The sequence below is a fragment of the Peromyscus eremicus genome, chromosome 7, assembly GCF_949786415.1.
Source record: "Peromyscus eremicus chromosome 7, PerEre_H2_v1, whole genome shotgun sequence".
Classification (NCBI taxonomy): Eukaryota; Metazoa; Chordata; class Mammalia; order Rodentia; family Cricetidae; genus Peromyscus; species Peromyscus eremicus.
In genome coordinates this window covers 56,739,089-56,810,871 of record NC_081422.1, presented here as the reverse complement: position 1 = coordinate 56,810,871, position 71,783 = coordinate 56,739,089, and the positions used below count along the sequence as shown (strand labels likewise).

The 71,783-nt window shown below is 46.4% G+C and overlaps 1 protein-coding gene across 1 annotated transcript; it reads left to right on the top strand.

Annotated features, from left to right (window-relative positions):
• The first annotated feature begins 35,079 nt into the window (after nt 1-35,079).
• Spesp1 (sperm equatorial segment protein 1) lies at nt 35,080-49,280 on the top strand. The gene is made up of 2 exons (XM_059268052.1): nt 35,080-35,302; nt 47,905-49,280. The coding sequence occupies exons 1-2, from the start codon at nt 35,242-35,244 to the stop codon at nt 49,098-49,100; spliced, it is 1,257 nt and encodes a 418-aa protein (XP_059124035.1). The 5' UTR covers nt 35,080-35,241; the 3' UTR covers nt 49,101-49,280.
• The last annotated feature ends 22,503 nt before the right edge of the window (nt 49,281-71,783 follow it).

Genomic DNA, 71,783 nt, shown 5'->3' with positions numbered 1-71,783 from the left:
AGTCATGCACCACCACTGCTCGGCGTGGCTTTAATCTCACAATCTTCCTGCTTCACCGTCTCAAGAGCTATGGTTACAGGTGTGTGACGCCTTGGGGTGAGTAACCACAGTTACTACAGTAACTACAGTTGTGCTCACATTAGACAGTGATGACTGCCACATAACTCTGGACACACTATAAACCACTGAAATCTTTAATACTTGTAAAATCTACACTACAAAACATGTCAATTTAACTTTAAGAAATTATTTATTTATTTTTAATTAATTAATTATTTTTTTGAGACAGGGTTTCTCTGTGTAGTTTTTGGTGCCTGTCCTGGATCTATAGACCAGGCTGGCCTCGAACTCACAGAGATCCACTCTGCTTCCCGAGTGCTGGGATTAAAGGCGTGCACCACCACTGCTCAGCTATTTTTGTTATTTTATTTTGTGTGGGGGGAGTGGTTTGAGTGCAGTGTATGTATAGAGGTCAGAGGACATCTTGTGACGAGAGAATTCTTTCCTCCTACCGTGTGGCTCCCAGGGACCATCAGGCTTGCTGGCATCCTTATCCACTGCTCTGTCTCACTGGCCCACTTGAGCCTTTGAAAGGAAAACCTTTTGATGCTCTCCTAGGAACGTGGGTGCTCATGTGCTACAGAGTGCATGTCTGAGGACAGCCTCCAGTACATTATGTGAGGCAGGTCCTTGATATCCTGGGAATTCTCCTGTCTCTGCCTCCCACAGCCACTGTCGGAACCCTGGGGGTGTAGGCCACACTGGAAGACTCCGGTAGGAGATTTAAGTAATTCTCGTGGAGTCTTGGAAAAGCCAATGTCACCACCAAGAGGACGAGGGCCTAGTAACAAAGGTTCTGAAGGACGCAAGGGCTGGCATGCAGCTCAGTTGGTAGAGTGCTCCCCGAGCATGCATGACACCCTGGGTTCAATCCCCAGTACCACACAAACTGGGTTTAGTGGTGTGTTCCTGTTATCCCAGCATTCAGAAGGTAGATACAGGTCAACTTCCGGTATATACTGGGTTTGAGGTCAGCCTAGGGGGGCTGGAGAAGTGGTTCCATGGGTAAAAGCATTTCCAGGAAAGTCTGATGATCTGATATTTTAGTTTGGTGGAGGTTTTTTGTTTTGTTTTTTCGAGACACAGTTTCTCTTCATAACAGTCCTGGCTGTCCTGGAACTCATTTTGTAGACAAGGTAGGCCGATCTGATACTGTAAAAGATCCCACCCACCCACCCACCCTCAGCTGGGTGGCAGTGGCATACAGCTTTAATCCCAGCACTCTGGAGGCAGAGGCAGGTGGATCTCTGTGAATTTGAGGCCAACCTGGTCTTCAGAGTGAGTTCCAGGACAGTTGGGGCTACGCAGAGAAACACTGTCTAGAAAACTGAAAGTGGAGGGGGGGGAGGAGTCTTCCTTTATTTTTTATTTCATGGGTAGGGGAGACAATTGACGTCTGAGAATTGTCCTCTGACCTCACGCAGGTGTGGTGCTCACGTGCTCCCACACTGACACAATCATACAGATACAATGTAATAACAGACGGGACCCAATTAACCACGACGACAGCGGAAACTGTGGAGTAAGGTTTTCCTCCGAGCTGTCTGGGGTTGTGTAAATTAACGCTAAATGCAAACCTATTAGTCAGGCTCTAGTGGCCACATAAAATATTTATCATGAGACCGTTTTAATGAATGAAGCTTTGTGTGTGTATGTGTGTGTGTGTGTGTGTGTGTGTGTGTGTGTTCTTACCCCGCCCCCGCTGGAAAAGACAAGACAATCACATCACTGACTGTCCTTGAAAGCCAGAAACACAGCATAGTTCGCGTCCCTAAAGCATAGCTTCTGCCCAGGGAGGAAATGGAAATGTATTGAACAACTTTTCCTTTCATCGAGTTTTCGGAACCTTTCTACACCACTGATGTCATTAGCTTCAGTACAGGAAGATTGCTAATATATTTCTAGAGGAAATAGCACTTTTACAATAACCCTGTTCAACAGAAATATGTAAGAGACAAGTGTGAGCCTTTATACATCAGCTTGGAGAAGTGAAAAAATGTAAAAAAAAAAAAATGAGGTAGGCAGACTACACCAACAATTCCATTATTCAGCAGGCTGAGACAGGAGCATGCCAAGCCTGAGCTGCCTTCCCAGCGTCTAAAGCTGGAAGTTCTTTAAACATTTGTTTTTATTTGTTTTGCCTGCATGTCTCTGTGCACTGTGTGTGTGCCTGATTCCTGTGGAGGCCCGAAGAGGGTGTTGGATGCCTTGGAAATGGAGTTACAAGTGGTTGTGAGCCACAGCGTAGGTGCTGGGAACTGAACCTACGTCCTCTGCTAGAACTGCAACTGCCCTCAACAGTTCAGCCTTCCCCCCCACTCTCTGAAGCTCGTAAGTTTTTGTGCTTTAATTCTCTCCCTTCTGAGTTCATGCCCTGGGCCAAGTCCATAATCGGGGCTTTTTGCACCTGATTCTATGGGACAGCTCTCCCACTTGGAGCTTGTCATGGTCAGGGACTCAGAGTTCAGCGTGGCATGTGTGCTTAGCTTGCCAGTGTTGTATGCAAATGAGGTACTAGCCCTTGTTGGTAAGGGGGAGGGGAAAGGTGCTCTTTACCCAGCGGCCCCTCCCTGGATGCCGGTGCTGATAGTGTTGTGAAGTTGGTTCTTCTCATTCTTCTCTGCCAGGGAGGAGACGGAAAGGCTGCCTCTGCTTTGTGCTTTTCTAAAGGCTACATTCCTTGAATGCAAACATTTAAATGTTTCCAATTTTCGTAACTCACACTAGCCACTGCTAAGAGAGATTTTTTTTTTTTTTTTAACTCACATCTGGGTCATCAAGGTACAGCTAGGACCCTATGGGAGAGACCACTGCTTCGTGATGACTCCCTCTGGGAAGGAGCAGAAGATGTCTCATTTCTTATCGCAGCAGAGCAGATAGTTCTAGAACAACGGCTACTTACTCAACTCTTCTTCAACTCTGACGGTAATTCTGTTGACTTATCAACTCAAAGAAACCTTCCAGACAGGATGCCGGTAGGTGGTTTCAGTCCAAACGCTTTCTGAGCGTTGGGGATGCAGCTGAGTTGGTGGAGGGCCCCCCATCACATACAGGAAGCTCTGGCTTCCATCCCCAGCACTGCATGCTCCAGGTGTGGTGGTGAACCAGAAGTTTGAGGTCTTTCTCTGCTGCATATTGAGTTGCAGGCTAGATCAAACTCTGAGTCTCAAAACAAAAAAGCTAAGAGCTGGGAGGTGTGATGCACACATTTAATCCCAGCACCGGGATCTCTGAGTTCAAGGCCAGCCTGGTCTACAAAGTGAGTTAGTTCCAGGACAGCCAAGACTGTTTCACAGAGAAACCCTGTCTCAGGGGGGAAAAAAGAAATTAAAAAAAGAAAGAAAGAAACACTCACTGTCCTTTGCTGGGCGGTGGTGGCATACACCTTTAATCCCAGCACTAGGGAGGCAGAGGTAGGTGGATCTCTGTGAGTTTGAGGTCAGGTTGGTCTACAGAGTGAGTTCCAGGCTAGCTAGGGCTGTTACACAGAGAAACTCTATCTCAAAAAACCAAAAACCAAAAAACAAACAAGCAAAAAAAAAAAAAAAAACTCTTCGGACATTTGCTGCCACCTGAGTTGGGAGAGACCTCGAAAGTGAACAGCTTGCTGAGACCAGAAAGCCAGACAGAGGCGTTGGTAGTTTCCTATTCATGAACAGACAGACATTGGCGTTCAAAATTCCATGTAGATACAGGACTCAGCTAAGACTTGGCCTTCCTCAGAGATCCCAGACAGCTGCTCTGGGCAAACAGGACAGAGAGAGCATGGGACAACTGAGCAAGACCATCTGCCTGGCCTGCCTGACTGGGCCATCTGACCTGGGGCCCAAGATCCTGCCTGGGCCATGCAGAGAGAGGACAGTAGGAGGAAGGCACTAAGGGGACAGTTGCCTGGTCAGGGCAGGTAACCACTTGGAAGGAAGCAGGAGAGTTCGGTACAGGGAGGGAGAGCCAGAGCAGGTAAGGAGGGGATTCTCAGCTGGTGCTTAGGCCAGGCAAGGGGCATCCCTGCGGGAGGGAAAAGGCTTAGCTGGGCTTTTGGAGCCAAACATGGAAGAGAGTGAAGAAAGCCAGCCTGTATGCTGGATTGGAGCCTTAGCCGGGAGAGTGTTGGTCTGGGAGGCTCGTCAGACAGAAGAACCTAAATTTGATGTGCGTTTTGTAGGGAAGGGGCAGAATGCAAAACATTACAGGGCAAGTAACTAAACCCGGGACGGGTGATGGCAACCAGTTCCTCAGTCAGAGGAGGGGAGTCACGTGTGGGGAGGGGTGATGGTAGGCTGAACGCTGAGTGTTGGAATGGAATTGGTGGTGTTGGTATGATCTCATAGCTTCCTGCTTATATCAATAGACACAGAGATATGGGTAAAAATACATGGGTGTGCATGTCTGTGTAATTACATGTGTACACCGTATGCATGTTTGCATACTTAAGATGTATCGTATATGCAGGCATGTGTCTGCATTGTCTACGTACACAGGTATGCATACATTTCCTTGCTCTGACAACTGAAAGGCCCTCTGTGACAATGACATCCCTCTAGGTGTGAGTCCAAGCAAAGCCTGAGGTGTCATGATCTAGAACACAGGAAATGCCTCCACAATGATAACACCTCAAAAATAGGAGAGGCAGCATGAAGGGTTCCCAGGAGCCCAGTCATGGGGAAGCTGAGCATCAACATGTGTGATGACACTCCCAGCACTCTGGAGGCAGAGGCAGGTGGATGTCTGTGAGTTGGAGGCCAGCCTGACCTACGGAACAAGTTCCAGGACAGCCAGGGCTACACAGAGAAACCCTCTCTAAGACAAACAAACAAACAGAAACAAAAAAGCATGATGGATGACAATAAAGGAATGTGACTGCTGAATTAAATAGGAAACCACAAGTCCATGCCGATACAAAGGGCCGGTGCCTTGAAAGTTTTACACGGGAACAGAACGTCCATACAGTTTACAATTGCTTTCCTGGGTCAGCAGGATGGCTCCGTGAGGAAAGGGGCTTGCTGCCAAACTTGACGATGGCTCAGTTCTGGATATCCACATGGTAGAAGGTGAACCAATTACCCAAAGTTGTCCTCTGACCTTCCCAGTTATACCATGACGTGTGTGTGTGTGTGTGTGTGTGTGTGTGTGTGTGTGTGTGTGTGTGAAATTTAAATTACTCTCCTGCAGTTTGCCTGTTTGTTTGTTGAAAGGAGGTCTGGTTGTGTTCCCGAAGCAGGCTTGGAATTCAGTATGTAGTTCCAGCTGACTGGCCAAAAACCTTCCTGCCTCAGCTTTCCTGGTGCTGGTATTTCAGGCACGACCATCACATCTGGCTTCCCGTAGATGTTTATTAGTTGCAAAAGATATGGAAGTCCACTATGCCCAATGCCATCTCTTGTAGCCCAGGCTCACTTTGAATTCACTTACGTAGGCCAGGCTGGACTTGAATTCCTGATCGCCCCGCTTCAGCCTCCCAAGTGCTGGGATTAAGGCTCACACACTGTGTGCCTCTGCATACATGCTTTAGCTACATACTGTGTGATTCTGTTTATGCTTCAAAACAAAGACACTATGAGAAGACCAAACCACAGGGATGGAGAATGGGTCGGTAGTCTTCGGCATTAGAGATGGGGGAGGGTTGGCTGCAGAGAAGAGGCATGAAGGAATATTTTCCTGTGAGATAGACCTGTCCTCCAAGGCTGGAGAGGTGTCTCAGTGGTTGTGAGTGCTTGTTGTCCTTGCAGAGGACCTGGGTTCAAATCCCAGCACCCACACGGCAGCTCACAACCATCTACCGTAACTCCAGCTTCTCAGTGGGCACCAGGCATGCACATGGTACGTAGAAACACACGCAGGCAAAACCTCAGACGCATAAAAATGAAATAAATAAGTCTAAAAAAGTTAAGGTGGGTTGTGGTGGCACACACTTTTAGTACTACCCAGAACTTAGAAGGCAGAAGCAGGCAGATCTCTGAGTTCGAGCCCAGCCTGTTCTATGAAGAGAGTTCCAGACAGCCAGGGCTACACAGAGAAAACTTATCTCAAACAAACAAACAAACAAAACCTGTCCTCTATCTTGATGTTAGTCGTGGTGACATTGTTCTGTATATTTGTCAAAACTTACAGAATTGTGTCCTCAAAAAGAATGAATTTTACTATGTGTAATTACAATCTAAAAACTTTTAAAGACTTCATTTATTTATGTTGTGTTGAGGGAAGAGATGGTGTGCACACATGCCACATGGAGCACGTGGAGGTCAGAGGACAACTTGTGGGAACTGGTTCTCTCCTCTCACACGGGTCCTGGGGATCGAACTCGGGTGGTCAGGCTCGGTATAAACACCTCTATCTGCCGAACCATCCTGCCAGCCCCTAGGTGTAACCAATCTTTCCTTTCTTCCTTCCTTTTCTTCTTTTTTTTTCTTGCTTTTTCGAGACAGGGTTTCTCTGTGTAGCTTTGGAGCCTGTCCTGGATCTTGTTCTGTAGCCCAGGCTGGCCTCGAACTCTCAGAGATCCACCTGGCATGTGCCGCCGCCACCCCGCCCGGCTCTTTCTTTCTTTCTTTCTTTCTTTCTTTCTTTCTTTCTTTCTTTCTTTCTTTCTTTCTTTCTTCCTTCCTTCCTTCCTTCCTTCCTTCCTTCCTTCCTTTCTTTCTTTCTTTCTTTCTTTCTTTCTTTCTTCCTCCCTTCCTTCCTTCTCCTTTCCTTCCTCCCCTCCTCCCTTCCTCTCCTCTTCCTCATCCTTCCTCCCCCTTCCTTCCTTTCTTTTGTATGTGTGTGTATATATTCTTGTGTATGTGTATATATAATGTATGTATGTGTGTGTGTGTGTGTGTGTAAATCTCAGATACTGTTTGGCTATCCTCACACTCACACAGCAAGCACACCCACCCACTGAGCCATCCCTCCAGCCCCCACCCGTGATGTGCTTGAATCCCTCTTACACGTGCTTTTCCGTGGCGGCTCTAGCTTTTCTATACACATTATTTAATCCTACTTACTGACAGCAATACTTCCCTACTGGACTCAGAAGCAGGAACCTACAGACTCTTTTGCCCTCCTTATAAAGCAGTTATCTTAAATACTCAGCTACATGGAGAGCTGTGTCATACATTGTTACAATTTTAGTTCCAGCTATCAGAGGCAATTTAAAAACAACGCAAGAGGAAGACAGCCTATCACATCCACTTACTCATTTTACTCTATTATCTTAAACTTTTTCCAGGTTTCTAGTTTCTTTTTAGCCTTTCTTGACCGTGAAGAGGCTTCTGGCATCTGTTGGTGTGGGTCTGCTGGCATCACATTCTCTTAGTTTTCATCATCTGAAAATAGTGTGATTTATTTTTCCTTACTAAAGGCTGCCACTGATGACTGTAAGATTCTGTTGTCAAGTCTTACCTTTCAGCACTCGAAAGCTGGTGTATGACTTTCTCCTGGCTTCTAGCTTCCGGCAAAAATCCTCTATCATTCAAATTCTTACTTCTTTATCACTCATGTGGCATTTTTCTCTTGCGACCGTACCAGGCTTTTCTTTCTTGGGGGTTTTGTTTGTATGGTTTTTTAATGTGGGTGCCCAGTATTCACAGGGCCTCCTCTTGCCTTCTAAGCCATCTTCTTTAGCTTCTAGGAATTTTCTTTCTTTCTTTCTTTCTTTCTTTCTTTCTTTCTTTCTTTTTTTTTTTTTTTTTTTTTTCAAGATAGGGAGGGTTTCTCTGTAGTTTTTTGGCTGTTTTGGAACTCACTTTGTAGACTAGGCTTGTCTGGAACTCAGAGATCCACCTGCCTCTGCCTCCCCGAGTACTGGGATTAAAGGCGTGTGCCACCACCACCTGGCAGCCTCTTGGAATTTTAAGAAACGTTTTGAATCTCTTTCCTCTGTTTCTTTCTCCTTTCTGTACCCCCCCCCCCCCCCGCTCCAGTTTCTACTGGGTCAGGATAATTTCAAAGCTCTGTCTTAGAGCTTATCCGCCTAGGAAGATGCCAGCCAGCCTCTGCTTCAGCTGGATTGCCCCAGCTTCTGCAGTGAGCACAGAAGTATGCCTCGGAAAGAGGATCCAAATGGACCTCACTCAGGGGTTTCTCTTTGTAGATGATACCATTTCTATCCCATCTTACTTCCGGTTGCCCTCCAATGCCTTCCCACAGTTGTTTTCCCACACATGGTCCAGAATCATTGCTATTAATGAGATAATTGGCATAATGCAGGATTCTCCTCCTCTTCATGAACTATCTATGTAAATGCTTTGATTAAAGATACTTAGAATTAAATATCAAGTAAATCCAACAAATAGCATTAATATTTATGTGTTAATGAGTTTGTTTCTGTTTAACACTTCAGCATTTGTAATGTCTATTAGAATTGATGACTTGATTTGCAATTCTACCCGTTAATGTGTCAGCGAGTAACTGGCTTAAGCCTGTTATTGAATGTAAATCTTATTTATTTTATAAACAGTACAGGAATAATTAAAGGTATTTAAGACATATTTATATTGAACATATTAAATTTACAAGTATTACTTAACTGGAAGGGTCTCTGTTAATGAGATCATTTAGATACTGACGAAGATATTGGTTGTGTTAAATTTCAAAATTCAATTTGAAATAATTAAGGCATTTAATTAAAATTGTAAATGGGACCAAAAGCAATTCAAGCTCTTTATAAACGATCATTAAAATCTTTATTTATAGGAAGAATATGAAAATGATTTATAATTTAAACTGAAACAAAGTTTTGCACTTGTGACTTTACTCAATCGAACAATTAATTTTAAGCTAATATTCTGACAAGTATTTATCAACATAGATTAAATACCCAGGTTTGGAGTCTAAGACTGGGTTGAACCAGGCATGGAGGCACACACCCTCATCCCAGCAGTCAGGAGGCAAAGGAGGAGGAATCTCTGAATTTGAGATCAGATTGGTCCACACAGGCCAACTGGAGCTATACAGACACTGTCTTAAAAAATAAAAAAAGGTTAAAGTGATCCAGATTACAGTTTATATACAGTTTGTCATCTTCGGCTTCCTCATCTGAAAAATGGAATTGATGGTGCCTCTAAAAACATGTTTCAGTACTAATAACCTAAATGATGGTGATAACAATATACTTACTTTATAAGATTAAAAGTATTATCTTCACTGTCTGTGTGTGTAGTCTGTGTGTGCACATGCATGCACACACATGCTGCTCGTGAGTGGAGGTCCGAGGACAACTTTTGGAAGTCAGCTTTCTCCTTCTCCCGTGTGTGTTCCAGGGATTGAGCTGAAGTCATCAGGTTTGGCGGCAAACGTCATTTACCCACTGAGGCAGCTCACCCGCTCGCAATAGCTAGCTTACTTTAATATGTTTTATTTCATTCTATTGGTTTATTTATTTATTTTTGTGTGAGTATATTTTCACATGTGTGTGGGAGGGGGTGGGGTGCACATACCTGTGCCAACACAGAGGTAAGAAGAGGGTGTCAGATTCCTTGGAGCTGGAGTTACAAAGTAGGGTCATCATGATGGTGTGATAAATGCCCTTAGCCATTGCACTACCTCTCCAGCCCCTAATAGCTTACCTTAAAAGAAAGCTACAGGGGTTGGGGATTTAGCTCAGTGGTAGAGCGCTTGCCTAGCAAGCACAAGGCCCTGGGTTCGGTCCTCAGCTTGTGGGGATAGGGGGGACAACATGCAGGGAATTTTATATTTTGGTGAAAGAGAGAAAGTAAAAGAAAAAAAATGCAGCCATAGATATAAAAAAACAAACCAGAACTCCAGGAGGCTGTGTGACTCCAGTTTACTTATCTTGGTATATTTATCTTCACATAGCTAGCTACATATAGTTATCTATCATTTCTAGTTTTCCCCTGATGTATACCTATTGTGATAATTATGTGTTTCTGTGTGTTCATTCAGATAAATTTGAATTGTAGTAGTAGGAGGTGAGATTATGAATTTATGAATGATTTTTTTTTTTTTTTTTTTTTTTTGGTTTTTCGAGACAGGGTTTCTCTGTGTAGTTTTGGTGCCTGTCCTGGATTTCGCTCTGTAGACCAGGCTGGCCTCAAACTCACAGAGATCCACCTAGGTCTGCCTCCCGAATGCTGGGATTAAAGGCATGCACTACCACCGCTCGGTGGATTATGAATGATTTTTACTAATGAATTGGATAAACAGACATACTGAAGGTTAAGAGAAGAAGTTTCGGGGCTGGAGAGATGGCTCAGAGGTTAAGAGCACTGACTGCTCTTCCAGAGGTCCTGAGTTCAATTCCCAGCAACCACATGGTGGCTCACAGCCATCTGTAATGAGATCTGGTGCCCTCTTCTGGCCTGCAGTCATACATGCTGTATACATAATAAATAAATAAATCTTAAAAAAAAAAAAAAGAGAAGAAGTTTCTTCTGTTACTTTAAGAACTCGGCTGGAGCAGCAGCTCGGTGGTTAAGAGCCAAGGACCTGGATTCAGTTCCCAGCACCCACATGGTGATTCCAACTTTCTGTAACTCCAGTTCCATGGCTTCTTCTGACTTCCACAGGTCCCTGCAAGCATGAAGTGTATTTACACACTCAGTCACATTCACACAGAATAAAATAAATGAATATGTATTTAAAAACAAAACAAATAACCTCGAGGGACTGGAGAGATGGCTCAGCATTTAAGAGCTCTGGATGCTCTTCCAGAGGACCCAGGTTCAGTTCCCAGCACCCACATGGCCGCTAACAACCACCTGTAACTCTAGTTCCAGGAGCTCCCATGCCTTCTTCTGGCCTCCTTGAGCATTCAGGGAAATCATGGACACTTTCCTCTATGTTTTTTGAAATTTTCGTCTTGATGATAGACCAAGTTTAGTGTTCCACATGTCACTCAGGCCACTGCCTTGATGTATGACATCAGGCATTTTGTGCCACCTTCCTACTGAATGGAGATAAGTGGACAACAGTGTTGGTGGTAGTGTGTGTGTGTGTGTGTGTGTGTGTGTGTGTGTGTGTGTGTGTTCCTGTGTGTGCAGATGCATGTGACTGTGTTCATGTGTGAGTGCCGGGGGATATCTTCCAGTATTATTCCTCAGCCACCTTGCTTATTCAGACAAGATCTCTCAGCCTGGAACTCACCAAGTAGACCAGGCTGGTTGATCATTGGACCCCAGAATCTGTTTGTCTCTACCCCCCCCCCCTTCCAGCTTTGGAATAAGATTACAGACACATGTCATCACGCCTGGCTTTTTTAAAACGTTTGGGTTCTGGGGAACCCGACTCAGGTCCTCACGTTTGTGAGCAGCCACTGTGGTTCACAAATGCCCTTTAACTGCAAGAGGCTTTCCAGGATCCTCTGTAGGTAAGGTGGAGTGTCATGCCCAATATCACCTACGCAGGGCAAAGCTCAGCAGTGGTACTGACGCTTTAGTAAAACTCAGTACATCTGCAGACACCTGATGCCTACGGTATGTCAGTCACTCCGGGAGAGGCCAGGAACCAGTAAGACGTGGGCTTTTGTTTTGAAACTTTAAAAATTTTTAATCAATTATTTATTTCTTATTAAGTATTTATTTACGTCCATGTGTGATTACAGGTGCCTATGGAGTTGTTGTGTGACAGACTTTCTAGGGAAGACACAACATCACATCTCTTCACTCCAGAAAGGGGACCCACGACAGACCAAAGCAACATCTGCATTGAAGTCCAACTTGGGGAACCAATGAGTGTCTACTGCGGTCACAAACAGGAGGATGGGTGAGCAATTTCTTACAAGGAGCAGAGAAGCTCAGCTCTGCACAGATAACAGGTCACAAACCACCCTGAGCTCTGCACAGCTGGCTGCAGCTGGAGGCTACAACCCTGGAGCTCTCTTCAGGGGACTCGGGGGCTCACAGTCCAGGAATCGCCTTCCTCTGCAGTTGGGTTGGTCAGAGTCATTGTTCCCTACCCCCACCTACTGCCCCCAACAATTTACTGCTTTTTATACTGCTGGGGAGAGGTGGCTGAGGATCTTCCAAGGTTCTGTTTTCCCAGTCATGTGACTACGAGCCTTCCTCTCCCTCCTGTTTCAGCTGGAGAAGCTGCCCTATCGTAGGAGTATAGAAGAGGAGCCGCCCAATGTGAGTGCTGGGAACTGAACCCTGGTCCTCTGCAACAGCAGTTGGTGCTTTAAACAGCTGAGCCACTGCGCTAGTCAGTTACACAGCAACAGGACCCACAGCCCCAGCAGCCTGTTGGTATCATCATATTCATGAGCACGGGGCTGTGAATGAGTGGCGGGAGCGATTCTGCCCACCAGTCTCAAGTGGGAGGAGCCTGCAATACCTGATCAAATGCAACTAATTGCTGGTGGCTCAGTTCAGAACTTGATATTTTATTCAGGCCCAATATGAAAGGTGTTAAAATATTTCTTGAAACTAAAAAAAAAAAAAATTAATAAAAATTAAAATATATTCCTTGGTTCCAGGATTTCATGACTCTTACAAACACTTATAAATGCTAGTACAAACACAGTTTTCCCTAGAGTTGGATCCTAATCAGTGCAACAGAATGGGTCATTCCTCGTTTGTAAAAGGGGAGTTAACAAAGTAATCCGAATGTTACTGATTTCTGTCCAGGTCAGTGACACCAGGTTCACGTTGCTGCTGTCTTCCGCTGGCCTGTCTTTTCCTTCTTTACGGTCTTGTTCTGTACCCACTCCCACTGATCCCAGTTAGTGCCTCTTCCCGGTGTGTGTGCGTGCGTGCGTGCGTGTGTGTGTGTGTGTGACTGTGAGCTGAATTAGGGTCACCCACAATAGCCTGGGCACCTTCTCAGTGCCTACACCACTGAGCCGCAGCCTGTCCTTGCACAGTGATGAGCTGTTAACCATAAACGAGGGCTCAGTTTGGCACACTAGGCTTATTACTGGCTACATGATGTCTGCACCAAACTCTGAGAGCTCAGTGTGGCCTCTCTTCATTCTTGCTAATTAGATGAGAGGCACTCAGAACACCTGCGTGTCCATCCCTATATACTATTTCTAGTGTTTTTTTAAGTCTTTGTTTTTGTTTTATCTTATCTTAGAAACAGTTAAGGAAATGTTCAGCTACTTGGGAGAATAATTTATGTATGTCTTGTATAGACTTGAGCTATATGGACATGGCTGAGTAATTCACTGTCCTCCTGACAGCACAGACTTGTTGACTTGTGAGAAGAGCTCTGAGGCTGGGGAGATAATCACTAACATGATTGTCACACAGGCATGAGGGCCTGAATTTGGATCCTCAGCGTCCACATAAAAAGCCGGGTATGGCGGAACCTGGTGTAATCCCAGCACAGGAGTCTGAGACAGGAGGCTCCCTGGTGACTCAGTGGCCAGTCAGTCTAGCCAAATTTCTGAGTTCCCGATTCCAGGAGAGATCCTGTCTCAATACCAAGACAGTTGCTGGGCATTGGGGTGCACACCTTTAATCCCAACACTTGGAATACAGAGGCAGGTGGATCTCTCTGAGTTAGAGGCTAGCCTGGTCTACATAGTGAATGTCAGGCCAGCAAGGACTACATAGTGAGACCCTGAATCAAAAACAACAACAACAAAAACAAAAAACAAAAAAAAACATAAAAATGATGGAGCACTGCTGAGGAAGAAACCTCCAGCCCCCACATGCACTTTCCAACACATACACAAACACATGAACACACACACACACACACACACACACACACACACACACACGTACTTTCTTTCTCAAGCCTGTGGGCACAGGCACCACACAGAGAGCTCCTGAGACTGTTCTCTTCCCTCATGGCTACTATCAGTGTAGACCTGGGCTGATGCTGAAGGTGGGAGGTTGAGAGTAAGCACTTACGTAAGTAGCCCCCTCCTGCTAACCCCAGACACCCTCCTGACAACCCCAGACCCCCTCCTGATAACCCAGACCCCCTCCTGATAACCCCAGGCCCCCCTCCTGACAACCCCAGGCTCCCCTCCTGATAACCCTAGGCCCCCGTCCTGCTAACCTCAGGCCCCCTCCTGCCAACTCCAGGCCCCCCTCCTGCTAACTCCAGGCCCCGCTCCTGCTAACTCCAGGCCCCCTCCTGCTAACTCCAGGCCTTTCTAGAAATCTTGCTGTCAGACTTGGTTACTCAATGCTTCTGTTTCTAACCTTGTAAACTGGAGATGCATCAGGTCGGCTATTGTCCTGTTCAGTCTTTCTGGCTTTATTAATGTCATCTTTGATCCAAGGTCCCTTCCAAGGTTCAATTTTATAACATCTGTACATCTCAAAAGCATCCCTTCAGTTAACAGGAGACAATATGAACTCTAAATCCACATGATTCAGTGCCCACAAACCTCAGTGACTGCAGCGATGGAGAAGGTGATTGCCCGGGCACTGTCACCCTCCACTCCAGGCCATGTGTGTTACTCTTATAAAACTGTATGGGTGTCAAAGCCATTCTAACAGTGAACAGACCCTGGGCACAACGTCACGGTGAACGAAGAGTTTACAAATACGGTTTCACATTCTACCTTGCAACTAACCTCAAAAGTACCCCCACCCCCTGCTTCAGTTCCCTGTCTGTGTGGCTGGATGACCTTCACACGGTCTGGCAAATAGTACACCATAACACACGGAGTGCATAAGCTGATGTGAGTGCCTGGCTGTCTCCCATGAAGCCAGACTTCATGAAGAATTACTAAAGTGGGAAGTAATGCTTCTGCTTTCCCGATATTTTTTTGGTCTCAGAAAATAAACTTGTTTCTAATAAAAATGTGTATTTTTATCTTAACATTCAGTAGGTTCTGTTACATTAAAGCAGATCTTTCAAATGTGTGTTTTCCAGTTCCAGTTCAGAGATTTCATCTCTAATATGGTACTCACCAATATGAGGAAGTTTATGGACAGAAGCTGTTTGGATACCCAATAACTGGAAGCTATCACACAGAGGGAAAGCAAACCTGTCACAGAGACACTGCTAACACAGTAAATACTAACACGGGAATAGTAAAAGACGTTGTAGATAACGTGTGTGTGTTTGTGTGTGTGTGTGTGTGTGTGTGTGTGTGTGTTCGCGTGGGTGAGAGAGGACATGCGGTGTTTGCCTTCTTGAGTCTGGTTTATTTGACACAGCGTGATGATACTCAGGTCCATCCATTTTCCTAGAAATGGCATAGTTTTGTTCTTTTTATTTTATTATTATTATTATTATTATTATTGATTTTTTGAGGCAGGGTTTCACTGTAGCTTTGGAGCCTGTCCTGGACTAGCTCCGTAGACCAGGCTAGCTCACAGAGATCCGCCTGGCTCTGCCTCTCGAGTGCTGGAATTAAAGGTGTGCGCCACCACCACCTGGCTCAGTTTTGTTCTTTTAAATGGCAGAACAAAATTCCACTGATTAATGTGTACCACATTCCCTCTATTCATTCATCAGCTGGTGGGCATCTAGGCCAGTACCGTGTCTTGACTATTGATAGAAAGCAATAAATATGTATGTGTCAGTACATCTATGGCATGTTGACCTCAGGTACACACCCAGGGATGATAGAGTTGACTGTGTGGCAGTTTCATTTAAAAAAAAAAAAAAAGTGGCCGGGCGGTGGTGGCGAATGCCTTTAATCCCAGCACTTGGGAGGCAGAGCCAGGTGGATCTCTGTGAGTTCGAGGCCAGCCTGGGCTACCAAGTGAGTTCCAGGAAAGGCGCAAAGCTACACAGAGAAACCTTGTCTCGAAAAACCAAAAAAAAAAAAAAAAAAAAAAAAAGTGTTTGGGTGTTTTGCTTGAATGTATGTCTGTGTACCACGTGTGTATGCAGTGCCCTTGGAGTTTAGAAGAGGATGTTAGATCCCTCGCCATTGGAGTTACCCATGACTGTGAGCCATCATGTAGGCTCTGGGAAGCTAACCCAGTCCCTGGCAAGAGCAGTGAGTGCTCTTAACCACTGAACTATCTCTCCAGTCCCCCTCCATTTTTTTTTTTTTTTTTCTAATTCTCACACTGGCTGCTTCTGTTTACACCCCACTAGCCATGAGTGTATCAGGGCTCCTCTTGCTCCACCTCCTCATTGGCATTTGTTGTCATTTGTGAACTTTGTACTGGGGTCTCTCACAGGTGGGGACTGTCACCTTAGGGCACGCCTCTTGTTTTCTTGATAATAGCCATCTTGACAGCAGGAGATGGAACCTCCAAGCGATTTTAACCTGGGTTTCTAGGATGGCTAGGGATCTTCAACATTTTTTCAAATGTTTATTGGCCATTTGCCTTTCTTCTTTTGAGAATTGTCTGATTCATTTGCCCATCTGTTGACTGCATGACTTCTTTGGCGGGTGTTTAATTTTTCGAGCTCTTTATAGATTCTCCATGCTAGTCCTCCGTCAGATGTGGAGTGGGCAAAGATTCTGTTTTCTGTAGGGGCCTCTCCACTGTGCTGTCTGCTTCGCTGTGCAGAAACGTTTTAAATTTCATGCAGTCCCATTAGTCAGTTATTGGATTTATTTCCCGAGCTACTGGAGTCCCTTTTCCAAGTCCTTACCTGTGCCTTCCTCATCAGTGTCCTCCTTATCTTTTCCTCGATGATTCAGAGTTTAGGCCGTACCTGAGGCAGTCTGACCCATTTGGAATTGATTTTAGTGCGGAATCTGTAGATCGCTTTTAACTGTCCATTTCACAATATTAAGCTTCTAGTCTAGGAGCCCGGGAGGTCTTCTAGTAATCGCTTCCATCTCTTTCATCCATGTATATGTACGTTTTTACTGGTCGTGGGGATGAGACAGGGTCTCAAGTAGTAGTGCAGTTTGGACTTGAACTCATTATGTAGTCAAGGATGAACTTGAACTCCTGTCTCCTGCCTCTCCTGTCTCCATCTTCTACGCGTGCACTGACTGGTTGGGTCTCCTCCCTTGCTGCCGCCTCCTCCTCTTCTTCTTTTTCTTTTTCTCTGTGTAGCACTGGCTGTCCTGGTACTCACTCTGCAGACCAGGCTGGCCTTGAACTCACAGAGATCCACCTGGCTCTGCCTCCTGAGTGCTGGGATTAAAGGCCTGGCTGCCTACTTTTTGGACTTTCTTTTTCTTTTTTCTTTTCTTTTTCTTTTTTTAAAGACAGTTTATTCTTTTCTTTTTTTTTTAAAAAAAAAGATTTATTTATTTATTTATTATGTAGACAGTGTTCTGTCTGCAGGCCAGAAGAGGGCACTAGATCTCATTACAGATGGTTGTGAGCCACCATGTGGGTGCTGGGAATTGAACTCAGGACCTTTGGAAGAGCAGCCAGTGCTCTTAACCTCTGAGCCATCTCTCCAGCCTGGACTTTCTTTTTCTTATTGATTTGGATTATTTAAGAATTCTGGGATATCCCTGAGTAGACAGACACTTCATGCCATTTCCACATGACCTGAAGGGGAAAGCTGTGGCTTTGACCTCTTGGCAGCCCTCAGCCACGCTTCTTACGACCCGCCACTGGGAAGAATGTGTTTTCCAGTTATGTTGGTACTATTGATTCTTATCTTAATTGTGATGTAACCGATCCATGAAATTCGTTGTGATTTGATTTATGGTCTTGCACACAATGAATTCTTGGGAATATTGCACAAGAGCAAGGTGTGGTGGCACTCTCCTTTAATCCCAGCAGAGGCAGAGGCAGGTGGATCTCTGTAAGTTTGAGGTCAGTCTGGTCTACAGAGTGAGTTCCAGGCCAGTCAGAGCTACACAGTAAGACCCGGTCTCCAACAAACAAAACAAACAAATAAATCTTCCACATGTGACGTGGAAGGCACATTTTGCAAACGACTGTGGCAGGTCTCCAGATGTGTGTTATGGTCTCCAGATGTGTGTTATGATTTGCATAAGGGAAACCCCCACAGGCTCAGGTGTGGTCTTTAGCTCTCAGTTGGTTCCAATTTTTTTTTTTTTTATATTCATTTTGTATACAGTGTCCTGCCTACATGCCAGAAGAGGGCACCAGATCTCATTACAGATGGTTGTGAGTCACCATGTGGTTGCTGGGAATTGAACTCAGGACCTCTGGAAGAGCAGCCAGTGCTCTTAACCTCTGAGCCATCTCTCCAGCCCTGGTTTCTAATTGTTATGGTGGTATTTCAGGAGGTGCTAGAAACTTCATTTGGTGACGCCTAATTAGTTGGAGGAAGAGGTCTAAAGGGGAGGTGTTCTTGACCTTGCCCTGGCCCCTTCCTATCTGTTCCCATGAAGTGGATGCCTCTGCCCTCTGTATCATGATGCTCTCTCGGCCTTAGCAGAGGCCCATGGCAATGAGGCCAAGTGACTATGGATTGAGACCTCTGAAACAAACCATGAGCTGAAATGAACCTTTCCTTCTTCGACTGCTTCTCTCCATTGCCTGCCACAGTGACAAAAAGTGACTGACACCGTGTGCTCCGTGTCAAGTGTGTTACACTGTGCAGATCTGTGTCCCTTACTGATCCGTGGTGCATTTGCTCTGCTGACTAGAGCTGAATTGGTAAAATCCCCCATCACAATTCTGGATCCATCTCTGCGGTTCTGTCCACTCCTCCAATGGATACCGTAAGACCACCCTGTTTTCCCGGCTCACCGTTGCACAGATCAGGAACCCGCTGCATCTGCCAATGACGCGGCTGCAGACTAGAGAGCATCAAGTTTTTCTCAGGCCTTCCTGATAATCTGGCTCTTTGTGTTCATTTTTTAAAAGGCCCCTTCTAGAGAGATGACTCAGTGCCTATCATTTGATTCCCATGACAACCCATCCTATAGAGGGTCACCTGGAGCCTCTGGAAGATGCCCGGGAGCCTCTGGAAGATGCCCGGGATTGTCTAAACCCATACAGCCTACAGTGGTGTGGCTAGTTCATCCCAGCTGTGTCTGACCTGGCTATACCTGTGGCCTCAGAATTACTTGGATGTACCCCCAGGCTGTGAGAGATAATTCCTAAAAAGAAGTTGTCTCTGCAGAGGCTGAGTCAATGATCGTGGAGAGTTTGGAATGTTGTAGGTCCAGAGCCCAATTATAATTTATCCTGAGCTATCATTAGCCCACTAAGTAGCCATTCTTTGCTCTGCTCCCAAGCCCCATGTCAGATGTAACATCGTGACTACAGATAAAACCTTTTGGAATGTAGCAAGTTGACAAAACCCTAATTTTCTATCAAGCAAAGGCTGAGTCATCAGATGACATCTGCGGCCCGTAGCTGAGGCCTGTCCCCTAGCTACGCACTTAATGTTTGCATCAACGTGTTTGAAAAGTGTCCTGATGTATGATTTTCTTTGTTCTGTTGTTATACAACTTCATGAAACTTCATCCACATTGGAACGTGGAAATTTGGGGTAACCTAAATCTATGTTTCTGGGCCACAGTTACTCCTATTTGGCTGCAGAAAAAAAAAATCTCTTATTCTCTTCGAGGTGAGAGCTGTGTCTTTCGGTGTCGAGGCCAACGACTCCTCTGAGCTCAGGCTCCTTCATCTGTTCAGCGGGCTTTTGCTGGCTGCTTCACAGGGTGGTCGTGTTGGGTCCTGGAGTGTGATATCCCAGAGCATGATGTTTCCGGGGTGCTGAGTACTTTGAACTAAAGCCATTGCAAAGCCTCAGACACAGCCTCCAAATAAGGGCTACTCTGATGGCCTCTCATCCTCCTGCTCAATGTGGGTGACAGAAACAAGAATTCAGATGAACTGCAAACCAAGCCATAAAACCTGGGAAGGCCACCCATCCCTTTTCCTTTGAGGATCCCCATTTCAGACAGCCTTGCCCCGCCCCAGGGAAAACCAATCTGAACAGACAGGCTGGCTTTTCCTGTGTGAGCGTTACTTCTAATACTTTGTCCAATCACATTTCCACTGTGCCTTGCTGAACCTAAGCAAAGAGGGAATTTCCCCTAAATCTTTGGGTCTTCATTTCTGAAGGCTCCTGTGACTTCTACCGGCTTCTATGAAATTGATTTGCTATGCTTTGATCTCGTTATCATTTTGATTTATTTCTGTTTTTGAGAAAGAGTCCCTTTATGTCACCTAGGCTGGCTTAGAATCCCCATGCAGCCTGTGCTGTGCTGGGATGACACCCAAGCACTACTGTGCTCACCCTGTCTTGTTATTAAGAAAGAGAAGAACAGGTTGGGGATTTAGCACAGTGGTAGAGCGCTTGCCTAGCAAGCGCAAGGCCCTGGGTTCGGTCCTCAGCTCCAGAGGGGATGGGGGGGAAAGAAAGAAAGAGAAGAAAATCATGAGGATATAAGGGCAGATGGTTGCATCTGCCTGAACCTTACTTAGGCCAGTAAAGTAACTGCTAGTGTTGAGGGCATGTGTCCTTGGGAGCAGGGCTTCATTACAGGTGACAACTGAGTAGTGATTCCCCTTGCATTATAAGCCAGGGCAGCTGAGGGAAGGATGGGCATTGTCTTTGCGTAGTCAAGAAGAAAGGAAGTTGAACTCTCCAATTTCCACCCTAGGATATCAGAGGCGAGCCTGCCTACCCAGCTACCCTCTAGCTAAGCCTTTCTCAAAGTCTGTATGGGAGAGCTGAACAGCTCACCCCAGCGTTTTTCAACATCCTTGAGGAGAGATTAAAAACACATGTGCTAGCCTGGTGTGGTGGCCCACACCTTTAGTTCCAACATTTGGAGCAGAGGCAGGCAGCTCTCCATGAGGCCAATCTGTTCTACAAAGTGAATTCCAGGTCAACCAAGACCCTGTCTCAAAAAAAAAAAACAAAACCAAATCAAACCAGAGCACCACCACACTCCCCCACACACACCAAAAAATAAAGCAAACCTAATGTACCTGACTCCCATGGGCCAGCACCCCAGGGGACATCCCCTGCTTCACAGTACATTGCTATTGCAGAGAGGCGCTTTCCAGATTATCTTGGACAGAGGTAGATCCCAGTTGGGGGATGCAAGCTGTTCTTTACTTCCGACTCACAGAATCATCATGATCTCTGATGTAGTTTGTTTTTCACATGTGTGTCCTTCAAATGAAACACATGAAAGGAAACCAGACCCGGATCTAAAATTGTCCCTGAAGATGGGAACTCAGGGCTGAAAATCTGCAGGTGGACTCGAGCACCTCCCGGGACCCGTTGGTGTTCTTTGGTGCCCCCTGGCGGGCTATGACAAGCCTGTCTTGAAAATCAGAATGAGGTCCTAGACTCTGAGGGCGCAAGAGAGACTCAGAGATACCAGGACAGCGGTATCATAGAATGCCTGTTAGCACTGTCTAGGAGAAAAAAGGAGGAGAGAGGGAGAATAAATGGGAGATAAGAGGAAGAAGGCGCACAGGCCATTCTAGTGAGCAGCCAAGGCTCCCGGTTAAGCAGAGGCACGGTCAAGGGAGTTCTTTCAGAATTTACTGGGAGTGGGGGCACAGCCTTTGATCCCAGCACCAGGAAGTAGAGACAGGAGGGTCATGAGGTCAAGGTCATCCTTGGCTCTGTGAGTTAGAGTATCTTCACTAATGTTTATGAAGCTTCTTCTAGAAGCTAAGCCCCGGGACAGGAGATGGTAGGCGACAAGAAGACCCAGTCCTCTACCCTCATGTAGATTATGGATATTAGTAAAAGAAATATGTATTTGGAATAAGCACAAGAGCTAAAAGTAGGACATTCTGGGTTCATCTGAGTTTCATGAGGAGGTCACTTTTTAAAAGTATTGACACCTATCTATTATCTGTGTAGGCATAATTTTCTGTCCCACCAGCCAGCTCCCAAATAACCACACAGAGACTTATTATTAATTATAAATGCTCAGCTGATAGCTTAGGCTTGTCTCTAACTAGTTCTTATAACTTAATCACTTTTTATCAATTTACTTGCTGCCAAGTGGCTCTTGGCTTGTTACTTCAACTTGTACATATCCTGCTTCTTCTGCATCTGGCCATCAACTCTGCCCTTCTTCATTGCAGAGAGCTCTCTCCAAGTCTGCAAGTCCTGCCTAATCTCTTCCTGCCTAGTTATTGGCCATTTAGCTCTTTATTAAACCAATGAGAGCAAAACATCTTCACTGCATACAAAAAGATGTGTTCCACAACACATCTATCTGTCTGTCTACCTATTTATCTATCTCTCTGTGTGTAGAGATCAGAGGACAATTCGTGGGAGTCATTTCTTTCCTACCACCATATGGGGTCCAGGAATCAAATTCAGGTTCTCAGGCTTGGTGGCAAGCATCTTACTGGCTAAGCTATCTACTCATCTCAGAGTTCACCTTTAAAATGAGATCCAAAAGGTGAGTTATGCTCACTAGACTGGGCTGATATTCTAAAATAGCCCATTGATTGTTCCAGGTACCCTTGCCTTTAGGAAAGAGGACTCTTGAGTTGGAGGCAGGCCTTTCCTGATAGGACTCTTGTCTCCTGCCCAAAAGGACTTGGAAATCCTTGGATTGCTGAAGGCATTATCTGCTACTTACACTGGGGTAACATAGGAAATCATTAAAACAGGAAAGTGTTGACTCTAAGGACAGACAAATGTGATGGAGGCCAGGGAGGGGGGCAAGGAGCAGCACTGGCAAGCACCAGAATGCTGGGATGAACAAAAAGGTGCATGTCTTGGGCTCAGGAGATGGCTCTGCCAGTAAAGTGTTGTTCGAATCTTAGATGGTCTTTTAATAAAAAAAAAAAAAAAAAGACAACCCAGAGCTAGATATCAGGGTGAAAGCTGAAAGATCAGAGAAACAGAGCAGCCAACCACTAGTTCTTATCTCTACGAAATCCTCAGCCTAAAGAGAGTGAGTTCCTGTTTCCTCATACCTTATATACCTTTCTCTGCCCTGCCATATTACTTCCTGGGATTAAAGGCATGTATGCTTCCCAAGCAAAGGCATGAGATCTCAAGTGCTGGGATTAAAGGTGAGTGCTACCACTGCCTGACCTTTATGTCTAATCTAGCGGCTGGCTCTGTCCTCTGATCCTCAGGCAAGCATATTAGGGTACATAATATATCACCACAGTAAGGTTCTTGCTGTGAGAACATGAGGGCCTGAGTTTCAATGCCCAGCATCTGTGTAAAAGCCAGGCATGGCAGTGTATACCTGTGAGCTCTGTGCTGGGGAGGTGGAGACAAGTGGGACCCTGGAACTTGCTGGCCAGCCAATTCGGACAATCACTGGGTTCAGTGAGAGACTCTGTCTCAAAGATTGATTATCTCTTTGGGCAACTGAGGAAGACACCTGATGTCATTCTCCTGCCTTCACATGCAGGTGCACACACACAACATTTTAAAAGGTCTTTTAGGGCTGGAGAGATGGCTCAGCAGTTAAGAGCACTGACTGCTCTTCCAGAGGTCCTGAGTTCAATTCCCAGCAACCACATGGTGGCTCACAACCATCTGTAATGAGATCTGGTGTCCTCTTCAGAATAAGAAATAAATTAAAAAAAAAAAAGAAGAAGAAGAAGAAGCCAGGTTCCCACCTCTCACTAGATTAGCCTGTGGGCAAGCTTGTGGCATATTAAAAAAAAAAAAAAAAAAAAAAAGCTCTTTTAAAATTTTATTTTTAATTGTGTGTGTGTGTGTGTGTGTGTGTGTGTGTGTGTGCGCGCGCGCGCGCGCGCGCGCGCGCGCGCCTCTGCTAACCACGGAGCCATCTCTCTAGCCCTGGTGCTGTTTCTTGTCACACAGATTGGCTGAGGTGGATAACTGGTCATGATGTATAGCAATTCTTCTGTCTCCCCCAAGCAAGTTTATGGAGAGGAAGTTCCTCTGGAGAATGATGGCGTGAGCAATCAGAACGTTTAGTAGAGGAAGGGAGCTTGGCTGGAGCTGGAAGAAAGCTGGACCAGGATGAAGAACTGTGTGACGCCAAGTGGGCTGTCCTGGTGAGCTTCAGTCGACAACTTGATACAGCCTAGAGCCACTGGAGAGGAATGCTTCTGTTGAGGAAATGCCTAGCTCAGACTGACCTGTGGGCAGGTCTGTGGGCCATTGTCTTAACTGTTCATTGATGTGGAAGTGCCTATTAGCCCACTGTGGGCAGAGCCATTCCCTGGGCAGGTGGTTATGGACTCTTTAAGATGGTTAGCTGTGGGGAGCAGAGGAAAGTCCTGGGTAAATGTGTAAGGATCAGAGGAGTACCGAGTGAACGTGTATTATTGACACGAGCATAGCTGTGTCAAAGACCCCAGGGCCTCAGAGCCATGGGAATGGCAAAGCCTTCCCCAGGGTCAGGATCAGGGAACTGGCAAAATCTTCTTCTGGTCCATGGGAGGATGCTGGCACTGTGTACACCTGCAACTTCCACTTCTTCAGGAGGCCTGGGGGGGGGGGGCGGGGGGGGGGAGGAGGGCGGCAAGCTGAGGCTGCTTCCCCACAGAGAACTTCCGCTTTGCCTAGCTAGCCCTCCTCCTGTGTTGCACATAATAAACGCACTGAGGGCGGTGGTGGCGCACGCCTTTAATCCCAGCACTCGGGAGGCAGAGGCAGGCGGATCTCTGTGAGTTCAAGGCCAGCCTGGGCTACCAAGTGAGTTCCAGGAAAGGCGCAAAGCTACACAGAGAAACCCTGTCTTGAAAAACAAAACAAAACAAAACAATAAACGCACTGAACTTCCCGGCTGTTTTGTAGCAGCAAGTGCCCTCCGTCAGAGTGAGCAAAGCCCACCCCATCCCATCCTTTATGTACGTGTGTTTATGTCTCTTCTTCATTCTCCCATGGCCCCAGTTAAGTTCCCAGGACCAAGACATGCTGAATGCCACGGTTAGCTCAGCATGATCCTGAGGGCAAGTGGGGTTGGGGGATGATGACAAGCAGCAGCTCTGTGGTCTGCCTTGAGTGCCCGCCCTGACTTCCCTCAATGATGAACTGCGACCTGGAGGTAGAAGCTGAGGTAAGCTCTCTCCTCCCCTAGGCTGCTCTTGGTACTCATGTTTGTCCCAGCGACAGAAAGGAGACCTGAACAGGTGGGTAACATGACTGGTTTCCCGCCCTACGGGGGTGTCCCGTAGGGAGCAGGAGGACAGGTGACAAATGATGATGAGACAAGTGCTGTGTGACAGGCACAAGGATGTTCATTTAGAAGTGTTTCAAGAAGGTCGGAAAAACGCAGTGAGTCGGCGCAGAAGAAGTGGTGGAGTTTCCCAGAGGGCATTTGAACAAAGAATTGGAGGCGTCGTTGGATTTTGATAGCTTTTGTGGGAGGCAGGAGTGGGGGCGGGGGAGGCCTTTTAGCTTGAAGGCATGTCAGCCAGTTGGGACACAACAGGGGTGCCTGCCCCAGACTCAGGTCTATTCCAAGTGTGAAGATGACAGGTGTGCTCCAAACCTGTGTCTCACTTCCTTTTGTCTTAGCCACTTAACAACACGTGACCAACAAAGTAGGGTTGAAGAGACCACGATGTCATAAGCCTGGCTTTACACATGTGTGTAGATCTGTAAGCACTGAATTGACTCGCACGTCTTGTCAAGGCATGGGAGGGACACTCGGGTTCCAGATCATGATGGTGTCCTTTTATACCAGCCTTTGTATTTTCCTTAGGAGATTCTGACTGCCCAGACGGCATCCAGCTCTTGCCCATCCCCTTCCACATGCTGGGGCTGGCAGATAGAGTTATCCCTGTGGCCTCTGCTTCTGTCCCTACCTCTCAGACTCCATCAGCTTCCTCTGTGTCCACCGCCCTGCCGTACAAGAGCATCACAGGGCTGCAGTTCTGGCTACCTTGTTACCTCCCAGCCACGTGGATGGAAGGTCCTCTGTTCTCTAGAAAAACTCTTCCATTTTTCTGCCTCTGCCTTCTCAAGCACCCTGGGAATACCCAAGTCTTCCCCAGATCACACTAGACCTCCTCCTTCTGCACTCGCATCTCTCTAGGTCCCAGGTACTCTTAGACATTCTTCAAGGGACAAGAATGTGAATGGTGAATGTCTTGGTTTTTATGGCAGGAAGGTTGTCCCAAGCTCTCGGAGGCCACTGGGGCCATGTAATGGGCTCAATTATGTCTCCTCAAAATTTATACACCAAAGCCCTAACTTCCAGTGCCACAGAATGGATTCTTTAAGAGAAGCAGCTAAGGTAAAATGAGAAGTAAGGTCATATGGGTGAGCTCTCAATCGACCAATGAGTCCCCTCCCCCATTTCCCTCCCCCACTCTCCTCCTTCTCCTTCCACCCCTCTTTTTCTCCTTCTCCTCTCCTTATTCTCCTTTTTTTTTTTTGCCTTTGGAGATAGGGTCTCTATTCAAGGCTCCTGTGTAGCCCAGGCTGGCCTCCAACCTACTCCCTGCTTTAGTCTATTGAGTGTTGGGGTTATAGCCATAAAGCACCATGCTTGTCTTCAACATGACCAGTGTCCTTCAAAGAAGATAGGAGATGGGGGCTGGAGAGATGGCTCAGAGGTTAAGAGCACTGGCTGTTCTTCCAAAGGTCCTGAGTTCAATTCCCAGCAACCACATGGTGGCTCACAACCATCTGTAATGAGATCTGGTGCCCTCTCCTGACCTGCAAGCATATATGCAGGCAGAACACTGTATACATAATAAATAGACCTTAAAAAAAAAAAAAAAAAGGAAGATAGGAGAACACAGATGTACAGAGAAGGGCCGCTAGGAGACACAAGAAGAAGGCCACCTACAAGCTATGGAGAGAGACTTTGGTAGGAACTAAGCACACCAGACCTTGACCTGGATCTTCTAGGCTTAAGAATTGAGAAGGGAGCCAGTTGCTATTGTTTAAGCCAGCGGGTCTGTGGTGGTCTGTTATGACAACCTGAGCACACTCATACACTGAGAAGTCAGTGTTTTACTGCTCTGGATCCCTGTGTAGAAGCGGGATACTTAACTTGTAGGATTTGTTTTTAGGGTGAAGTGACGCCGTCTGTGAGCGTATCAGGCACACAGGTAGTGAGGCTCCATACATCCTTCATATGCTAGGCAGGTCCTCTCTCACTCCCAGTCAAATATTGTTTTTTACCCTTCTCAGTTAGTGATGTTTCAGGTTGGTAAAGAGTTTATATGTGGTTATTGGAGTTGTGCTTAAACAGCCCAATTAGCTGTTATGAATATGATAAACTCCTATTTCTTTAATGTGTCTAGAAATGAGTCTATTCTGGTCAATTCAGTGGCCAAAAATATCATCTTGTGTCAGCAGATGTCAAGGGGAGCTCCCTGTGAGACATGAATTGATGTATGATAGAGTATAATTAGAGTTCTTAAGGACGATCCTAGCTGAGTTCACTCTGTCAACAGCGCTACATCTCCAGCTCCACTGCACATCACTGTGGGTGTGTATGTGTGTTTGTATGTATTCATGTGTGTGCATGTTTGTGTGTGTGGAGGTGCACATGTGTACGGCACTGGCCACCCCTGGTCAGTCTCAGTTCTTATACCTCAGGAGCCAGACTCCTTTATTTTCAAGATAGGCACTGTCATTGAGACCAGGATCTTGATTAGACCAAGCTAGCCAGCCAGAAAGGCTCCTGTTTCCACCTCCCCAACGCTGGGGTTATGAGTGCACGCCACCATTCCCATGTGGGTGCTGGGGACTGAACTCACGTCCTCCTGCTTGAGCTGGAAGCACTCTGCTGACCGAGTCATCTCCACAGCCCTGAAGTCCTTTTTATATAAAACTATCTTCTATTTGATTTGGTGGCACCTGCCAGAAAATTCCATACACTCTTCAATACATACTTATAGATGCTGAACTCAGTCAGATATCCAAAAGTCCTGGGACAGCAACACACACACACACACACACACACACACACACACACACACAAAACACGAGACACACAGGGAGTGTGTGTCTTAAGTACTTTCCTATTTTCTTGTGGGTATTCTATTGTCCAGAAGTTCAGTGAGTTTCTAATTGAGCTTATGTTGAGAATCTCTTTGCAATTCCTCCTAGTGGACAGCTCGTGGGAACTTATGACACATCCGCAGGTCACCAGCTTCATCCCCAGACCTTTTGTTTGGGTCTCCTGGAACTCACTCTGTAGACCAGGCTGGCTTTGAACTCAGAGATCTACCTGCCTCTGCTTCCCAACTGCTGGGATTAAAGGTGTGTGCCACCATCACCTGGCCTTTTTTTCAACCTTTGATGAGGTCTCACATTAAGAGTTAAAAATGGCAGAGTCTCCTGGGCAGAACTAAAAGTATGTCAAGAAACATGTGCTTATAAATCCATCCAGCTACACTCATCCTTGCCATTAAAACCACTCACAGGAGCTGGAGAGAGAGCTCAGTGAAGGGCTGGAGAGAGGACTTGGTATATAAGAGCTCAGTGGTTAAGGGCACTGGCTGCTCTTCCAGAGGACCCAAGTCCAGTTCCGAGAAACCCACATGAAGGCTCACAATCATCTGCAACTCCAGTTCCAGAAGATCTAATGTCCTCTTTTGCTCTCTTCTGGTGCACACATAAATGCAGGCAAAATATAAATAAATCTCTTTAAAACAAAAACATTCCAACAGAGCCAATTTAGAGTCCTCTATAGCCAGTAAAAAATTGTATTTGCCTACCTGGGGGCCAGAACCCGACAAAAGAAGGTGCTTCCCAGGTGCGTCTCGTTCTGCAAGTTGATTTCAGCCCAGAGCCGTCTGCAGAGCAGCTGCACCGGAACTGGAGAACACAGTGAACAGGCAACATTCCTCAAACCAGCCTGAAGGAAAAAAAAAAAGTTTTTAGCTCGTAGTGGCTTTTCTTACTGAATCACTTAAAATATTACTGCCCAATATTATGTGTATTTAGAATGTAATCATGAAAGCCAAGTGCACAATAAATAGCAAAACATGCTACAATGTAGCAAAATCAAGATTGTCAGCGGGAGATGCAGGGAAGGGAACAGCAAGCGCCATCCCCGTCATTGGTGAGGCTCTGCTGCCCTCGTGTGGCAGAATTGCTTCTCTGCCCAAAAACCTGTGTTTTTCTCCTGGAGAGCATCTTTTCTCCCTACAATCCCCAGGCTGACCTCAAACTCAAGGCAATCTTTCTGCCTCAGCTTCTTACGTGCTGGAATTATAGGCACAAGCTGCAAGCCACCACACATGTCTTAGAGAGTATCTTTAGATGTTTAGATTGATCGGGTAGATAGATGGATGAATGGAGACATGGTTAGAAGGGTAGGCTCAGTGGATAGAACACTTACTCTTCAACCATGAGGGCCTGAGTTTGAAACCCCAGTACTCACCTAAAAGTCCAGGTGTGGCTGCATATGTCTGTACTCCCGGAACTAGGACGCAGAGACAGGTGGATTGGAGAGTTCATTGGCTGGCCAGCCTAGCCCAATCAACGAGCTTCCAGTTCAGTGGGAGACTCTGTCTCAACAGCAACACAGCGGAGAGTGGTAGAGGGAAGCATCACACTATTCTGCTTAGTTTTTCTCAACTTTCCAGGATCGCCTGGAAAGTGGGAGTCTCAGGTGAGGTGCTGTGGGATGTTCTGTATGGCAAATGTGTTGCTAATTAGTCAGTAAATAAAACACTGATTGGCCATTGGCTAGGCAGGAAGTGTAGGCGGGACAAGGAGGAGAATAAAGCTGGGAAGTGGAAGGCTGAGTCAGAGAGACACTGCCAGCCGCCACGATGAGAAACAGCATGTGAAGATGCCGGTAAGCCACGAGCCATGTGGCAAGGTATAGATTAATGGAAATGGATTAATTTAAGCTATAAGAACAGTTAGCAAGAAGCCTGCCACGGCCATACAGTTTGAAAGCAACATAAGTCTCTGTGTTTACTTGGTTGGGTCTGAGGCTGTGGGACTGGCAGGTGAGAGAGATTTATCCTGACTGTGGGCCAGGCAGGAAAACTCCAGCTACAGTGAGGAGGAATCATCTCCATCAGATTACCTGTGGGCATCTCTTCGGGACATTTTCTTGGTTATTGATGATGGGAGGAGGCAGCCTGCTATGGGTGGTGCCATCCCTTGGCATGTGGTTCTGGGATGTACGTTAAGAAAGCAGGCCGAGCCATGGGGAGCAAGCCAGTAAGCAGCATTTCTCCATGGCTTCTGTTTAAGTTCCTGCCTCCAGGTGTAAGCCTTGAGTTCCTGCTCTGACTTTCTTCAGTGATGGGTTAACCTGTAAGCCAAATAAACCCTTTCCTCCCCTACTTGATTTGGGTCAGTGTTTTGTTTGTTTGTTTGTTTTTTTCCAGACAGGGTTTCTCTGTGTATCGCTGACTGTCCTGGAACTCACTCTGTAGACCAGGCTGGTCTCGAACTCACGGAGATTTGCCCACCTCTGCCTCCCGTGCTGGGGTTAAAGGCGTGTTTTATAACGGCAACAGAAAGCAAGCTAGGATACCTGCTCTGGCTTCCGTATGGTGTACCCACACACTCACATGGTGTACCCACACACCCACATGATGTACCCACACACTCACATGCTGTACCTACACACTCACATGGTGAACCCACACACTCACATGCTGTACCCACACACCCACGTGTCTGTCATGAAGCAGGGTAAGAGGACAAGAGGGGGGCACATTCATTCATGCGTGCACTCATTTTTTTAAAAAAAGGTTTATTTTTATTTTTACATATCCGTGTAAAAATTTTTAAGTGTCCGTGTGTGGCTATGTATATGTGTTCTGTAGGTGTTTGCAGAGCCCTCTCACCTCCACCCCCCCCCCCCAGCTGGAGTGGCAGGCTTCTTGCTAACTGTTCTTATAGCTTAAATTAATCCATTTCCATTAATCTATACCTTGCCACATGGCTTGTGGCTTACCGGCATCTTCACATGCTGTTTCTCATCGTGGCGGCTGGCAGTGTCTCTCTGACTCAGCCTTCCACTTCCCAGCTTTATTCTCCTCCTTGTCCCGCCTACACTTCCTGCCTAGCCAATGGCCAATCAGTGTTTTATTTACTGATTTATTTACTTATTTATTTACTTATTTATTTACTCCCCTCTCACCACCCCCCCCCCCCCAGCTGGAGTTACAGCTGGTTGTGAACCACTTATATAGGTGCTGGGAACCAAACTCGGATCCTCAGCAAGAACAGTAAGTGCTCTTAACTGCTGAGCCACGAATGTATTCATTGTGTAAGGACTGAGATTGAATTGTTTTTCTAAGCACTGGACCAAGTGAGATTTGGAAGTGACATTTGAGGTCTGGGGTGTGAAAAAAATGCATTGGTATTGACTAGGCAAGGGCTACAGTGGGAACTCTGTGGCCCACTCGTACCAGGAGGGTTTGAGGTGGTCCCTGGGTAGTGCGTGATGATGGGAAGGATCTCCCGGGTGTTCCTCCTCTAGAGAGACACGTGCTTCTGGCTAACCAGGTTTATCCCGATCTATTGGGCTAAGAGAGGGGATAAAATGCAGCCAATGAGAATGTGAGATGTACTGTGTTCATCGAAAGAAGGAGTGTAAGGAAAATCTTAGGCTGAGACAGAAGTAGAGAGTAGGCAGAACCCCTCTAGACTCCCTCCAAAACCAAATAGAATGGTTTAGCACACCCCATGGCTGTGTGTTTTATATTTTCGTGTCTGTGTGTGCACATAAGTGTGTGTGTTGCATTCACATGTGTGCTCATGCACATGGAAGCCAAAGGTCCCCATCAGCTATCTTCCTCAATCACCTCCTACCTTCCTTACGGAGAGAGGGTCTCTCATTGAGCCTTGGAGCTGACTGATTTGTCTAGCCTGGCTGGCTACCAAGCTCCAGGAATCTTCTGTCTCCACCTCCCCACTGCTGGGGTCATGGGCACCAAGTTACCACACTTGACTGTTCACATATATGTTGAGGATCGGAACGAAGGTCTCATGTTCACATAGTAAGCCCTTTACCAGATGAGCCACTCCCCCAGCCCTGGTTGAACACTATTCTAACCAACAAAGATGGTTTACCTGGTTTAGTTTGTTCAGACTGTTGTACCAAATAACACCACAGACCAGGTGGTTTAAACAACAATTTATTTGAAATACTAGGAGGTGGGAAAGTCGATTTGATGTCTGATAGAAGCCTGCTTTTTCGAAGATGACTATCTTTCCCACGTTTTCACACAGACTCCACCCCACGATCTCGTCATCTCTCAAAAGCTCCTCTCCTTTCTCATCATGGTGAGGGGTAGGACTTCAGCATGGGAATGAGGAGGAGAGGGGCCCTTTAGTCCATATTCTCTTTGGACTTGACTGTCTCTGTATTGCAAGCTATGGTTATCTTGGGACCTAAATTCTCCCCCTAAATTTGTTATAGAATTTATATCGCAGTGTGTATATTATGTCACTGCGTTTGTTACATATTCCAAGTTGCTTTCCAAACAGTCCCAACTGTTTGGTTCCAGCATGCTGCTATATTTGGGTTGAGCACTGCTGGAGTGCCTCGAAGACTCACGAACCAGGCTTGAAACAGCACCGCGCAAGCTGTCACGACTTGGTCACCTCTTACTCATCCCTTGACTCACCATGGTCTGGCTTCTCCCCAAACCACTTCACTGAAACTGTGCCTGTCAAGGGCCTTGGAGCTAAAGCTAGCCCTAAGTCAGTGTGTCTCTGTCTCTGCCTCTCTCTCTCTCCCCCTCTCTCTTTGTCTGTCTGTCTCCCTCTCTCTCTGTTGTGGAATATTAGTTGAAGATGTGTTTCAGTTGTTTAGGCTGTGGAAAATTTGTTTAATGATGTGTTGCATTCTTTTATGTTGCATTTGTTTAACTCTGTGAAGCTGTGTTACTTTGCCTGTCTAAAACATCTGATGGTCTAATAAAGAGCTGAACAGCCAATAGCTAGGCAGGACAGAGAAATAGGCAGGGCTGGCAGGCAGAAAGACTAAATAGGAGGAGAAATCTGGGAAGAGAGGGGGGAAGAAAAGGAGGAGAAGAGGATTCCAGGGGCCAACCACTCAGCAACACAGCCAGCCATGGAGTGAGAAGTAAAAAAGATATACAGAGATAGAGAAAGGTAAAAGCCCAGAGGCAAAAGGTAGACAGGATAATTTAAGAAAAGCTGGCTAGAAACAAGCCAAGCTAAGGCTAGGCATTCATAAGTAGGAATAAGAGTGTGTATTTATTTGGACGCTGGGTGGTGGGCTCCCAAAAGGCAGAGAATAAAAATAAATACATACCAATTACACTTCTCATTTGTCTTTTCAGAAGCATCTACTAGGCTGAGACTCCTCCGTGAAGGTCTCTGTTCTGGGTTTCCTCACCACCACAGCTCCTGTGCCGATATTTTGTTTGTGATCTAACAAATAAAGTTTGCCTGAAGATCAGAGCTAAGCCGCTAGTTAGCCATAGAGGCCAGGCAGTGGTGGCACACACCTTTGATCCCAGCACTAGGGAGGTGGAGACAGGAAGGGATATGGCTGGGCAGCGAGAGGAATATAAAGTGGGAGGAGACAGGAACTCAGCCCCTTTTGGCTGAGGATTTCGTAGAGGTAAGAACTGGTGGCTGGCTGCTCTGCTTTACTGATCTTTCAGCATTTACCCCAATATCTGGCTTCAGGTTTTTTATTAAAACCAGTTAGGATTTGTGCTGCAGCTCCTTTCTGGACTCCTTTGCACTCTCCATTGTGCTTTCTCTAGCCTGCCTATTTCCACTCTAGGACCAATGGTCTGCTCCATCTGCAGACTCTTCTTGATCGATCTCAGACAAGCTCTGCTTCCAGATACTCAAGCCTTCCATCAGGCAACCTCCACTTCCACTTTCTCCCTGGCCCACATCCAACTCCTCTCTGGATAGACCAACTCTGGTTGCAGGTCCCAAGCCCACTCTGCCAATAATAGTATTGAGCACAAAATTCTTTATTCTCCTCCATAGGTATCTACATTCCCCATTTCAGTAAACGTACATCAAATACCCATACGATTTACCAGAAATCTGGGCACCATCTCATACTCTCTTTCTCCACATTTAAACAACCCCTAATCTTTGTTTTGAGATGGGGTCTCATGTAGCCTAAGTTGGCCTTCAACTCTTGATCCTCTCTCAGCATGATCTTACTAATTTTGACTCTAAACATCTCTCAGATACATCCATAAGTTTTGTATCTTCTGCGACCAGAAGTTCAGGTCCCCAACAGTATCCCAAAATCTCCTAACTAGAGTCTTGCCTTTACTCTGGTTTTCTTCAACATCTTCTGGTCTCTGCAAGGACACTAATCACAGCTTTCCCTAGCTCAGAACCTTGCAACATCTCCCCACTGTCTCAGACTAAAATCTAAGTTCCCTGTTTCTGAGCCAGAGATGTGACCACATGTGAATTCTAAAGAATAATCACACAGAAAAAAAGGTCAGTTCTACAGATTTTAATTCACATGTAGAATTGAGTAGCCACATGACTATTACTCCAAGAAGTACTCTTATTGAGACTGGGGAGTATCAGTGAGCAGAGTACCTGCCTAACTTGAACAAAGCCCTGTGTTCAATCCCCAGCCTATCAAAAACCATACATGGTGGCTCCTGTTAATCTCAGGGCTTGGGAGGTGGAGGCAGAAGTATCATTAGTGCAAGGTCATCCTTGGGTGCAGTATAGTTCCAGATTGATCTGGGACAGGGAAGACCTTGACTAAGTCTCTTACAGTATCTGTAATTACATCTTTCTCCATCAACTCGTTTATTGTCAAAGAAACGGGATGTAAGCGCCTTTAATTCCAACGCTCCCAGCTCAGGAGGTAGAGGGCTGGAGGATCTCTTTAGTTCGAGGCCAGGCTGATCTACAAAGTGAGTTCCAGGACAGCCGGGGTTGTCACGCAGAGGCCCTGTCTCAAAAAACCAGGAAGAAAGGAAGAGAGAGAGAGAGAGAGAGAGAGAGAGAGAGAGAGAGAGAGAGAGAGAGAGAGAGAAGAGGGATGTAATCACAACGACAACCAAAACCCCTTAAGGTGTCTGCAATGCCCTCCCCCACCCATCCTCCCATCCATCCCCACCACCCCATCCCGGGAACTAGTCTGACCCACCTAGCTCTTGGTGCGCTCTAAGCCTTCCTGCAATTGACCCCTCACTCCCATCTCCCTTGGGGCAAACTGAGGGTTCTACAGTGATTCCCATCACCGTTGACTCTAGTCTCCAGGTCATCTCTTCCATTAGACACCGACTTCTGTGCAACAGCTGTGTGAGTGACACAGCAAGCCACTTGCGCAGCTTCTCCAGCCTCTGCCCTGAGGCCTGCAGCAGCAGGTCGCCATTGAGCCACTCCTTGTCAGGGCTGAGTCCCAGCACGCATGCGCGCAACTCGCACGTGGCTGCCCCGCCCCCACCCATTCACTTGGGCAACCGTTGCGGGGCGCCCGGGCCCTGATGTGGGATGGTAGGCCGCTGACATCCCCCCCGCCCCGCTTTGGGCCCTGAGGTACCCCGGCCTGGTGGCCCCAGGCCGTTCCCGTCGGATGGCGGAGTGCTGTGAACGACGCCCATGAAGCCGGTGGTCCTAGTTGTGCTGTGGCTATGGCCTTCGTCCCTGCTGGCGTATCCGAGTGAGTGGTGGGCCGGGTAGAGATCCAGGTGTTCCCTCTCCCTGCACCTTCCCGTCCTGTATCCCAGACGCTGGCCTGGGTGTTAGGTGTGCCACTCTAGTCCCCATCCTGCTCCGTCCCTGGTTCCCAGGATGCTCAGCTCATAGGCTGGGCTTGGTGTGATCCATCCTTAGGCTGGGGACTTCCCTTAGGGGGCACTGTTCACTGTCCAGGACACAGAACCGATGACGGATTGCAGCCTGGGCTCAAACACCTCAAGTTTGTTGGAATGCAACCACAATCATTCTATGTGTTGGCCATGGCTGCTTTCCTGCGTTAGAACAGCAGCTCAGGGCTTGCCGCACAGCTCTGGCTTGCAAGGTCTGCAATGTTTACCATCTGGCCCTTGACAGTAGAAGACTGGCTGGCCCCTGAAGTAAAATTTGAAGGGAATGTGTGTTGAGGAGAGGGGTGTGTCTCCTGGGTCTCTGGAAGGAGAGAGTACAGCCAAAAGATGGCAACAGTAAGTAGAAGTATATTAAGCAAAGCACTCCAGAGCGAGATTGGAGTGAGCATCTCCAAAAGGGCCTAGCAGCACAGTGAGTTCTGTATTGTGGATTTAAAATACACTTTTATGAATATTTATGAGGTAGATGGCATATTCCTAGGGTAAGGTTTCCTCTCCAATCATGGTAAATGGGATCTCTCTTTTAGAATATTTCTTCCCGTGTTCCTCTAGAAAAGCCCATAAAGAGGAGGCAGTTGAAGGCCCTTCCTTAACTGCACACATTTGGGGAAAATGCCCTGGCTCTTTAGTCTTGGATGCAGTGGGCACAGGCTTGCTGCAGCTTGCAGGCAGTTTAACCACAGAGGGGCATCCACAGAGGGCATTCTGACTGTTAAGGGACACAGCTGCCCAGATACAGCTGTCATTGTCTTGGTTACCGCACATCTAACTGTTCTGTGTGTTTGTGCACACGCGTGTGGAGGTCAGAAGATAACCCTAGTTTTGTTCCTCAGGTGCTTGCCACCTTTTTTTTTTTTGAGATAGGGTCTCTCACTGACCTGAAACTTGCCAAATAGGCTAGGCTGGCTGGCCAGCAAGCCCTAGAGATCTAACCGGCTTAATTTTCCCAGTGCTGGAATTACCAGCATGTACCACTGCGGTGGGGTTTTTTTCCCACATGGGTTCTGGGGATGGAACCCAGATCTTCACAAACACTTAACCTACCGAGCCATCTCCCCAGGCCCCTTGAACTCCCTTTTGAGACTGGGGGGAGGTCCATCTCATGACTTATCATAGTAGCTTGTCTCAAAAATTACAATTGGGCCAGTGAAATGCCTCAATGGGTGAACATGAGCCTGAGGATCCGAGTTCAGTCCCCAGACCCCACAGTGGAAGAAAGAAGCAATTACAACTCTGGAAAGTTGTCCTTTAACCTCCACAAGGGCATTAGAGCACGGGCCTGCATTCAAGTACACACACACACACACACACACACACACACACACACACACAGAGTATGTGAGTCTTCTCTATCCCTGTTCTTAGGAAGGCCTTTGTCTTCAAGAACTACCCATGGTGAGGGAGGATTAAGTTAGCAGCCAATGATGCTCACTTCTATCAACAAATCCATGAAAAGAAAAGCAGGTTTAGCTTAAGGACCTTCTCAAGCTTCAAGTCACTTGGTTACAATGTTGCAAGTTCACTTCAGGCTGTTTCAGTGTCCAAAGCTGTGACACTTGGGAGGATCTCTTAGACCTGCAGGTGGAGTGTTCTGACATTGTTTATTAATGGGGAGCATGACATATAAGTGGGGAATGTCCTGAGAGTGGCCTGTCTCTATTAACACACCATGATAGAAACATCCTGTCTATCTCTTCTTTTTATTATTACATTTGTATTTGTGTGTGTGTGTGTGTGTGTGTGTGTGTGTGTGTGTGTGCGCGCGCGCATGGACCTGCGTGCACCACAGTGTGTGTGCTGAGGTCAGAGGACAACTTGCAGAAGTCCGTTCTCAACTTGCCCCATGCGGGTTTAGGGGAACAGCTCAGGTCAGGCTTGCAGGGCAAGTGCTTTTACCTGCCAGGCTATCTCCCTAGCTTGAAACGCATTTGATGAGGCTGCCCCTGTTTGCTGCTCGTTATTCAGGGGTTGCTAGACCAGCTGAGATATCCTCCTTCATCTTCCCACCCCAAGCCATGTACGAACTCAGCTGAGACATGAAGAGCCAAGATGGCCTATTTTTTCCAGGTTGTTGTTCTTGGTGAAATCTCATTTTCAGTCTCTCTCTCTCTCTCTCTCTCTCTCTCTCTCTCTCTCTCTCTCTCTCTCTCTCTCCCTCCCCCTCTCCCTTCCTTCCTCCCTCCCTCCCCCCTCTCTTTCACACACACACACACACACACACACACACACACACACACACATCCTTTCTGTCTCCCCTTCCTCCTGTCATTTTATCTTTTGAGACAGGGTCTCATGAAGCCCTGGCTGACCTTGAACTCACTACATAGCCAACAATGACCTTGAACTTCTAATATTTCTGACTTTACTTCCCTATTGCTGGTTATTATGGGTGTGTGCCTCCACACCATGTTCATGCAGCACTGGGATCCCAACCTACGCCTTCATGCATGCTAGACAAGCACTCTACCAGCTGAGCTTTGTGCCCAGCCCCCACGTTTCTTTAAACCATGGCAACTGGATTCCAAGAATTGATTTGCAATTGATTATCAATGTCCTATGGGCAGGACAAGTCACTCGGAGCCAGCCCGTCTTCTGGGTTGGATGACTTGAGCCTAAGGCCATAAAAAATCATGAAGCACACAAAGATATTAAATGAGATTTTTTTAAAGCTAGAATGCTGATTAATATGAATATAAGTACTTGTTTATCCATCAGCAAAAGCTACACTTTAAAATTAATAGTAAAACGGTAGAGGAAAGCTGCTGGATGAGTCACGAAGTGGTTCCTTTGGCAGTCACTCTGAGTATATTCCAGTCATGAGGTACAGCAACCTGGTTAGGCTGGAAATACTACAGCAGCTCATTTTGTTCTTTATAGGCATAAGTTCATACAGCACTTAACCCCCGTAGAATTCAGGAAGTCTGTTTTCTGTGAGTCCACTGCATGACATGTATAGAAAATGCAAGCAACTTGTTCTCTGAGGTTATGGTCTTGGGGTTGGTCTGGCTCACTAAAGAGTGATGGATGCTTAGGTTTTAGCCCCGTGTACACAAGTTCTTTATACGATAAGGCTAACCTGGTCTTTTGTGCTTGTGGTTGTAAGGACCTTTTAGTAACTAGTATATAAAACTTCTGGTTAGGTTTTGGGTGTGTCATTAACAGTGTCTGTGTCAAGGCTGGCAGGACACAGTAAAGATGTATGATGAGTTCAGTGTGTGTGTGTGTGTGTGTGTGTGTGTGTGTGTGTGTGTGTGTGTGTTTATCTTATCAGTAGAAACATGTTCTACTTTTTTTTTTTTTTTTTTTTTTAATGAGCATTGACTGGTGTTTTGCCTGCACGTATGTCTGTGTGAGGGTGTTGGATCCCCGGGAACTAGAGTTACAGACAGTTGTTAGCTGCCATATGGGTATTGGAAATTGAACCTGGGTCCTCTGGAAGAACAGCCAGTGTTCTTAATGCCTGAACCATCTTTCCAGACCCCTAGTTTGCTTTCTATTGTTGTGATAAACACTATGACCAAATGCAATTTAGGGAGGAAAGGGTTTATTTCATCTTACAGCTCACAGCCCATCATGAAGGGAAGTCGGGGCAGGAACTAAAGGCAGGAACCTGGAGGCAGGAACTGAAGAAGAGGTCATAGAGCAGTGCTGCTTACTGGCTTGTTCAGCCTGCTTTCTCTTCTTTTCTTTTCTTTTCTTTTCTTTTCTTTTCTTTTCTTTTCTTTTCTTTTCTTTTCTTCTCTTTTCTTCCTTCCTTCCTTCCTTCCTTTCTTTCTTTCTTTCTTTCTTTCTTTCTTTCTTTCTTTCTTTCTTCTTTTTCAATACAGGGTTTCTCTTTGTAGCTTTGGAGCCTGTCCTGAAACTCGCTCTGTAGACCAGGCTGGCCTCGAACTCACAGAGATCCACCTGGCTCTGCCTCCTGAGTGCTGGGATTAAAGGAATGCACCACTGCCACCTGGACCAGCTTGCTTTCTAATAGCACCCAGGACTCCCAGCCCAAAGATGGTACCACCCACAGTAGCTGGCCCCTTTCACATCAGTCATCAATCAAGGAAGTGTCCCACTGGCAAATCTAAGCGGGCATTTCTGCAATTACGGCTCCTCTTCCCAGACGACTCTAGCTGTGTCAAGTGGACAAAAATCAACCAGGACCAAACTTTTCCGCCTTTCCTACCCCTGTACATATTCACAGCACACTTGCCTTAGGTATTTCCTTTTCCTATACCAGCAGCCATGTCAGAGATCATGGTGACCCTGCTTCATCTGTCGGGCAGTTTGGAAAATAAAGAGACAGTTGCTTGCATGTACCTGCTCTGTTCCTCTTTCTCTTAATCTCTCTATCACTTTTTTTCCCTGGTGTTCCGGATTCCTTCTTTTAACATTTCCATTCTGTTTTATTTTTATGTTTAGTATGTGTGTTATTGGCCTGCATACCACAGCCATGTGAGAGGCCAGAGACAACTTTCTGGAGTCGGTTCTCTCCTTCTACCCTTCCCTGGATGACTGTGGGCTTCGAACTCAGGCACCTTTACCAGCTGAGCCATCTTGCCAGTCCTAGGGAACTACATTTAGTCATTTTCCTTTAGGGTAGGTTTTCTGATCACTTCTCCTGTTTTTTCCTTGGTTGTCCTTTCATCCCCAAGAGATCTTTTCCTGGGATGTGGAATTCTGGGTTAATTATTCCCCCACTTTTGCTGGCACTCATAATATTTCCTTCCAACCTCATGACTTCAGATTAGAATTAAACTTGTCATTCAATTTCCCCCAAATGTAAATTGTTTTTCCTCTTGCTCTATATATGTGTGTGTTGTGTATACTTGTCAGTGTGTGTGTGTGTGTGTGTGTGTGCGCGCACCTGTGTGTGAAGTGGAGGTGGAGTCAAGTGTCTTTCCTTGATCACTCTTTATATTTATTAATATTAAAATTTTAACTTATTTATTTTGTTGTGTACATTTGAGTCTTTTGCTTGCATGTATGTGTGTATACCGTGTGAATGCCTGGTACCTATGGAGGTCAGAAGATGGTGTTAGATCTTCTAGAACTGGAGTTGTGGATGGGTGTGAACCACCATGTGGATTCTGGGAACCTAATCTGCTCTTCTACAAGAGCAACATGAGGCTCTGGTCATTTTTTCTACTTTTTCCTTATTGTCCAGATCGCACCATCAGCCTGACTCACTGCTCACCAGATCTCCCCATCCTCTCCATTTGGCTGCTGAGTCTCACCTTTGAGATGTTTCATTTCTGTTATCACGTTTTTCATATTTGTAAATTCTAAGACTTCATTGTGGGTCTTTCTTATAGCTTCTGTTTCTTTCTGAGACTCTACTATTTTTCATTTGTTTCAAGCTTGTTTATTGCTGCTTTTGTTGTTGCTGTTGTTGAGATAGGGTCTCATTTAGCCCATTCTGGCCTCACATTGCAATATGGAGCCAAGAATGACCTTGACTTCTGATCCTCTTGTCTCTGCCTCCAAGTGCTGGGAGTGCAGACATTCACTAGAACACTCTGGTTCTTTGTGTTTGTTTGTTTGTTTGGTTGGTTTTTGAGACAGGGTTTCTGTATGTAACCTTGGCTGTCCTGGAATTCACTCTGTAGACCAGGCTGTTCTCAAAGTCATAGAGATCCACCTGCCTCTGCCTCCCCAGTGCTGGAATTAAAGAAGGGCGCCACCACCGCCCGGCAACATGCCTTGTTTTTATGCAGTGCTGGGGATGAAGCCCAGGGCTTCATGCATACTAGGCAAACATATCAACTGACCTACCTCCATAGCCCCACTACTCCTATTTAAAGGATTATTTTTTAATTTTATGTATAAGAGTGTTTGCCTGCAATTATGTACACCCTAAGGATGCCAGAAGAGGCCATCAGATCCCCTGGATCTGGAGTGAGGTTGTGAGTTGCCATGTGGGTGCTGTGAACAGAACCTGGGTCTTTCAGAGAGCAGCAAGTGCTTTTAACCGCTAAGCTATTGCTAGGCACCTTACCCTTAAAAAGATCTACATATTTGTGTTTCTGGGTTTCCAGATTCTTCTTCTCCCTTTGTGGGTCATGTGTAACCCAGAGACCACCATTTTTCTCTCCTGAAGTTCTTAGGTGGTCAGTTTTCATTTCTTCTCAGGTATGTTTTAGATACAACTGGACAGGGTTTTACTCTATGCCTAATAGAAACAAGAGGGAAATAGTACCCATGATCTCCATAGAAGCAGAAACCCCGATATCTTGTTTTATTAGAGGCTTTTGGAAGAGACAATGTACTTTGCTAGTAAACAAGAACAGCTAAGTAGGAGCTGGAGAGGCAGCTCAGAGGTTAGGAGAGCGTCTTGTGCTTTCAGAGGACTGGAATTGGTTTCCCAGCACTCATGACGAGCCGTTCACAACCTCCTGGAACTCCAGCTCCAGGGGATCTGGTGCCCTCTTCTGGCCTCTGCCAGCACTGCACATGGTCACATACCCACACAGAGACACATAACAAAACTATTTTGAAAACATATCGCCCTAGTAGGGCACCAAGAGAATTATTTCAACATCTGAGTAGGGCATCAAGAGAACTATAGGGTGGTCTGTCTCAACACCTGAGGAGGGCACCAAGGGAATTATGGCATGGTTTGTCTCAGCTTTTCACTGTATCCAGATATATCAGCACCCCATTTACAGTGCTCTGGAGGGTATTATTTCCCAGGCTGTGGAAAGGTCTTAGGAAAGGAGAGAGATTTCTAAATGATCCTGGCGGAACCAGACATCCATCTAAATTATGTAGTATTGAGTATTGACTTAGAAAACTACAAGAAACTTAGAACATAAATGAACTCAAGGTTTTCAGGATTCTCTCTCTCTCTCTCTCTCTCTCTCTCTCTTTGATTTTTTGAGACAGGGTTTCTCTGTGTAGCCCTGGCTGTCCTGGAACTCTCTTTGTAGACCAGGCTGGCCTCGAACTCACTGAGATTGGCCTGTCTCTACCTCTTGAGTACTGGGATTAAAGTCGTGTGCCACCACGGCCCTCTTGGTTTTCAGGATTTTCTTAAAGTGGCTTTGTAGTTTAATAGGTACTCAGCAAGTGCTGTTTTACAGTGACATTCTTTTTCATTCAGAAGCCATTTGGTGCCTTGCTTGTAGGCTTTTCTTTCTTTTCTTTTCATGGTATGTCCCTCCCTGTTCTCCCACTGTGCTCCTGATCCAGCTGGTACCTCCCGCTCCCCTAAGCTATCTTTCCCCCGACCCTTGCTCTCCATTACCCCCCTCACCCCCAGTTTGCTCATGTTGATCTCATCCATTTCTCTGTTATTGGGTGATCCCTGTGTCTTTCTCAGGGTCCTCTTTACTAGGTAGCCTCCCTGGAGTTGTGAGTTGCAGTCTGGTTATCCTTTGCTTTACATCTAGTATCCACTTATGAGTGAGTACATGCCATGTTTGTCTTTCTGAGTCTGGGTTACCTCACTCAGGATGATTTTTTCTAGATCCATCCATTTGCCTGCAAACCTCATGATGTCATTGTTTTTCTCTGCTGAGTAGTACTCCATTGTGTATATGTACCACATTTTATTTATCCATTCTTCAGTTGAAGGGCATCTAGGTTGTTTCCAGGTTCTGGCTATTACAAATAATGCTGCTATGAACATAGTTGAGCATGTGTCCTTGTGGTATATTTGAGCATTCACTGGGTATATGCCCAAGAGTGGAATAGCTGGATCTTGAGGGAGATTGATTCCCAATTTTCTAAGAAAGCACCATATTGATTTCCAAAGTGGTTGTACAAGTTTGCATTCCCACCAACAATGTAGGAGTGTTCCCCTTGCTCTACATCCTCTCCAGCATAAGCTATCTTCAGTGTTTTTGATCTTAGCCATTCTGACAGGTGTAAGGTGGTATCTCAGAGTCATTTTGATTTGCATTTCTCTGATGATTAAGGATATTGAGAAATTCCTTAAATGTCTTTGAGTCATTTGAGCTTTTTCTGTTGAGAATTCTCTGTTTAGCTCTATAGCCCATTTTTTAATTGGACTGTTGGTTATTTTGATGTCTAATTTCTTGAGTTCTTTATATATATTCTGAATATCAGCCCTCTGTCAGATGTGGAGTTGAAGATCTTTTCCTATTCGGTACGCTGTCATTTTGTCTTGTTGACTGTGTCCTTTGTCCTGCAAAAGCTTCTCAGTTTCGAGAGGTCCCATTTATTAATTGTTTCTCTCAGTGTCTGTGCTACTGATGTTATATTTAGGAAGTGATCTCCGGTGTCAATGCATTCAAGACTACTTCCTACTTTCTCTTCTATCAGGTTCAGTGTAACTGGATTTATGTTGAGGTCTTTGATCCACTTGGACTTAAGTTTTGTGCACGGTGAAAGATATGGATCTATTTGCAGTCTTCTACATGTTGACATCCAGTTAAAGCATGGCATTTTAAATATATAAGAGACACAGTCACAAGTGTTCTGACTGCTCCACGAATCTATAATTCACATCCTAGAGTGACTAGCATTCAAATCAGTAAACAGAATATGAGGCTGGGATGCAGTACAGTGACAGAGCACTCACCTAGGATACATGAGGCTCCAGGTTCAATTCCCAGCACAGCATATGCACAGCCCAGACTATTTCATAAGCATGATACTTTAATGTATGTGAATATTTTATCTCTAGTACAGAAGGCTGAGTGATTAGAATTTCTAAGTGTTTTATTACTCTATTACTTATGAGATTGGGTTTGTCTAGAAAGACCTATGCTCCAATTTTGCTCAGCATAAACTCTAAGGTAATGAACTTGCTTTTACCTTTGTGTGGTATGAACATCTTCCATAAGTGACTGACTGTCAGTTTCCAGTCAGACTTTGTGGAAACAAAACATTGTATGTAGATTCTCCTCAGTATCTATAGATAGCTCTTATATACAAAAGAGAACCATTTTGACAGTAGAGCAAAATTTTGTAGTATTTTATTTATTTATTGCACATGTATGTTTAAATATTTTGATACAGCTGAATAAGAGAAGAGTTTGTACATTTCATGGTATTTTACTTACTATGATCATGTGTTTTGAAATCCGGCTGTGTTTCCACAAGATCATGCCATCCCATGCTCTCACCGCTTTGCCAACAGCTTTGTGGCATGTCTTTCTGACAGCATTGTGCCAGCCTTGAAGCAGGGCAGGCTGTGTTTACATCCCATCCTTGCTGCTCATGAGTACTCATTCTTTCTGAGTGTCTTTTCTTTCATTTTTTTTTTTTTTTTTTTTTTTTTTAGGTAGAGTTTCTCTCTGTACCCCTGACTGTCCTGGAACTCGATTTGTAGACCAGACTGGCCTTGAACTCAGAGATCTGCTTGCCTCTGCCTCCCAAGTGCTGGGATTAAAGGCGTGTGCCACCACTGCCCGGCTTCTTTTTCCTCTTTACCATAATGCCACACAAAGGTGCCTGCGCACACTAACGGCTCAGTGAATGGAAGTGATTGCCATTTTTTTTAAATGACTGTCTTCCAGGGCACCTTGCAGAATTTCAGCTATTTCCATTCCTACAGTTGTTAGGATCACTTGGCTATCATCTCTGTCATGTGATCAATTCTCTTGTTCTATTTTAAAAATTGCACAAAACTCAAACTCAGCTGACATCTTCAGAGCTGAGATTCCAGCAGAACTCCAGGCTCCCAGGCTGCTTAGCAGAGACCCTGGAGCAGTATCCTGACATCTTACACTGCAGGGGTTTGTGTGTGTGTGTGTGTGTGTGTGTGTGTGTGTGTGTGTGTGTGTGTGTGTTTGTGTACATGTAGTTGGATTTTTATATGGGCCGCCAGCTCACAAATAATGACACGGAGACATGATTAATTATGAAAGCTCAGCCTTAGCTTAGGCTTGTCCCTCTAGCTCTTAAATTTAAATAACTTAAATGTACCTGGTTTTATTCATCTACGTTTTACCATGAGCTTTTCACCTTTCTTTCATTCTGTGTGTCCGACTCCCTCCAGGTCTCCTTGGTGTGTCCTTAGATTCTCCTCCTCTTCCTCTCTCTCCCTGGAAATCCTGCCTATACTTCCTGCCTAGCTAGCTTCTATCGGATGAGCCTGTTCTTTGTAAGAATTAGAAATTTATTCAGTTTTTAGAACTTCCTATAGGATGGAGAAAAGCAGGATTTCATGGTGGCCTGGGTTGTCTGAGAGGACATTGGAAGTGATCCTTTCACTCTCTTGCCTGCAAACATTTTTACAGGGCTCAAATTGCTTTGCAAGACTGTCCCTGATTAGCGGCACCTGGAAGGCTAGTCCAAAATGCACAGATGTGTTAGAAGGGCGGAAACAGGAGGTAGGAAATGAGGGGAGGGGAGGGATTCAAGAATAGAATGATCCAGAGACCCAAGGGCGCATTTATAAGGAAGAAAAGCAAGGTAGGAGGTAGGGTGCCTCTGTTACTAGGCAACCCACAAACAAGCTTTTTGGTGTTTCCAGAGTAACCGCAGAGGAGGATAGAGAGTACTTGAGATGTTTTTAGAAATCACATCCAGTGAGCACCTCCTTCTCCTGTCCTTTGGCATCCTAACTTACTTAATAGCTACCTGGGTATCCCACTTGCTAGTCTGAAGAGACAAGCTAATTTACTGATGATCAAGTGCATCCTAGACTGACTCCGAGGCAGCGCCTCTGCAAAGCCATCACGCCTCTGCTGACTGCACATTTGAGCTTGGGCATGGTTAGCTGTTGCCTAGAACAGAAAATTTCTCAAAAATTTTAGAAACAACGTTTTATAAAAAAATGAAACATTCCCACAAATAGAAATAGTGTTACAAAAGCTCCATCTATAACAGACCCTTTGATTAATCTTATATCATTGATATATCTCCTCATATTCCTTCTCTCCTGACCTCCCTGCCTAAATTCTTGTCCTTAGTTTATTTAGAAGCAAATTATAGACATTGCATAATTCTACCAGTAAACAGGTTAGTATGGATCACTGAAGTGTCAGGATGTAAAGGAACGTACCAGCAGTACAATCATCTCTAAACGACTGCTCAGGGCCCAGAAGGATGGCACACTCACACATAATTAAAAAAAAAAAAAAAAGAAAAGAAAGCTAAGAAAACTCCTGGTTTGCTTTTTTTCAATAGCTTAAGGGTGACAGAGAGGAAGCATTATTTCAATACCAAATGCATCACATGAACAGAAAAAAATTGAAAGAATCAGCAAAAATTTGAGCAGCAATCAGATATTTGAATTATTAGCTTTTGTGTGTATGTGGAGAGGGCGTGGTATTCTGAGGATCCAACTCTGGTCCCTGGCAAAGAAGTTACTGAGAGAGCTCTCTAGCTTCCTACTCCCAGTATCTTAGTGCATTTGTTTTATTTGACATAAAAGAACAGACATAGTATTTTTTATTTTAAAAAATAATATTGAGGAAAATACCCAAAATCATGCCGTTGGCAAGCGGAAGAACCGAGACCAGCATGAGAGTGTCAGCTTCGCCAAACTGGTCTGCATTAATTCACTCAGTCTTTCCCTACATGAAAACCCTAGACTCAGGGCAAGAGTGACCATACACAAATACATTATTTTCATTTTATTAGTGAAAAAATCAATAAAAGAGAAGAAATTACTTAAAACTTTAAAAGACAGGGCTGGGGGTGGTGGTGGTCATTTGGTGAAGTGGTTGTCGTGAAGTCCCGGGGACCTGAGTTTGACTCCCAGGCCACTGTAGTGCTGCATACTGGAGTCCCTGAGCCTGGGGACGGAGACAAGAGGGTCCTCAGGTTCCATTCAGTGGGCCCCAGAGTCATTGAGAGACCCTGTGTCAAAAATAAGATAGAGAGAATTGAGGAAAACACCCAGTGTCAACCTCTGTCACACACACACACACACACACACACACACACACTTTAATGGCTTACTGTATTTAATACAGTAATGGTTTACTGTATTTAATAGTTGATGTTCACCAAAGTCATTGAATCACATATCCATCTTACAAATACATTAGTTGTAAATAATCAAAAGACAACTAATAGCAAAAGAGGGTAAGTAGGAAGTGAGTTTTCAATATTTATTATCTTTGTCTTGATATAATTGCACATTCAGAAAATTTAATTTTTAATTGTGTCTACCTAACATCTGGCTCCTAAAAATTTAATAATTCCCCTGGTGGTCCAATATGAACCCATCATAGTCCCTTGCAGGGTTAGACAACATGATCAAGGTTTTTGGTTTAATAAGTTGCCTATTGAGTCATAAATTATATGAGAAAACAAAATGATGTAGGAAAAGGCACCCACATGCAGCTGGTGTCCTGCTCTTCCCCCTGTGCGTTTTCGGTGAGCGCTGGCTTGATGTTGGGGAGGCTGAGTTCCTTGCTTGTCCCTGTACTTAAGTGCTAGCCTAGACAGTGAACTGAGGTCAGCAGATTCTGTCGTGAGTCATATAGAATAAACATTACTTACTGTGTGTTTGGTTTTCCCCCTCAAGCCATAACTGTGTTGCCTGATGAAGAGCAGAATTTGAATCATTATGTACAAGTTTTACAGAACCTGATAATGAGTGTTCCCACCAGGGAGCAGGGCTCTGGGGAAACGTCCTCAAGTTTTACGGATGTTCCAGAGGTGAAGTTTTCTCGGTATGAGCTGATACACACCCCTGAGGAAGTTACCCCTGAGAACGACATTCTGATCAGGCCCTTCAACGAGGAAAAGACAACTTTCCCTACAAGCGCCTTCACGCTGGGGATGCAGAGGAGAAAAAAAACGGAAACTACAGCGTTCTGGTCCATCCGGCCAAATAACGTTTCTGTTGTTTTACACGAGGAGGAACCTTATATTGAAAAAGAAGAGCCGGAGCCGGAGCCGGAATTCGAGGAGCCCCACTCCAGGCCATTGTGGCCTCCTGAGCATGAGTCAGAGGAGGAGCACGATCTGGACCACGAGCATGAGCCGGACCACGAGCATGAACCGGACCACGAGCATGAGCTGGACCACGAGCATGAGCTGGACCACGAGCATGAGCCGGACCACGAGCATGAGCCGGACCACGAGCATAAGCCAGAGGACACACGTCATCATCATAGTGTGATCATCCGCCCATGGGTGCCAACCACACAGATCACCATAAGAACGAGCACCAGCAGCAGCATGGATGTCTCCACGGACTCTGAGGATGTGCCCCAGCTCTCAGGCCAGCCAGAAACGGAAAACTTGGAAGACCTCTCTGGACACCACTCCGAGAGTGCAATACACGAGGACATTTTGAGAAAAATTTCCAATATTAATGTAGAGATTCAGCAGGGGCCTCTCGGTGATGCCAACAACCCCGAGTACAAGGAGTATATCAAGGCCTCCAGGGAGCACCTGAAACGGAGCCTGGCCCTGGCTGCAGCCGCCGAGCACAGGTTAGAAGAGATGTACAGATCTCACGTCTTCCCAGAGGAGCGGACCAGCGATTCAGTCGATGACATGGAAACAGTTATCAACATGCTGTATAATTCCAGGTCCAGGTTGCCGGAGTATTTGAATATTAAGCATGTACCATCAGAGCTGAGAAAAAAGGTCACCGCCGTGACTAGTGTGTTGAAAAAACTATTTTGTGCAGATCAGGTAGAGACGCAACGCCTCATTAGGAAGCTGTTAAGCAATAATATGAAAATCCTAAATATCCTTAATGTCCCATGATCAAACTCATTTAAGCAAAGGGCTTGTTCACTGGAAAATAAGCATATTAGTGATTTTAAAAGTTGCCTAAAATATTTTCTATTATACTTCCATGTGCTAACATCCTTATGTGTCATGTCATAAAATATTTTCATATGCACTAAAAACCTAACAATTTTAAAATAAAAATTTGCTTCATGAGTTTGTAGTTTTTTTTCTCATTAATTCAACAAATTGTGAAGAGATAGTCTCCGAAATGTTTAAGGTTTGGTTCTCCTGACTCCATGTGCTAGACTCACTCACTGTATGAGTTTAGAGACTGCTTGCATTGTGTAGTGCAGCCATTTAACTAACTGCTTGCAGTCTTGAATCCGCTTCCAGACCATCTGGGTTTTCTGTAGGAAGAGCACACACTCAAGGCTGATATCAGAAGCACTTCCTTTTGGATTCGTGTTGCTTCTTTGGAAAGTGGGTGATATACTGAGACACACTCTGTTTTGTTGTCAAGTACTTGGGTCATTCTGAGGGACCATGACCTGGATCTGTAATGAGATTCCCTCCCTTTGCTTGCATACAAACTCATTAAAGATTTACAAATCTTTTGATGCCAAGTATGACTGACACCAGTATAATATTATATGACTGACACTGTGTAATATTATATGACTGACACCAGTATAATATTATATGACTGACACTGTGTAATATTATAATGAAAGTGCAGTTTTGTTTCGTGACTTGACCAGTATTATGTTCAAGTTCATTTACTTAGTACTCATTCACCAAGCCAGTTATTTATAGATCAATAAACATTTATTGACTCTCTGATAGAACAAAATGCTAGGCTTTGGGGATCGAGTGAAGAGCTATTTCCCCTCTCTCTGAGATTATAACAGGGGAGCTAGACATTGAGCAAATCCATCTGTTTTAAATTTTCAGTTGGGACAAGCTCTTATGGGAGGCAGCTGTCTAGCCTCATCTAGAATGTTGAGAAGAGTAGTCTCAGCAAGTGGCATCTGAGGCAGGTCTGAGAGGTGAGATGTGCTTGGGGGAAGAGACCGTTCCAGGCAGAGGAAGAACATGTGTGAATGTCGAGCTGAAGCTCAGGATAGCAGGTTCAAGAAGTGCCTGGAGTATGGAGAGGCCAGAGAACATTCCGAGATGGAGTGGGCATATACGGTCAGAGCCCAGCCTGAGGTCTCCTGGTGTGCGGTGGCTCTTGCATCTTGATCCCGGGGTCGGTGTGAGCAATCTGCAGATGTTAAGCAAAGGACCCAGTGTGATCAAGTTTGCGTCAGACACGTGCGTGTTTAAAAAACACCACGACGCTCTGGACACACAGTTTTTGAGGCCGGCCAGAGTAGACAGGAGCTGTACACAGCCATGTTTGGCTTGGATTAGATGGCATGAGGTGCAGATTCAAAGCAGGAGAAACAGAACCAGTGGCTAAATGCATGGGCATGATTGAGAGTTCACTAAATTGATCAAACAAGAATTTACCCCACAGGGCTGTGCCATAAAGTGATTCCGTGGGTGTGGTTTCACCAAACCACTGTTCACTCTGATAATTTTAAAAAATAACCTGTTGTGAAAAGCCTTAAGCGCCTGCAAAGGTGAACAGTAACACGAGAACAGTATACAGCCATCATCCAGGGTGAACAGTCATGATCTAACGGACAGGAGTGTGGAGACCTCCCCGCTCCCCCCACTTCCCGGACGCTCAACTGGATCCCCAAGAATTTTATCAATAACGATATCATCCTGTGGCGTTAATGGTATCTAGTCAATGTTTAAATTTGAAAAGTGATTAGACAATGGGAAATTTGGAGTTTCTTTCTATGAATCAAGATCAAATAAAGTTCACACATTGCTATTGCCTGACTGGACTCAGAGTTCTCTTTTAATTGAAAGACCCTTTCCACTTTTTTAAACTTGAAACTTGTTTATTGGAAAAGTGGCCGTCAGTGCCGTTTTTCCCTAGTGTGGATTTGGTGCTGTGGCTGCACTGTTGCCAAGCTGTTTTTCTGTCCTCTGTGTCTTCTTAATTCACTTACCTTTATTTATGTGCGTGCGCGTGCGTGCGTGCGTGCGTGCGTGCGTGCGTGCGTGCGTGTGTGTGTCACCAGTGGCTGGAAGAGGTTGTCAGATCCCTTAGAGCTGAAGTCACACAGAGCTGTGAACCACTGGATGTGTGTTCTGAGACTTGTGTCCTCTGGAAGAGCAACAGGTGTTCCTCACTGTGGAGCCGCCTCCCTGTCCGGCTCACTGTATTTTTCTCCTTGTGAACTGGTGACTTAATCTAGAAGCACTTCATCAGCAGGAAGCTGTGCTTTGGTTTCCTTCTCCCCCACAGCGGCTTTGTTCCCTCCATTCCTCTTTTTTTCCTGTGGGGTGTGTGTGTGTGTGTGTGTGTGTGTGTGTGTGTGTATGTGTGTATGTGTGTGTGCATGTATATGTGTGTGTATGTGTGTAGGTGTATGTGTGTGTATGTATGTGTGTGCATGTGTATGTGTGTATGTGTGTGTATGTGTGTATATGTATGTATGTGTGTGCATATATGTGTGTACTCTGTGTGTGTGTGTGTGTGTGTGTGTGTGTGTGTGTGTGTAAACCAAAGGTTGATGGAGGGGCTAGAGAGATGGGTCAATACCCATGTTGGATGGTTCACAGTCAACTGTAACTAGCTCTGGGGGATTTGATACCTTCTTCGGGCAAATACACATACATGCATAAATTAAAATCTTTTAAAAGGAAAGGTGGAAAAATTCACACTTGTCACACGGAAGCCAGACAAATTAGAGATAAGATCATCCATTGTGTGGGAGCAAAAATGTCTTGGATGGAGTTGGAGGAGAAGGCAGACTGCAAGGGTGAGTTGAGGGGATTAGAGACAGACCATGTGAAGACAGCTTCTGAAATTCTCAACTGACTGAGACCTGAGACAGAGAGGTGACAGCTTCTTGTGATAGACAAGCCACTGTCAGAAGGAAGCAAGGAGCCAGGACAGAGAGGACGGAGATGGCCAGGGAGAGGGCGAATCAGGGATATACACACCTGTAACCACAACATTTGACAGGATAGATACAGGAGGGTCAGAAACTCAAGGTCCTCTTTAGGCCGAAGAGGAGGAGGCCCTCTGCTGAGAATGGGAACAAGGAGGCTGGATAGCATAGGTGGAGGGCCTATGTCATGTGCAGCTGAGGGCTGTGTAGCTATGAGGCGGTCCACCCCTGTCTCCAACAGGGTCCTTGCTCTACTCGCCTCCAAGAATGGAGTGGGCAGACAGCTAAGAGCACAAACAGGAGGTATTTTGCTGTTAGTTTGGGATTAACGGGTAAAATAAAGCAGAGTGCCACAGGGGATTTAAACAAAACAAGCCGCGTGGGACACTTGGCGCCTGCTGAGAGCCGTCACAGCACGGAGGAGCCCTGTTGCAGCTCCGAGCTCTGGGAGGGCTTTGGAGTGCCAAGCGAGAGTGGTCTCTATGGGAGCAAGCCTGCAGGCTGCAGACAGGAAGTGGCCAGGAAATGAACGCCCATCCGAAGCTGAGGAGCTGTCCCTGCGCCTCCGGTGGGTCACAGCACTTATTTCCGTGGAGACACTGTGCACATTGGATTACAGCTGTGGGAACTAGAGCTTCATCTGATTCATGTCTGCATTTTGGTAGGACACATTGGTTTATTGGAGTTCACATAATAAGAAAAAGTAATAATTTTAAGCCTCCAAATTTGTATTGAAAAGATGTTGACAAAAAGCCTCTATCCCTCAGCCTAAAGGAAATTATTTTTGTATAGCATTTTTTTTTCTTCATTGGCATTAAAATATCTGACTAATGAAATCTGAATTCTTTGGTCTTACCAATGTGTATCTTGGAACATTTACTTTCAGATGATGTAGAATGGGATTTAGAAAACAGCCTTTTGTTTTATGAAGGAAATGCTAATAAATTCTCTCAGGAAATCTAAGTACACTTATTAATGTATTTTTCCCCCTACAGAACACATTTCTCTGTTTCTACACCGGCATGTCTGAATCAGAAGTTACCATTATCCCTAGTGTCTAGTATAAAGGGAATTACAGAGTACTTAGAGCTGTCCACTAGGTGTGATTGATTTTTGGTTTGTGAGTTTTTAATTTTTTTGAGACAGCGCCTCTCACCTAGCTCAGGCTGGCCATGATGTCTCTAAATAGTGGAGGGTGACCTTGAACTTCTGACCCTCCAGCCTCTACAGATGTGTGTCACTGTACCTAATTTAAGCAGTGCAGGGGCTCAGACCCGGAGCCTTGAGCATGTTAAGGAACTGCTCTATCAACTGAGCTACCCTGCCAGCCCTTGCTTGTTTTTTTTACCTTGGTTTTACATACAAAATAAACCAAGCATGAGGGAACTTAATGCAGAGGAAAGACAATCTAGAAGGTGGCAGTTAGGGTTTAAACCCAGGACACTTCTCCAAGAAGGACACCATGCTGCCTGACTGTTGGTGCTCCCTGAGGCCAGACACACGGAGTTTTAGTTTTCTTTTTTTTTTTCCCCTTGGGTTTTTTGAGACAGGGTTTCTTTGTGTAGCTTTGCGCCTTTCCTGGATCTCGTTCCATAAACCAGGCTGGCCTCGAACTCACAGAGATCTGCCTGCCTCTGCCTCCCGAGTGCTGGGATTAAAGGCGGGGGGGCCACCACTGTCTTGACAGCTTTCTATTCTTTTTTTTTGTTTTGTTTTTTTTCTATACAAGGTTTCTCTGTGTACCTTTGGAGCCTTTTCTGAATAGCTTTCTATTCTTAAAACAGTATCACGCACAATACAGTGATGTGTGTGTGTGTGTGTGTGTGTGTGTGTGTGTGTGTGTGTGTTTAGGCTACCTTGGATCCCTGCCTCTACCTCTAGAATACTGGAATTGCAGCCATGTGCCCACAATCCCTCGTTGAGATTTTGGTTTGAGGAGACAGTTTCTCGTGGAGGCAGATGCTGGGGCTACCTGTCTCTGAGGCATCGGGCAGGAATGGAGCACTGTGGAAGTCACAGTGCTCACACGCCCTCCTGGCCTTTGATTGCCTATGAACAGGAAATACTGTTGGGCACCGAGAGATCTGACTCTCTAATCAGCAGGTGCTGGGCTCTCTCTTGGTTCTCTGGCTGCCCTAAGCAGAGGCCTGCCAGCCCAGCAGCCAGCTGGCTACACTCACAGCAGCAGCAGCAGCAGCAGCAGCAGCAGCAGCAGCAGCAGCAGCAGCAGCAGCCGCTTTCAACGTGTCCGAGCTGCCTTGAGGAAGCTGCATGACAGCTGCAGCTGCTGAAGCCATCTGGCTCCTGAAGGTGCATCCCCCGCCAAGACCAATCAGCTTGCACCAGACTCTCCCTGGAACTGTTTCTAGCCAGGCCAAAAGGGAACCCCTGTCTTGGTGGCCTAGCAGAGGGACGCCGTGACTGGGGTCAGAGGAACAGTCCTGTGAGTTGTAAATCATTTTCCTGAAGCTCTGCTCTGACTGGTCCATGTGCCCGTTTTGTGGCCACGTAACACACGCCTGTGCTCCCCCTGCCCCCGGTGTTGCAGCATGAGGCCCAAGAGTAAGCTTTTGTAGAGTGGTCTTTCTTTCTTTTTCTTTTTTATTTGTTTATTTTATATAAAGAAGAGGGCATCAGATCCTACCATAGATGGTTGTGAGCCACCATGTGGTTGCTGGGAATAGAACTCAGGACCTCTGGAAGAGCAGCCAATGCTCTTTAACCACTGAGACATCCCTCCAGCCCCATTTCCACTCATTTCTAAGCATTTTCAATTTCTACTGTGATTGTTTCCTTGGCCCGTTGTTTGTTTAAAAATGTGTTAAATTCCACCTATTTGTAAATTTTCCAGGTCTCTCTATTGATTTCTAATTTCATTCTATTGCATTCAAAGAGTTTATTTTGATTTCAATGTTGTGTTATGTGTGTGTGGTGTATATATGTGTTCATGGGCTGTGTGTATGTATGTGTGTGTAAGCATTTGTGCGCATAAGGAAAAGAAACAGAGACTGACATTGAGTTTCTTCCTCAATCGCTCTTCACATTAAAAAGTGTGTGTGTGTGTGTGTGTGTGTGTGTGTGTGAGAGAGAGAGAGAGAGAGAGAGAGAGAGAGAGAGAGAGAGAGAGAGAGAGAGCGAGCTGGGGGGAGGGCAGGTGATAGGCTCCTGCGTGCCATGGCACACATACGGAGGTCAGAGGACACCTTTGGAAGTCAGTTCTCTCCTTCCACCCTGATGAGGCGGTGTCTGTTGCTGTACTGTGTGCTCCAGGCTACCTGGCCCAAGAGCTTCTGGACAATTCTCCTGCCTCACACAGAAGTGCTGGGATTACAGCCGCATCTGGGGTTCAGGTAAGCACTCTTCACCTGCTCAGCCATCTTGCTGGCTCTTCACCTTAGTTTTTGAGATAGAATCTCACTCAACCTGGAGCTCCTGAGCCAGCCAGTGAGCTCCAGGGATCTGCTGGTCTCCACCGGCGGCACCGGAATTACAGACGGGTGCCGGCAGCACAGCTTTTACGTGGGTGCCAAGGACCCGAACTCAGGTCCTCACACTTGCGTTGCGGCAGGCCCTTTGCCAGCCTCCGATTTCAGTCTGAGCTGTTTGGCGAAAACATGGATGATCTCTGCTAGAGCCTCTTCCAAATGGACTTGAAAAGCACACGTAACTGCTGGAGTGGAGCCGAAAGTCCTGCAATCTGTTCTCTAGGTTGGTTACAGTGTTCCGTCTCTTTATTGCTTTATGTCCTCACAGATTTTCCATTTAGATTCTTGACCAGCTATTGAAAATGATGGAGTGGGAATAGATGGCTCACTGGTTGAGGGCACTTACCACACCCTCGTGGGGACTGGAGTTCAGAGCTTGGCATCCACATTACAACCCCAACCCGGGAGAATCTTAGGTGCACCTGCCACCCCAGGGGTCTTGCTGGCTTCCAGCACAGAAGACACGAGGTACAAGGGGAATCCTTGGTTCAAAGAAAGACCCTGGCTCAAAGGCACAAACAGAAGTGACAGAGGAAGACATCCACATCCTCCTGTGGCCTCTGCACATGGGCACAAGCAGGCAACCCACACACATGTACATCCTCTCACATGAGCACACACACAAATAAATCCACACACAGAGACACAAGTGTACATCCTCTCACATGAGCACATACACAAATAAATCCACACACACACTCACACATGTGTACATCCTCTCACACGAGCACATACACAAATAAATCCACACACACACTCACATACACATACATGCAATCCTCTCACACAAGCACATGCACAAATAAATACACACACACAGACGTGTACATCCTCTCACACAAGCACATACACAAATAAATACATTTCTTAAAAACAAGAATGGGGTATCAAAGCCCCAATACTATTATGGAATTGCCAGATTTTCCTTTCTCTTTGTGGCTTCCTACATGCGAGGCTCTGGTTTTTGAAGTGAACGTGTTTACAATTATCAGATCCTCTTGATGAGGTGGATGTCTATGAATACGCAGTGTTCCTCTTTGTCTCCCGTAATATATCTTAAATTTTTGACTGCACATGTTTGGAGGTCAGAGGACAACATGCAGGGTCTGTTCTCTCCTACTGTGTGGGTCCCAGGCATCAAAGTTAGGTCATCAGATTTGGCAGCAAGTACCTTTACTCTGAGCCACCGTGCTGATTCTCATAATATTTTAAAAAATACTTTATTTTTATTTTTACTTATGCAAGTGTGCACATGAGTGCAGTTCCTGATGAAGCCAGAAGAGGGCATTGGATCCCCTGGAGCAAGAGGTACAAGTGGTTGTGACCGGACCAACATGGATGCTGGGAACCCAGCTCTGGTCCTCTGCCAGGGAAGGAGCATCCTTAACTGTCGGACCATCTCTCCAGTCCCACATTGTAAGAGTTCTAGACTCAGAGTCTATTTTTATTTTGCCTAATGTTCGTGTAGCCGCCAGCTCTCTAGATTTTTTCTTTTCATGAATTATTTTTCTATATTCTTCTACTCTCAGCCTTTTTGTGTCTTGGATCCAATCATTGCAGGGCATATGATTGGATCACTTTTGTAACTATTGGTTCTGCAAACTGTGCCTTTTGATTGGGAAGTTTAATCCAACCAATTGTTTTATGTCTAAAATAAGGAGTGATTTTAAAAAGAGGGGGCCTGGTTGGTGAAGCATGCCTTTACCCCCAGCACTCAGAAGCAGGGGGATCTCTGTGAGTTTGAGGCCAATGTTGTATTCATAGTGGGTTCCAGGCCAGCTAGGGCTACAGATTGAGAACTTGTTCCAAAAAAATTTTAAAAAGAAAAAGAAAAGGAAGAAAAGAAGGGATTGTTCATCTTTGTGCGTCATACCTTTTTTTTTGTTGTTCTTCACCCCAGTCCCTCCCTTTGTGTTTAGTTGATTTCTTGTAGTGAATCATGCTAATTCCTACATTATGTTTTTTTTTCTGACTCTCATCCACAGATGACACAGAACAAAGAAATCTCCCACCTCCTTACCTAGAAACATGTGCATCTGTCTTATGAATAGATGAAAGGAAGAAGAGAGATGATTGGAAAGATGACTGACCATAGACCAATTGTTATAATGTCAGCACTTGCTGCTCTTGCGGAGGACCTGGGTTCAGCACCCAAGACCTATATAACAGCTCATGACTTCTGCAACTCCAGCTCCAGGGGATCTGATGCTCTCTTCAGGCCACCTTGGGCTCCTGCATGCATGCACTTGGTGCACATAAACTCAAGCAGGCTTACACACATACACATATCCAAAAAAATAAAAATCTTAAAAGAAAAACACACCAACTACAGACACGGTGCTCTGGCTTTTCCTGTGGGGAAAGCAAAACCTGTGTCAGGCAGAACCAGCAACTGAGGCAAACAGGCTTCAGGATGAACTCCTGACGAGTAAAACAGTGACCTTACTCAGAGAGCAGAATTCACTGAAGAGCATGTGTGCTGACAGGTGTGAGGCAAGGTATGTTTCCTTAGACATGAGAAACTCTTTTAGATGGAATGATTACAATTCTTTGTGAGTATATCGTCAAAACTTATCCAGGGTTTAAAAAATTTGTTAAGTCTCTTAATAGCAGCATTCTCTTAAAAACGCCTATTACTTGTGTGTGTGTATTAGAGTGTAATGGGGGGGCACGTGTGTCTGACACATGCCATGGTGTACACGTGGCCTTCAGAAGACAACTCTGTGGAGCCAGTTCTCTCCTTCCACCTTATATAGGCTCCAGGGATCAGATGACCAGGCTTGTGTGACAAGCACTTTTACCTCTTTAGCTATCCTGACAGTCCCTCTAACAGCATCTGTGGTATTTTCAGTGAACATGGCCCCCACAGGCTCATGTTTGAGTACTTGCTTCCCAGTTGGTAGAACTGCTTGGGAAGGATTAGGAGGTGTGGTCTTGTTGGAGGAGGTGTGTCCCTGGGACTGGGCTTTGAGGATTCATTCCTAGTATTCTCTCTCAGGCTTGTAGTTGTGTCTCAAGATGTGAGTGCTCAGCAGCTCCAGCACCATGCCTGCCTGCCTACTGCCATGCTCTTTGCCGTGATGGTCATTGTTAGGGTTCAAACCCAGGACAAACAGCTGAGGTGCCTCTTAACACATCAAAGTGGACCTGGCTGCCAGGTTCTCCCTGCATCCCCCAGTCCCTACCTATTACAGGGACCTCCTAGCTGGCATTCCCCGCCCCCTACCCTAAATTTCTCCAGCCCAGGGGTCTAGGCTTCTCTTCCCTATATAATCCAACCGTTTTAGTCACCCTGTTCTCTTTTGGGCCTCCTGGCTGCTGCGCCTGGCTCCTCTCTCTTGCCCCTCCCCTCACGTGGCACAGTGCAGTCTGGTCATGTCTACTCAGGATTCTTCCAGATGTTCCTGCCTCTGGCTATGCTCTCCCACATATCTATAATAAAACTTCCTCCACAATACTTAGGAATAGTCATGCCATTTCCTTTTTATTTATTTTTTCTTTTCTTTTTTTTTCAGTCATCTGGTGCTAAAACCCATGACCTGTCAGGTTCCTTCCTTTTTCTATCTTTTTTCTTTCAGTCATGAACTCTAACCCTCTGAAGCTGTAAGCCCAAAATTAAACACTGTCTTTATACTGGCCTTGGTCACTGTGTTTTATTAGAGTGATAGAAAAGTAGCTAAGACAGAGTCTTGTTCTCTCTTTCTTGCCTTCCCTCTCTTCCTTCCCTCTCTCTACTCCTTCTTCAGGCTCTCTATAGCCCAGGCTGCCCTCGGATCAGTGATGCTCCTGCTTTCCAAGTGCTGGGATCAGAGGCACGTGCTACCACATCTAGCATTCTTATATATTTCAATGTAAAAATTCTTGTAAAATGTGAATGTAAAAAAAGTTAAGGTGGCAATTTCAAGTTGGGCAGTGGTGGTGCATGCCTTTAATCCCAGCACGTGGGAGGCAGAGGTAGGAAGATCTCTATTAGTTCGAGGTCTACAGAGCAAGTTCTAGGACAGTCAAGGCTACACAGATAAACCCTGTCTTGAAAAATCAAAATCAAAACCAAAACCAAAAAAAAAAAAAAAGATAGCAATTTCAAAATTGGAATAGTTAGAATTCAAAGCAACATAGAAATAGCAGAAAACGTGAATCCTTCCCTCTCCCTGTAGTTGCAATCTACATAGATGAATTTATTTGAAAATTTGCAGCAAAACAGTAAAAAAAATGCCTCATTTCCTAGGCTTTGAGGACTGTTCCACAAACAATTATCTTCCAGAAAACTGAAGCTTATGACTGAAATACACTTCTTTTATTTTAGCATTTTAAAGAATTTTCCTCTGGTGTGCGTTGAGTCCTCCTGTTTTGGCCAAGCTGCTCAGAAGAGGAAGAAGATGGGAACCCTGCCTCAGACCTTGGTCAGAGCCGGCTCTGCAGCCCGCAGGAGCGAAGGTTGTTCCCACCCGTGCTCCTCCAGTGCGCCCTCCTTCCCGCCATTGTTGGTGTCTGTGTTTGGTTTTTCTCTCCCCGTGTCATGTAAAGACCCTTCACTGCCAGATCCCGAAGGGATTAGTAGTCTACAGTATTTGTGTGTGGGGAGAGGTGTACGTGAGAACATGTGTGTGGGGAGAGGTGCATGTGAGAACATGTGTGTGGGGAGAGGTGCATGTGAGAACGTGTGTGGGGAGAGGTGCATGTGAGAACACATGTGTGTAGGGAGAGGTGCATGTGAGAATGTGTGTGGGGAGAGGTGTATGTGAGAACGCATGTGTGTGGTGAGAGGTGCATGTGAGAACATGTGTGTGGTGAGAGGTGCATGTGAGAACATGTGTGTGGGGAGAGGTGCATGTGAGAACGTGTGTGGGGAGAGGTGCATGTGAGAACGTGTGTGGGGAGAGGTGCATGTGAGAACGCATGTGTGTGGGGTGAGGGGCTTGTGAGAACGCATGTGTGTGGGGAGAGGTGCTTGTGAGAAAAGTGAGAATGCATGTGTGTGGTTGGACTCACCCCTTCCGGCAAAAGTGGAAGTCGCTGTTGGGAGGCTGTGCTGTCTAGTTTGATGTCAAGCTGACACAAGCTAGAGTCATCAGAGAGGAGGGAGCCTCAGTTGAGAAAATGCCTCCATAAGATCAGGCTGCGGGGTTGGGGATTAGCTCAGTGGTAGAGCACTTGCCTAGCAAGCACAAGGCCCTGGGTTCGGTCTTCAGCTCTGGAAAAAAAAAGATCAGGCTGCAGGAAAGCCTGTAGGGCATTTTCTTAATTAGTGATTTATTGGGCAGGCCCCGCCCATGGTGGGTGGTGCCATCCCTGGGCAGATGGTCCTGGGTTCTATAAGGAAGCAAGTTGAACAAGCCATGGAGAGCAAGCAGTAAGCAGCACCCCTCCATGGCCTCCGCATCAGCTGCTGCCTCCAGACTCCTGGCCTGTCCGAGTTCCCATCCTGGCTTCCTGCAGTCACGGACGGACGACAGTGCGGAAGTGGAAGCCCAGTACACCCTTTCCTCCCCAGCTTGCTCTCTGGCCGCTTGGCGTTTCATCAGAGCAACAGTAACCCTCACTAAGACACATGCCTTCACACCAGTTTTCGAGACAGGGTCTCTTACTGAACCGGGAGCTTGCCATTTTGGGAATCCAGCTCCTGTCCTCTGCAAGAGCAGGGAGTCATCTCTGCATGCCGCCCTCCCCCAGAGTGTTTGAAAGAGGGTCTCTCCCTGAACTTGAGCTCACTGACAAAGCTGGCTGGCCAGTGAGCTCCAGGGACCCACCTCTCTCCACCCCACCTCCGGTGCTGCAGGTACAAGTGTGTAAGTGTGTACCGTCGTTACCTGGCTCTCACACAGGGGCTGGGGATCCAAACTCGGGTCCTCAGGCTTGCAGAACAGGCCCTTTACCAGCAGAGCCCTCTCTCCAGCCCGGTGTTCATGTTTTTACCGAAGACGGTAGCCAACTCCCATCCCCCGCTGGGTTCCCTGAAGCTGCATTGGACAGCTCACAACTGCCTATAATTCCAAGTCCAGGTGATGTGACACCCTCATTTGAACTTCTTGGACATTGCACTCGTGCACATACTCACAGGCACACACAAATGCATAATTAATAAAGATAAATCTTTTTCTTTTTTATTTATTATTTATTTATTTGGTTTTTTGAGACAGGGTTTCTCGGTGTAGCTTTACGCCTTTCCTGGAACTCACTCTATAGCCCAGCCTGGCCTCGAACTCACAGAGATCTGCCTGGCTCTGCCTCCCGAGTGCTGGGATTAAAGGCATGCGCCGCCACTGCCTGGCCTTTTCTTTTTAATGGTGGAGAGCAATCAAAGAAGATATTCAGCATCAACCTCTGGCCGCCACATTAATGTCTATATATGAGCACATACTCTTAAGTGCGCATGCACCTACATGAACCCCCCCACACCCATAAAACTATGCATGCTTCTCCTGCAGCCTTCTGTTTCTCATCTTAGGGCAAGCTCCCATCCTTCAAGAGAAGCTCACAATTCCGTCTCTGACCTCACACCATTCCGTTGGAATGGTTTTCCGGTCCCTTGGTGATCCTCTGCATGTCTCCAGCTGATGGAGATTCTAATCCGAATTCCTAAGAGAGGGAACAGATGTTGGTGCTAGGGGACTACCCAGGAATCTTCCTATGGAACACCGGGTATGGTCACTGGCAGGTTGCAGGAGATGCTCTGGTTCCTGCCACTTCTTCCTCAGCATCCCGGAAAGCCACCCGAGGAACAGGCCTGGGACCAGGTTTCTCAGGACTGAGGAATCACAGCACTGAACTGAAGAACGATGAGTTGGTCACCCTGTGTCAAAGACAGATCAGCTTGAGAGGTCACCATTTGACTTGAAGGGCCTGCACATGGGCTTTGCTCCGTAGCTGAGGTACGAGCAGGAGTTTCGCTTAGCCCACGTGCTGATTTTCTGTCCTGGTGGGTGAGGGCTGCCTGGTGACGAAGGATACTCATACACAAGGAGACTACAGAAACAGCCATTGTAGCTAGAGTTTTCCTGCCTGACCCGCCTCAGGACAAATCTCTGTCACCCGCCAGTCCCACAGCTGCTCAGACCCAACCAAGTAAACACAGAGACTTATATTAGTTACAAACTGTATGGCCGTGGCAGGCTTCTTGCTAACTGTTCTTATATCTTAAATTAATCCATTTCCATTAATCTATACCTTGCCACATGGCTCGTGGCTTACCGGGATCTTCCCATGCGGCTTGTCATGGTGGCGGCTGGCAGTGTCTCTCTCTTAGCCTTCCACTTCCCAGAATTCTTCTCCTTGTCCCGCCTGTACTTACTGCCTAGCCAATGGCTAATCAGTGATTTATTTACTGACCAATCAGCAACACAATTGACATACAGACCATCCCACAGCAAGCCATTTCTGTTTTACCACAGGAACAGGACAGAGGACCTCTAGGAGGTGACGGCATGGCCTTGTTCTGTTGCTGTGATGAAATATCATGACAAAAAACCAACGCAGTGAGGGGATGGTGCTGCCCACAGCAGGCTGGATCTTCCTACACCAGTTATCAATCTCGGAACTCCCACCAGACACGCCCACAGCCCAACCTGGTCAAGACAATTCCTCATTCAGGCTCTCTTCCCATGTGCTTCTAGGTCATGTCAAGTTATCAGTTTAAATAAACCAGCACAGATAGATGGGTTGCTAATGGTCAAGGACTCATATATGGGGCCCTATAGAAGGTACAGGACCAATCTTTCCTTCAGGTGGATACAGTTGGTGAGGGGGATGACTCAGAAATGTACCCTAGGCACTACAGTGCATCCACTGCCTAAGCCCTGGCTGACCACCCTCTACCACCTTCCATGTACACACACACACACACACACACACAGCCTCTTTGTCTTGTGCGCCCTTTTGGCTCCCAACCTTGCACTCTGTTCCAGACCACATCCCTTGCCCACCTTCCACATGTGCAAAGAGGAGCTGAGACCTCCTTGGGCAGCTTCAGTCCCACCCTACAGGGCAAGCATGAGCTACGCATCAGCTGACCCAACTGAGGACCAAGAGCTGGGCTCTTGTGCTTCCCCCACCCACCACAAACTCCCGGGCACCGGCAGTGACGCCCCCCCCAGCACCCTCGGCAACTGTCCCTCAAAAAGCTAAGGGTGCTGGCTGCAGGATGTGGAGAAGTGAGGGCGGAAGATCAAGACAGGGCCGGTTTGAGAGCCAAGACGCCAACACTCGAGATAGGAACAAGGAAGAGGCCTCCCCGGAGAGCCGACCTGACACCTGCGTGTTCCTGCCACTCAGCTTTGTGATAACTCACCCTGAAGAACAAACCAAGCTGGCACCCATGCCACTAAAGAGGCACTTGACAAGATTCTGTTTGCAAAGTGCCACACCTTGCGTTTTAATGAGGCTGCTGATTCTGGGGTGGTACACTGGCAGTCTGTTGGGAACTAGGGTATCAGCGGGGGTGGGGGGGCTGTGTGGTGGGAGGGGTGCAGGGAGTGTCTACAGTGGATCCAGGATAGAAGGAGTCCGCTGGGCAGCTTCACAGGCTGGTGCAGGTACAGCCACGCTGAACAGCCTCACCCTGGAAGAGCCGACAGAGGTCACTTAGCTGAGTGTCTTCACTGTACCTGTGGGGCAACTGGGGTCCAGGGAGAAGACACTGTTTTCTGAGCTCACACCTCACTGACCCAGGCCTTACACCAGAGGCTGGGATTAGAACATGAGAACAGAGGAAACACCAGCCTCGCTGTGTTTCAATTTTACCTTCCTTTTTTGCTTTTTTGTTGTTTTGTTTTTGTTTTGTTTGAGACAGGGTCTCATGTAGCCCAGGCTGGCCCCATACTCACCATGTAAGAGAAGATGATCTGCCTCCACCTCTTGAGTGTTGGGATGACAGACATGTGCCACCATGCCAGTTTATTCAATGCTGGGGGTTTGAACCCAGGGATTTGTGCACACTGGGTAAGCATTTTATCAACTTAGCTGCACCCCAGCCTTGTGTAGGAAATTGCAAACAATGTACAGAAAGTTCCTGTATCTGTTCCCTCCAGTAACATCCAAATAAACTCGTATTCATATTTTGAATTCTAGGAAATTATATGTCTGACCCTACAGAAATCGTTCACACTTCACCAGTGTCCTGTGTTTATGTGTGTCTATATATCTGTTACTATATGTCTACATGTGTCTCGGTCTCTGTGTATGTCTGTGTCTGTGTATGAATGTGCGTCTCTGTGTGTGTGTGTGTGTGTGTGTGTGTGTGTCTGTGTGTCTGTGTGTCTAAGTGCATGTATAATGTGGGAGGCAGCTTTGCTATCATCACACGCCTGTACAAGAGCAGAACCCTATGGATGGGTCAACGCTGGCACATGAGTAGGGCTGAGGGAGAAGAGACACTGTCCTCCCCACGCTCTGTGGAGCTTTGGTCCTACTGCCTGCACGACTTGTTCTCATGGTCAAATGCTGCTCCGGCCTCCTTTAGCAGGCTGGGTTTGCCGAAGCCCCCCTCCCCACCGGGGACTTGGCAATCTAGAAAAGTGGTCTGGCACCTTCTAGTTTCTATGGCAACTGTTGCTCTTGGTGACCACGAGATGCAGGCCTGGCTCCCCCCGCCCCCATAGGTAGCATCCCCACCCTAGCCTGGGTAGGAAGATGCTGAGCAGTGCTGCTGAGGGCGGCCCAGGGAGGTGTTCCACCCTCATGAAGCATGAGTGCACTTTAAACCACCTTCATCCTCCCAGCTATGGGCACCAGGTCCAGATCCCCATCCTCCCCCCACCTCCACTGCACCCCATCTGTCCACCTCTAAACACAAACCTCTGTTTGGAAGCCACCCCCTCCCTGCTCCCTCAGCTTATTCTCCTGGGCTCAGAAACAGGAAACCGCTCATTGCCCCTTTCTGGGCTGGAGAACGCTTCTTGACTATCGGAAGAAAACCAGGCTGCCTGCCCTCCACGGGGGCGGGGCAGAGCCCCAACAACTCATTCTTTTCCAGTGAGTCAAAGCAGCAACAAAGGATGCAAATAAACCGCCAGGTGAATTACTCAGTGAGTTCCTCAAGCAGGGTTTGCTCTAACTGTAGAAATGAAATATGACCGAGCTAATGGAGAAAACAACAGCCACCCTCTCGGGGAGTAGTGGGTGGCCCCTCAAGTTTCCAGTAGGAGCTCAGCAGGTGAACAGTTAGGAGAGCTACCCAATGCTTGGTGCTAAATGAAGCACCTGATCATTGCACTTCCCGAACTCCCTGGTGCCATGCTCTGACCCTCTGCATCTCCAGAATGTAAAGATTGTGTGTGTGTGTGTGTGTGTGTGTGTGTGTGTGTACACGCGCACACGCATGTGTGTACAGGTGCCTGTAGAGGACCTCAGATCCCTTGGAGCTGGAGCTTCAGGCAGTTGTGGGAAAGGAGCTAGGCAGACAGTAGGAGGGGAGGGGAGAAGAGGAAGGGAGGAGGAAGGAGAGAAGGGAAGGGAAAAGGAGGAGATGGGGAAAAGAACAGAGGAGGGAAGGAGAGGAGAGGAGGGGGGGTGAGACAGTGACCAGCAGAAATCTTGGGCCCTGTTCCCTCCAAGGCCTAAGTCCCTCTCTCTGGGGTCCTCAAGGCATGATGGTTCTTGGCACTTCCCACCTTTTTCTTTTCTTCCTTTCAACGAAAGGCTTAGATTTCCAGCTCTAGTCTTTCTCCGAGAACCCCCTGTTAAGAAGCCTGGATTAGACAGGGTTCCAGAATCCCTGGGGTCAGTCCACGCTGCCTCCCCACAGAGGCCCCAGGCCCTACCCGCCTCTGCCTCCTCCCATCCCAAACGGTGGTGGAGAAAGCTCTGTGTTGCTTCCCAGTCCCACCATTCCCTGGGGTTACCTAAGGAAGCAGCATCCACTCCCTGGGCCTCAGTTTCCCCACCCAGAAATGAAAGTGACCAGTAGATTTCCTGAGACAGGCAAAATGCTTGTCCTCACGGAGGGACTGTGCCACAGCTCCTGAGAAACTGACAAGAAGCTATTTGGTAGCTATTTTCTCTCAATTAAAACATTCCTGACAGGAAGCTCAGTAAGATGCAGGAAGTAAACAGAGCTCAGGAAGCTCCTGAGATCGTACAGACAGTAGCGATGGCTGAGAAGGGACCCTGACTGCTCTGGGGATGCAGGTTTCAGAAGTCGTCACCCATTGGGGGTGGGGGTGGAGCTGCAGCTGCCTTGGAGTCACCCACACTCCCACAAGTGACTCCAGTAAACTCCCTGGTTCACCAGAACTGACTCGTGTGGAATCATGTCTTTGATCTATTCTTGGTGCCTTATCTGGGGTGAAGACATGTTTGCTCACATCTCCTCAGGAAAAGCCACACATCAGAAGCAAAGCAGCAACTCTGGGCCACACAGGGCACAACAGGGGGAAGACAGCCCAGCTACACAGGGCCGGATAGTAGGAAATGGGGATGAACTTGATGTATCAAGGCAGCAGTGGGGCTGATCTGGTGTGGTGGTTTGAATAAGAATGGCCCCCATAGGCTCATATATTTGAATGCTTAATCAACAGGGAGTGGCACTATTTAAAAGGAGTAGGAGGTGTGGCCTTGTTGGAGGAGGTGTGGCCTTGTTGGAGGAGGTGTGGTCTTGTTGGAGGAAGTGTGGCCTTGTTGGAGGAGGTGTGGTCTTGTTGGAGGAAGTGTGTCACTGGGGGTGGGCTTTGGGTTTCAAAAGCCCAAACCAGACCGTGTCTCTCGCTTCCTGCTGCCTGTGGATCTGGATGTAGTACACTCAGCTACCTCTCTAGCACCATGTCTGCTTGAATGCTGCCACGCTCCCCACCGTGATGATAATGGACTAAACCTCTGAAACTGTAAGCAAGCCCCAATTCAATGCTTTCCTTTATAAGAGCTGCCGAGGTCCATGGTGTCTCTTCACAGCAACAGAGCACTGACTGAGACACCCGGAAAGATGTTGGGGGGCCTCACCTACTCTGTTTCCTTTCTGTTGCTGTGATGAAAACACTCTGGCCAAGGGCAACATGGGAAAGGAAAGGGGTTATTTCATCTTCAGGCCACAGTCTATCACTGAGGGAAGTCGGGCCAGAAATAGGAACTTGCAGCAGAAACCTCAGAATGTTGCCTGCTGGCTTGCTCTCTAGCTTGCACAGGCACATGCTTAGCTAGCTACCTTATAAAGCCCAGGACCACATGCCCAGGGAATGGTGCTGCCCACAGTGGTCTTTGCTGTGGAATAGTCTTTTTGTACACTATGAATATGTGTTACTCTCATTTGCTAATAAAAAAACTGATTGGCCAGTAACCAGGCAGGAAGTATAGGCAGAGTGACCAAACTAAACATGCTCAGAAGAGGAAGGGCAGAGTCAGGAGTCGCCAGCCAGACGCAGAGGAAGCAAGGTGAGATGCCATACTGAGAAATGGTACCAAGCCACATGGCTAAACATAGATAAGAATTATGGGTTAATTTAAGTGTAAGGGCTAGTTAAGTAACAAATATTGAGCTACTGGCCAAGTACTTATAAGTAATTTTAAGCCAATTATTTGGGAAGTCAATTATTTGGGAAGCGGCTGCTGGGTATTTGGGGGTTGCTGGCGGGACAGAAACTTCTGCCTGCAGGTCTTCACCCTCCTACATCACGAAACAGGCCATGCTACATCTCATTAGAATTAAGGTAGTTACATTTGCAGAGAAACAAAAAAGGTGTGTGTGTGTGTGTGTGTGTGTGTGTGTGTGTGTGTGTGAAACATCATTCTCAGCAAGTTCCTAGTGAGGGGCTCCTCTTGGGCATGCCCCCAGGCTCTAGGCAAGGACTTTACCCCTACCCCTGCCAAATGCAGATGCAGGCTTTCTGCACTCTCCACATGCCTCCCTTCTCCCTCCTCCCTCCTCCTTCCTCCCTCTTTCAGAGTCAGGCAGGCTTTGAGCCAGCTTCTTAGAGGAGGGGTTGCCAGGAGTGCCCTCCCCTAGCTGTTTATCAGGTGTGTGTCAACAGACAAGGAGAAAACATCTAGTCAGCGAGAGGAGTCAGAGTCTGGGATTTAGGCCTGCCTCGGGCCCTAGCACAGTTCTTTCATTGGAACTCATCTCAGACTTGCTGACTGGGTAGGGCAAGGTGAGGTCACAGTCTTGGTCTTTAAAAGAGGAACATCCACCCACCTCCCTGCTGTGAGCTAGATGACCTTGAGGTTCCCTTTGCAAGACACACCAGCACCTCCTTCAATAGAGAGGAAGTGGAAGCATGGAGTCCCACTCTAGTATCTATACTATACATGTATACATACACGCCCTAAAAGCATGTGTTATATATGTGTATACACACATCCTCTAAAGCACATATAGACACACAAACACACTAAAATATACATATGCATCCATGAGTTAAAGTGTGTGTACATATGGACACACACATTAAGACATAAATGATCTGTGTGCATGCAGTCACATATACAGTATATGACATACTAAAGAATTTATCATGTAGACATGCAGAGAGCATGCATCTCAGTCGGATTCCGACGCCACCTGCTGGCCTTGCTAAGTCATATAACATCTTCAAGCTTAGTTTCTTGTCTACGAAGTGGAGAGAGGTCAAAAGGACTCCTGGGGTCACCGTGGGCATCAGAGGAATGCCCTGCACACTCTGGCTCTCCCTGCACTTCAGGAGGATCTCAGCAGAGGGAGCTGAGGCCAGGGAGGTGCTGCTGCCCAGGGACAAGTCTCAGTGAGGCTGGAAGTCTCTAGGGTCCTGAGAGAGGCAGAGGCAGCCTGGGGCTTCACACAGGTGGATCTGACACCCTCTTCTGGCCTCTTCCAGGCACCAGACTTTCATGTATACACACCCACACACTTCCCCCCCATAATTAAAAATAAAAATAATCTTAAAATAAAGAAAAACTTTCTTTTATAGTGTAGACATCTAGTATACTTTTTTTTCTAAGCAATGCTGTAGTAATTTAACACAAACTTTTATTATGAGGCATTTCATTATCATCCAGATAAATATATTTTCTAATTTCTTTCTTTGTTTTTTTTTTAGGGGGGGTTGTTTTTGTTTTTGTTTTGTTTTTTTTCGAGGCAGGGTTTTTCTGTGTGACAATCCTGGCTGGCTGTCAGGAACTCACTTTGTAGACCAGGCTAGCCTGGAACTCACAGAGATCCTCCTGCCTCTGCCTCCCGAGTTTCTCTCCATCTAATTCCCTTGAGAAAGGCTATCTCACCGAGCCTGGAGCTGGGAGGGGTGGCCAGCAACCCCCAGCAATCCTCCTGCATCCACCCCCACCCCCATCCCCCACCCCTGCCCCGTAGTGCTGGTGTCACAGGCTTATGTGCAGCCATATCCAGGCTTTTACATGTGATCTGGGGCTGGGGGGATCTGGGGGTCCTGACTCAGATCCTCATGCTTACACAGCAGGCCCTTTCATCCACTAAGCCAGCTCTCCAGATGCCCATCTTCTTCTTATTTTTAAAAAATTGTATGCATGTGTGTGTGCACCTGCTTGAGTTTATGTGCACCAAATGTGTACAGGAGCCTGAAGATGTCAGAAGAGGGCGTCAAATTCCCTGGAGCTGTAGTTAGGGGCAGGTGTAAACCATCACATGGGTGCTGGGAACCAAATCCAGGTCCTCTGCAAGAGCAATGCCTTCTCCTGGCTGCTGAGCCGTCTTGCCAGCCTGCCCCCCCCCTCCCCCCCGTCCCGCTTTGACTTTCCATCTGTCTAGTCTTTCTTCCCTTGTCTCTTCTTTCCTGTTTACTTAGAGGTAGTTGTATGTTTTTATGACCCCATATGTCTCCATCACAGCGTTATAAACTCTATTGCTTCATTTAATGGTTCTAATGGTTGCTCTTGGGTCAAGCACACACCTTGAACTGCATGTGGCCTGTCTGCAAGCCCTAGTCGTGGGCTTTCTGAAGAGAGCCTTCACTGTGCTCTGCCTTCCTTTTCTCCTCTCGGCCTCTGGGTTTCGTTGTCACGTATTCCACTTTCACGGGTGTTACAAACCCCATGATACATTGTTACTAAACAATTACCTTTTAAAAAAGATTTTATTTTTAATTATGGGGGTATGTGGGGTGTGTGTTGGGGGAGTGCTGTGTACTTGAGTGTAGGTGCAGACAGAGGCCAGAAGAGGGCATCAGATTTCCCAGAACAGGCAGTTTTGATCTCCCTAATGTGAGTCCTGGGACCTGAACCCTGGTCCTCTGCAAGGGCAGTACCCACTCTTAACCGCTGAAGCCATCTCCCCAGCCCCTCATTATCTTTCCAAAAAATTTAAAGTCAGGGAAAAAAAACTTCTCCTTTTGTACACACTCAGCACTTCTGGAGCACTCCATTGTTTCTATGCTTGCTCTACATCCGGTCTCCGGCGTGCTCACAGCTCATTTCTGCGCTTGCTCTACATCCCGGCTCGGGCATACTCACAGCTCATTTCTCATTTCAGGCCTAACCTGTTGCATCCGGTAAGTTCTTTGAGCTTCTGTTTGTTGGTACAGGTCTTCACCACACCTGGAGTTTTAAACGATATTGACACCACTGTTAATGCTTTTTCTTTTCTTTTTTTTTTTCTTTTTCTTTTTTTTTTTTCTTTTTTTTCAGAGCTGAGGACTGAACCCAGGGCCTTGCACTTGCTAGGCAAGCGCACTGAGCTAAATCCCTAACCCCAATGCTTTTTCTTTCATTACCTTAAAGATGTTTCTCCATGGTCTTCCGCTTACACGATATTTCTTTTCTTTTCTTTCTTTCTTTCTTTCTTTCTTTCTTTCTTTCTTTCTTTCTTTCTTTCTTTCTTCTTTCCTTCCTCTCTCTCTCTCTCTCTCTCTCTCTCTCTCTCTGTTTTGTTTTGTTGTTTGTTTGTTTTTTGAGACAGATTTTCTCTGTGTAGCTCTGGCTGTCCTGAAACTCACTGTAGACCAAGCTAGCCTCAAATTCACAGAGATCCGCCTGTCTCTGCCTCCAGATTGCTGAGATCAGTGGTCCTGAGTGCTATAAGAAAGCAGGTTGAGCAAGCCATGAGAGCAAACCAGTAAGCATCACCCTCCATGGCCTCTGCATCAGCTCCTGCCTTCAGGTTCCTGCCCTGTTTGAGTTTTTGTCCTGACTTCCTTCCATGATAAACAGTAATATGGAAGTGGACACTATTGCTGTGATGAAACACCATGACCAAAAGCAAGTTAGGAAGGAAAGGATTTATTCAACTCACACTTGCGAATCACAGTTCATCATCAAAGGAAGTCAGGTTCATTCTCAAGCAGGGT

Bases quoted from the DNA above. Each gene is read 5' to 3' on its own strand.
- Spesp1 (XM_059268052.1), top strand. From the start codon at position 35,242: ATGAAGCCGGTGGTCCTAGTTGTGCTGTGGCTATGGCCTTCGTCCCTG. The intron at 35,303-47,904 runs GTGAGTGGTGGG...TTCCCCCTCAAG, and splicing joins GTCCCTGCTGGCGTATCCGA to CCATAACTGTGTTGCCTGAT.